This window comes from Populus nigra, chromosome 15 (assembly GCF_951802175.1).
Source record: "Populus nigra chromosome 15, ddPopNigr1.1, whole genome shotgun sequence".
In the NCBI taxonomy this organism is placed as follows: Eukaryota; Viridiplantae; Streptophyta; class Magnoliopsida; order Malpighiales; family Salicaceae; genus Populus; species Populus nigra.
In genome coordinates this window covers 4,457,209-4,529,297 of record NC_084866.1, presented here as the reverse complement: position 1 = coordinate 4,529,297, position 72,089 = coordinate 4,457,209, and the positions used below count along the sequence as shown (strand labels likewise).

Here is a 72,089-nt window from a genome sequence, read left to right as displayed (position 1 = left end):
TTAAAGGAAACATGACCAAAGATTTCCTTGTGATTCAAGAGAAGTGATCAGGATTGGATTTTCTGTTGGAGAAGTTCGCGAGACAGGTGGAACAAGTGCGTAGTTTTCCTTCCTTTTACACTTACGCAATTTAATTCTTAATAGGAATGCAATTACAAATATATTATGCTCATTGTAAGTAAGGACTGGTATATTTATGAGATTAGCTTTGGCTAATGGCATTCGTGGTAGGATTTGCCAGGAAGGTAATTATGATATTAGCTTTGGCTAATGGCATCCGTGATAGGATGGTCGGGGAATGAATTATGAAATTAGCCTCGGCTAATGGCGTCCGTGATAAGATTTGTCAGGAAAGTAAATATGAGATTAGCCTCGACTAATGGTATCTGCATTGGGACTGCCAGGAATGATTAATAAGATTAACTTCGGCTAATGACAATTGCATTGGGATTGCTGAGAAGTGATCAATAAGAGTAGTTATGGCTAACGGTGTCCACATTGGGATGCTTGGGAAGGATCAATAAGAATCAATTCGTAAAAGGTATCCGTGTTTGGATGACCTGGGAAAATTTAATAAGTACAATTGCTCAAAAATGTCCAGGTTAGACTATGCAATGTTAAAGACTTAGTTAACCCAATTAAACAAAGTTACTAGGTTCATGTAAGAAAATAAGAGTATTCAATTAAGAATATATAAAAGATGTCTAATTGAGTTTTAAATGATTCTCAATAAATTTATAGGTTGATTATTATAATTCCTAGGAAACTAATAGAAAACTTATGCTTTATTTATTCATTATATGATCATTTTTATTTCTATTGTCAATATAATTGTATGCTTATTAAGTCATTTTTGTAATAGGTCCATCTAATACCTAGGGAGCTCATTAGTTTTTAGAACTCTGCTTTGCTAAGCTTATGTAAAAATTTAGCTCAAGCATAATAGTATTAGATGATTTTGTGTAAACTTTGATGTATATAAAAATCTTAGCTTAGCATGTAATATGTTAGTTATGTAAAATCTAATATAATTTATGAATCAAAACTCCATAGTTATTCTATAATTAATCCTTTTAAAACTTTTTAGAATACTTATGTTATATTTTAAATTTTCTCATTACATTTTAGTATCCCTTTTTCTTTCAGACTTTATAATATAATATGTGGATTATGTTTATATTGATCTTGTTCGTAGGGTATATATGTATAAATTGTGTAGATGGATTGTTTGAGCTATCAAGTATTAATGATGGGATTAAAGTCCGAAACTGTGGGACCTTGTTATGATGGATTGAATGGGTAAATTGGAAGTAGTCGATAACTTGGGACGTTCTATAAACAAAGGAAACTCTGCTAAAATTTTGGTAGAATTCTTTATAAATAATCAAAAAAAAATTACCCTCAAATTAAGAGTATTTGGTAGGATCTTTTAGTGTTGATAGAAATGAATAGTCGAGACTGTTGCATCAAATTTTTTAAGTTTCATCCTCCAACATTTAATTTAATTTGATATTGGGCTCTATTGAATTTATTTATTTTTTTGCTTTCTACAGGAGTTTTCACTAAAATTAAAAATAATTCAAGTTTTTTGAGGTCTTTTTATGTCATTGTTCTAAATTTAGTATTTCTTAAAAGAAATGGTTTTGAATTAAGTTAAATTAATTGCTTAAATATAAGTATGAAATGTTCACTTCATGATATTTTTTTGTTTGTTTTCTTGGTCATTACTCTTACAACACATGCACCCTCCTTTGGTGTCATCCTGCCGCCTTTAATTTTTAAATGGTGTTAAAATCATCTTAGTGAGCTCTTTCATCCTTCAACACTTGAGCAACTTTTTTTATGTTAGAAAAAATTAGTTTGATCGATGAAATAGCACAGGCCACCAATATAGGTTCATTTTTTAGGTCCTTTTTGTTTAATTGAATATAGTTTTGATTTTGAGTCTTCAATATTTGGTTGATTATAATTGGGATTCCTAATCTGTTTTGATTTATGTTCCACGAGTTATTGTGATCTCATACTTCAAATTACGGGTTTCACAGATTAACTATTATTGATATAAATTAATATAATATGTTATTATCTTAATATTTTTTTAAAAAATAAATCGTTTAATATATCATCGTTTCAATATTTTAAAAATATTTTGTCTAGTATATATTAGTTTTTGAACTTCTTATGTCTTACTATGTAAAAAAAAATAAGCTGATTCACGAAATAGTGCGGACCAAGTATCTAATTATTAAACTAAGCGATGTTGTATACTTGTATTTGTGGTATAACTGTAAGGTGAGAAGTATTATTAGAAGGTACATTTGGTTAATAGTCATGCTTTAAAAAAATTACTTAAGAAAATAGTGGGCTGACTATAAATTATCAAATACTTCAAATAGATGTGCATAGAAAAACCTCGTGGATGAGACATGAAATTCTTACTCCGCTGCAAATTTCCCTGGATCTTTCGACCATGCATCGCTTAGATTGGCCGCGTGTCTCCACTCGGCAGACTGAAAACATGTCCTCTTTTAAAGGATTAATTGTGCATCCCCTTAGATTGGTTGCCCATCCATGTTTGATGGATTGTCCGTGCATTCCTCCAGACCAGCCTTGTCTCCCCGCGGACTAGAACAAGTTATTTCCGAGTGTTAGAAAATAATATAAATTATTTTAAAAAATTTTATTTAATAATTTAATTTTTTGAATTGAATTAGTTATTTAATATGGTATCAGAATCTTGATAATCATGTGGTCATGAATTCAAATATCATCATCCTTATTTATTTGATAAAAATTAAGCACAAGGTAGTGTGAGCCTGTGCAAATTTTAAGCCCAAAAGGCTTTCATTTAAGGGATGTGTTAATAATATAAATCATATTTTGAAACATCACCTAATAGCTTAAATTTTTAGGTTAAATTGGTTCTTTGACATCAAAGAACTGGTCACATGTTTTTTTTTTAATGGATTGGTTGCATGTCCCGGTAGACTAGTAGTCTAATCCCTCCTTAACAAATTGAATATGCATCCCTTCTTAATATACTAGTTAAGTGTCTTCCTAGATTGGTTGTGTCTCCCGTCGACTGAATGGCCAGACACCCTTCTCAAGGGATTGGTAGAGAGTCTCCTTCACCAAACTCACTACTAGATTTAACAGTTTTACCGACAAAATATTATGTCGATATTTACTATACCATTCTGCCGATGTGTATTTTATCTACTGATTCATAGATAGAAATTGTCTATCAAAAAAGAGTTCATCAATAATTTATTTTATGTCGAAATGTCCATTGGTAAAAAAAAAAACCCAATGGTTTTACAAACGAACAATGTGTGCCAAAAACAAATTTACCCACTGGAATATACCGATAGAATTATTCCATCGATGATTGGTAGTGGCATTTGGAGTAATTTTATTCCAACCCTCTATAAAATACTAATGGAATAATTTTGTCGGTGATGTAACAATTGAAATGGCATATGCAGTAATTTTTTTCCAACTCTCTAAAATATACTGATGGATTGAGTTCATCAGTAACTCCATCTATAATAATTAAAAAATCTATTTTTTTAAAAAATCTATTTTTAAAAAAAATCTATTGAACAAAAAAATAAAATAATTAAAAAATAAAACTGTATAAAATTCAAGTATGTAAAAATAAATTATCTTAATATCAAAGCCAAATATTTATCACAAATTTATATGTTCAAATACAATGAAACTAGAACAAAGGCAATGCTAGAGGAGGAGGAGGAGGAGGATGGTCGTTCCCAGGACCATAGTGCCAAAAAGGAGGTGCACATATACCACCTATCTGTGATATAATATCCATGACCATTCAATGAAGTTCTTCATATTCTATAGAGAGTCGTTTATATTTTTCATTTTGATGGGTCGTATATTCTTAGTATTGATTGCGAGCTCCTAATGGTCGTCTGCAAATCCATACACCCGATTTCTATAGGCTCCACTAGATGATCTTGCCTCTATCCATAAATCCGAATAAAAATCTGGATCTTGCCTCCATCCAGTCCCCATATCTCTTCTTCATTCTCCTGTTAATGTCTCCTGGAAATAAAAAATGAAGCCATCAAATTCAATTCAAGAAAATAATAACTTACAAAATAAAATGGTTGAACAAACATACCACAAAGTGTTGAAAGAGGTTGTCGATGAACTGCTGCACTCCTTTTTGGCGGTCTTCATTCCACAAAAAGCTTCATTAGGCTTGACTCACGTTCAAGAGCTGTAGCTTGTAAGAAAGAAATGTTGCCAGTTAAATATATTTATGAATAACAACAAATTAATTAAAGATAGATGTGATTAAAATTAATATTACCATTTGCTTCGCATGTGAAATGAACAAAATGGAGCTGCTGGTGAGCGTGGTAACCGAATAATGAATTTGTTGGCTTCAATTCCCCGCATCAGATTTAAGCATCATGTGAAACACTCGGATGTCACATGTTGAATATATTCCTCCCATATATTCTCCGGGATGTATGGCGATCTAAAATCCTTCCAAACCACCACGTCATTCCAACCTAGTATGAGTATTTTCTCTAGCATATTTTTTAGATTGTTTTTGCGCCTCATTCTAAAAATCATGCAACCTACATGATACAAACGTATTCAATATGTGTTAATGACAAATGAAATATGAATATTTTAATTTTTTAAAAAATATCATATTGTTTTTTATGTTATCTAGTTGCAACGTGATTCTACCAAATCCTCCTCGCAACATTATTATTTGTTATATCCCACTAAAATTTAGCCTTGCATAAAAAATTATAAAAAATAAATCAATAATTATAATAAAGTAAAGGAATTAACATAAAAAATATTAAAATTTTTAAGTTAACACTAACCTTAAATCTTGTAAACAGGCATCGATATGTAGTTTCTAATCAGGATATTTGAAGACTTGGCTCTGTTGAAACAATGGAATTTCCATCGATGATTTAAATGCTGATGTTATTACTCGGGCAACCTCAGTGTTTGTGAACTTAAAATTGATAGATTTAATATTATTTGTTCAGAAATTGTTAAACATAAACCAACTCAAAGCAAATCAAACTTACATTGAAAGGTCGTCCTTCTAATGTGCCTCGTACTTGTGGGTGAATGCATCCCACTGTGAAAGGACATCACCTCTACATTGTAGAACTACACTCGAAGAGGCATCGTCATGAGTTGACATATATGCTTTAGTTTCCTCTTCTTTGTTGGCACTTAAAGACATGTTGTCATTATCGTTGCTAGAAAAACTAGATGTGATCATGACCTCACAACATGTAATTGATTTTCCCCAATGCATCTACATAAATTTGATGAATATTTGGATAAACAATTTTGATTTTTTAAAAAAATATTCGGCAGCGCCTCCCTTATACTAAAAACTACCCAAAATTTTCAATCCTGTAAATATATAACATATATGTCATAAACCAGTTGATTTTATTTTATTTCTACCAACAATTTTGAATAATTCAATTTCATCTCATTTTCAACATGATAATATTTTTAATCCTAAATTGACAAGAATTTTTTGTAATTATTAATCCTATATATTCAATTGACATTGAACAACAAATTTGACAATAACAATTAAAATTCAACAAAACAATAATTGTGTTGAGAGAAAGAAAACTTAATTTCTACTATGTTCATAGAGATTTAAAGAGAGGATTTCAGAGAGTGAGATTGATTTTGAGAGAAAAAAATAAAGTTCTAATGCGCTCGTTGGGTTTTATACTATGTGTTTACCGAGTGGATTACCGATGGACTATTAAATATTATTATTTTAAATTAGTTCGTCGGTGATTCCCTCAGCAACGTCCCCTTGAAATTTTCATTTCACATAAAAAAATTCAAAAAACCCTCTAGATTGTTTTTGGCCCGTCCATGATTCTGTTGGTAAAATTATAAGTAATAAATAGTCAGAGATGCATTAATTACCAATGCATTGGAATTCACAGTCCATTGGTGATTGCCTTGGGAAACCTGCCACTCCATCAGTGAACTTTAATTGTCATCATCAACATGTGAAGGAGAACAGTTCTCTTCGCCTCTAGAATACACCGACGGACTACAAACTGTCAGTCTTTCCATTAGTGTTATGCATAGTGAATAGTGCCAAGGGGCAGGGAATAGTTCCCTTCTCTTCTGGAATACGCCGACGGACACGAACCATCGGAATTTTCATTGATGTGATATTCCAGGAATAGTGTCAGGGGGAGGGGAACAGTTCCCTTCACCTCTGTAATACACCGACAGACATGAACTGATGTAACCATATTATTTGATAGTTTCACCCACATTTAACTAGTGTTTTGCCTATGTTTTATGTATAAAATGCCTTGATATTCTTTGTTTTATGTTTTGAAGGCACCTTTAGATGAAAGATGCAAAAAGGAGTAAATTGGAGGTAATTGACAGATTTCACCCTCAGTCGATATTTTGTGCAGAGCGTGAGCTCTAAAAGTCAAAATGAAGTGATTCTAGTGGCATTAGAAAGCTAACATCCATACCTTTCTGGAAATCTAAGTCAAGAAAAATAAAAATACAAAGAGCATGGAAATCACATCCTTCAAAGTCAAAACTCGCATTCTGCCAATGTTGACCTTTATCCATTCAAAATTCAATATCTGGAGCTGTAGATATCCAATTGATGCAAACTTAATTGTTTTGGATTCCTGACTCAAAGTTCTATAAACTCTCCAAATTTCAGCCAAAACCGATGTCATATGAGGGAGATATGAGTTTTCAAAGATGACAATTGAATTCTGCAAGCAAACAGGTTTCGTGAAGAAACGAATCCAAATTACATCCTAAAGCATCAAAACCGACATCCAAGTTTTAATTTCAGCAATTTAGCTCCTCAAGAACATCAATCCAGAAGGTCAGGAAGGCAACCAGCAACCTCAAACCACCAACCACAAACCAGCTGCCAGCCACCAGCCACCAGCCGTCAGCCGCCTTCACACTACCACCATCTATTGATGTTCACACTTGAACTTTGATTTTTCTTGCTTACAATTTATGTATAAATAGGCAACTAAGTTTATGCTATGAAGAGAGCAAAGAGAGAGGGAGAGAGAGTGCAGTAGAATCAAAGAAAGAAGGGTGGCAGCCATAAGAGAAGAAACACAAACTCTCCCCTCTACAACCCAAAAATCATGTATTCTTTCATCTTTAGGAGTAGTTGTTCAATAGATATGCAAGGCTAAGCTCGTTTTCTTGGTTGCAAGGATGCAAACACCTTCAGATTTCAAGAACTGTGAGATTTATTCTTCCATTTATTTTCAGTTTCTATTATGAATGAGTATGTTTGTTTTCCTATGCATATTTTCTATGATTGTTTATCTTAATTGCTAGAGCGGACTCTAAGTTATTATTGTGAACAATCTATTGCTAAGTTTGATATCAAAACCGAAGTTGTGGTATATAAACTTGTGAAGCAACTAAGCTTGATAATTATAGCGGAACTACGTTATTAAACTTAGGGAGAACATTCGATCAAAGCAACACAAGCTGACAACTTGGTTGTTAAGATTAATGAATTTATCTAGATCTTAAGGCTGCCATTGGATTAAATCATTAGTGCGGACACTGTGATTGTTTGTTGGTTAGGGTTAGTTATACGGCGGATCCGTTAATTAACCAACATTAAGAAACGATAAAAAATTCAGAATATAAACTGGAGTTTCGTTTCAAGGATCGGTTCTGATTTCTGTAGGTGGATGTGTGCTTGCGACCAAGGTTTGTTTTCTTGATATATTTCAGTTTTAATTGATTTTGTTTGCTAGTTTAATTGTTGTCATAGTTTAGATAATCACAAACCAAATCCCCCCAATTACATAACGTACAACATAAAAATCTGACTTGAAACTTCCTCGTGAGATCGACCCCTTGCTTGCTCTATACTATCTTGTGTGTTTTAAGCTAAGGTAATTAATTTGTGCGACCACGACATCGCAACATGAACCATCGATATTTCCATCGATGTGATGTTAAATGAATAGTGTCAGGGGGAGGCAAACAATTCCCTTCGCCTCTGGAATTCACTGACAAACACGAACCGTCGGTATTTCCATCGGTGTAATGTTCCATGAACAATGCCAGGGGGAGAGGAACAGCTCCCTTCGCCTCTAGAATACACTGACAAACATGAATTGTCGGTATTTCCATCGGTGTGATGTTCCATGAACAGTGTCAGGGGGAGGGGAATAGTTCCCTATCTATCCATCCTGCAAATACTTAAATTGAAAATTGCACACACAACACAATAACACAACTTCACATAACAATAATAAAATAAATACTTCTTTGTAAAGAATTTCATAAAAAAATAGTACATTATAGTTTATGGCATTACATTTTCGTGTTTTGATAATTAGTCAAAATTATCTTCTTCTTCTTTAATTGACTTGGCGTCAGCTCCATCGCAATATTCTATATTGATATCATTGTTATCATCATCTTCATCGACTTGTGCTTATCCGCTGGAGCTCAGAACAACATTCAACTCCTCAGCATCAACGTCAACAAAAATATTATCGAAGATGCGAGAATTTGAATTTTCCTCTAAGTGAATCGATGGAGGAACTTGATATGGTTTAACCAACTCACTAACTTGAAAGACATCATCTTCCATATTTGAGTCATCATTCTCATCTTGAACAACCTCGACACAATCCTTGGGTTTGATTTTCAATATGGATAACTATTCAACTCTTGAACAATCCTTTCTAAATAAAGGGTTGTATGTGTAATAAACTTGTTGGCATTGCTTGGCGAAAACAAAGGCATTGTTGACTTTGCGAAGTCTAGCTTTAGAGTTAATTTCGACAAAACCATGATGGAGGTCTCCTTTGATTCCTCTTTCAGTGGTGTCATACCAATAGCACTTGAATAAAAAGATTTTATTATGCTCACTATGATATTACAATTTAATTATCTCTTCTAATTTATCATAATAGTCAACTTCAAACTCAGTAGAAGTCGATCCCTTAACACAAACCCTAATGTTATATGTATTTCAACCATGCCTATAATTATCAGTATGAAACATGTATCCATTGACAAAATACTCATTATAGAACTTCACCTTTCTTTCAGAACTTAGACTTAGTAAAGACAATGTAGCACCAGCATTCCCTCCCAATTTATAAACCTGGTACATCAATGAACAGTGAACGAGAATTCTGTAATGAAATTAAGTATCTCGATAAATAATGAGTTTATGATAGTATTTACATGTATTCTGAACCACGTGGCAAATTATTCATCTTGTAATCGAAAGATTTGGGATTCAGTCAGTTGTGAGTTATCATACAGTGAATATTGACAATGTTGCCTATGAGGTATTCAACAATGTATGAGTTTGTGATATTATAAGAGATAAATATTCCATTAGTAACAAAGTTTTAGTATACTTACTGAATAAAAGGTTTTAGTTCATTGCAGTTAAATAACACATAAGTATATGCTTGTCTGAATTCAATTTCACACAAATATATTTCCCTGACAGCATTCAAGTTCTCACTCGAAGGCATTTTACCACCATTGTCATGCCTTGGAACATGATTGATTATTGTTCTCAAATGATGCTCAAAATAGTACGAGATACATGTTGAGATCTCCTCAACAATATAGGCCTCACATATCGAAGCCCCAACATTCATTTAACCTTTTTCTTAAAGTTGAACAAGTACCTCTATGGAATTAAATGAATGTTTTCAGTTAACAAAAACAATGAAAATACATTTTTAATTACATTGCATGTGTAATCTCTAACCTTTCAAATTGATACATCCATCTATATTGGATTAGGTCTCCAACTTTTGCCTCATATGGTAAATGTATAGATAGATGCTCCATCAAGTCAAAAAACGATGGAGGGAATATTGATTAGTACTTAAAAGTGCATTTTTATCAAAGTTTTGTATCATCATTTTGCATTTGAAGTATCAATATCTCCTAAACTATAGCATGTTTTATAATAACATGTCTAACAATATAAGATAACTTTAATTTATGGTAAATATTCATCTTAAATGTAGGCCTATCATATAAATCAAACGATTGATTGATGAGTTTAACTACTGAAATTGAGAAGACAAAGAGAGGGCTAAGCTTAGAAAATAGATGCTGGTTCAGTCCAAGCTAGAACACCATTCGGTTATTGGATCATAACTGGAGCTATAGAACTTGGATTTAGGTCTGGTTTATATGTATGGAAAGCTAAGACATAGGCCTAAAACTTTCATGAGAATTCAAGATTCAAAAGAACCATTTTCAAGCTCAAATTGTAGCAACAACGGAGAACTCGGAATTTGTCCTGCTGCCCAGACACTGTTTAGTGTTCAGCCTATATCTCGAGTTATAGAAGTCCAAATGCATCGACTCTTATTTTGTTGGAAAGCTGAGACAATTTCCCAGAACTTTCATGAAGACTATCTGCTCAAATGTTGATGTTAGCAATGACATTTTCTGCAGACAAAAAGATAAGGATTGTTACTAAGTCAAGAGGTGGCCACCCACTCAACAATTAGTCATCAAATCAATAATTTTAAATTTTGGCCTATAAAAGGAGGCATTTTCCATGCATTTAGGCATTTTGGTTTTCAAATCAAGATCATGTTCTTGCTCTCTCTCTCTTTATATTTTTGTAATGCTTAAGTTTTGCTTTCATTAATCTCTTGTTTATGCCTTTCATTTTCTTTATTATACTTATGTAATCATGTTCTCCTCTTGTTTATCTATGTTTTTCTTATTCATAATATTTAGCTAAGTTTATTATGTCAAGATGAAAAGGTTACACTAATAGTGTAAGAATAAGTATAGTATAAACTCAACATGGACTTTAATGTTTGATACTAACATGTTTTATATTTATTATCTTACTCACTCTTAATATCTTGCTTATTAAATGGTTAATCTAGATTTGTGTTGAACAACTCTTGGTATAACAAATACTTGGCACTTTCATAGCCCAACTGTATGATATAAACCGACACCTGTGATATGAAAGGAACTTGATTTGTTGTTAACATAAGTTATCACCATGAATACCTGATAATATTTACAAGTATTAGTATTACTTAAATAAGATAATTAATGTAATTATGATAACAATTTAAAATCCGAATGGAACCTCCTTTATGTGTGGTTTCCAGTCAAGTAATAAAAGGAGTTTATACTATACTTATTTGAAATACCATTAGTGGATCCTCTAACCTTGACAATTGTTTTATCTTTGTTTAAATCCTTACATCATTATCACATCTAAAAGCTCTCTTCAAATCTTTTTTTATTTATAATTTTATATAGTTCACCTCCCTATGGTTCGACCGCGATCTTACCGGGTTATTTATTACTTCGACACTCCTGCATTTGGGATAAGACATCAACTCTTTGATCGTGTCAAATATCATATCAAGTTTGCATATTGTCTAGATGATATTCATTTCAAGCCTCTAAATGTGTTGTGTCTACAACTTGTTGAAGTATATCTATAAAGAAATGATTGATCTTCGTGAGTGCATCTCATATCCTCCTTAGCAATAAATCATGATAAGTTAATAGAATGAGTTTTTACATAAACACGTGGCAGTCATAGCTCTTCATTCCATACAATCTACAATCCTCCAAATTAACTAACCTTGATCTGTTCAAGGCATGTCCACCAGGAAAAAGCAGACTCTTAAGCCATTAGTAGACTAGCAATTGTGCATTCTTGTCTAAGGTGAAGTTTACTTTGGGTTTTGCAACCTGTGATCCAGTATAAACCAACTTCTTATTTTTACGATGACAAAACAACGTTATATCCATTCTAGCCTTGATGTTGTCCTTTGTCTTTCGCTTCATATCCATAACCGTGTTGAAAATGTTCTCAAACATGTTCTTTTCTATGTGCATGATGTCAAATTTATAACGGAGAAGATTGGTCTTCCAATAAGAAAGCTCTCATAAAATACTTTATTGTACCCAATTGTAGGTCAAACCAAAACTAGAAAACTTTTGCATACCGAATTGGAAACCAAACACAATGTCACCGTATTCTGACATCATGTCATACAATTCTTCACTAGAAAGATGCAGGGGTGCAACATCCTTTTCAACTCTGCCAACAAAAAAATCCTTTATGCTATGAAATACCCAAAAGACTCTAAACCTATTTTTTATGCTGATGTAATTGACTTCATTATGCAAGATGATTATGAGCATAATTTCTTAAAAGATGAGTTGAACTTTGTATTACAACATAGCAAGACAAATAGGGATGCAAGGCTGGAGAATAATGAGGACATGAAAGAAGCAATTATGTCTTTTCATTCATTACCTAAAATGCCAAATAGGTTGGTTAGCTCTCCTTTACAACTACCAAATTCTTATGAAAAAGTTTTACCTTTTATTGAATATGCCTCGAAGTTGGAATTGAAGTCTTTACTCAAACATTTGAAGTATGTGTACTTGGAAGAGAATGAAACCCTACCATTGATTATTGTAAACCCCGAGAATGAACTTATATAAAAAAATTAATTAATTATAAAGATTATAAAAGACAAAAGAAGTATGACTCAAATTATGAAAAAGAAAAAGAAATGGGGTCAAAGTGTAATTAAAAAGAATAGAGCTATAAATACCCCATTTCTTTCTTCATGAGGCCAGCGGCATGAAAACAAAAAAAGGGAGAAATTCTAGATTTTTCCATTAAAAATTTGAGAGAGAAACACCAAAGTTTGTCAAGATTTTACAAGTCCTAGATAGGTTGGTAGGGAAAACACCATTTTGCAAGAGAATTTGTATGAAATAAGAGAAGAAATTGTGAGGAGAAAAGGGGGAGAGGGTTAGCTGGGGTGTAAAAGGGAGGAGCTGAATTTTTCAATCGGTTAGGAATCAAAGTTCAAATTATCCTTAAGTAAGGAGCCCTAACTCGATTATACAAATTAATTTAAATTTGATTAGAAATTGTGCAATTATCTTGAATTGAAATTAGGGTTTTTGAACAAAATTTAGGGGAAATGTAAAATTGTTTGGAATTGGATCAATTAAAGTATTGTAGGTTGCCATGGATGTGAAATTATGTAAGAATAACAAAGAAAAGCCAATGGATAAAGGATCTAAAATGGCCAACCATTAGGGGAGTGAGTGGGGAAAATAGAATTTGTGATTTTCTTTGTTAATTGTTTATGATGTGTTGTTGTAATATGAATAATAGCTAGAAAGGATAATTATCACATAGGAAGGAGAAGGGAACCCTTGGTTCCCTTAGGTTATGTTTTGACCAATACAAGATTAACGAGAGGGAGTGTGGAGTTTTGAGATTTCGTATGATAATGATGAGTGAATTAGGTGTAGTGAAAATTTTACTAATAAGTGAAGCACGATAACTTGATGATAAAGGAACTTCGTAAATCAATTGCATGTGTTATGTGGGGTAGAAATAAGTTTATTGGCTATATGCATAGCATATGGCTTGACTTAGGAGGATTTGTAAAAGGTAGGAAAACGTGAGATTCTATAATGTGTATGTTCTTTGAAATAGTTTTTTTTGGACCACCTTACACAAAAAGGGGTGAATTAGCTTAAGCGGCCTTGGGAGGTCATATTTAGGAAGGTTACCATGCATATGATGTAGAAATGGTTGTCTTGAGAGTAAAAGGGGAAATGGGGATAATTGAAAGTTCATTTAAAACCAATACGAAAGATGGTCAAATTTATCACCCTGATTCTAGAGAGGATTCAAAAAGAAAACTGATAAAATTTAGGAAACTCTTATTCATATATGTTATAGCCAAGGATGTTAGCTTTCTAACGAATCTAACCTCGCTTAATTTGGAGATCTAGACCTCTAGATATAGATAAATATTTGAGGAGAGGTTGAACTGCAACCTCTACTAGCAATTTCAACAAGCTGTTAAAACAAGAAATTTAATCGTGTTAGGGGCAGAATTGGGTTTCCTTCCCTTCGAAGAACATGTAGTGTCGTGTCTTAACATTCCAAAAGAAATAATCCATATTCAAAACCAAATTTGTGATGTGAGTTATGATTAGATAAAGAACCATGATCTTAAGAGATGTAATGAAAACGCAAATGTAAAGGAAGCAATTGTTGAAAAGAAGTCAACATTGTCATTATTATTATTATTATTATTATTTATTATTATTATTATTATTATTATTATTATTATTATGAGAAATGTAACTTGAGCAAGAAATAATATGCTATGCATGTAGATTCAGAAGGGATCGTAGGAGGAGCACAACAACAGTAAGGGAGCGCAAGTCGAGTTTCTGCAGTAGGTAAGTATCTTATACCTACACCCTTCTTAAATATCTATAACCTTGGAAATCTATTTAATTCTTGGATTGTGTGCATTTTGATGTTGCTAAAAAGAGAAATGATCAAACGAAATAAATGAAAAATGAAGATGAACTTTATTAATTGGTTTGGTTAGGAATAGTGAACTATATTAATGGACTTCAATGGTAACCACTTCTTGATGTTAGTAAGGTTTATTAACATCGGCATGACCATCTTAGATATTAACTATTCGGGTTAAGAATATGATATTGATGGGTGGCGTTGATATCGGCAATTCCATGAAACTTGATTGGTTACTCCTAATGTGAAAGCTAATGATGTCAAGAATCTTTGACATCAGCATTACCAAAGATATTTCAAAGTGTTATGAAAAATTGATTAACTATTTTGGGTTAGAAATAGTTAATGACATCAATATGTTGCATTGATGTCGGCACGACTAATGATACCAATGAGATTCATTAGTGTTTGCATTACCATCCTAAATTTTTAGAAAGAAGTGGTTTGATTAGCAATCTTGGAGGAGAATGGTTGATCGTATCAATGAAAAGGGAATCGACATTTTTAAAGGAATTGTTCCTTCAACATTAACATATGACATTAGTCGAAAAATCTATGAGGAAAAAGGAGGAAATGTTTAGTGATTCCCGAAAGGATAAATCTAGAAGCATTAGAAGGAGACTAGATGGGGAATTGTAAAGAATTATGATAGTATATAGCATGCATATATATATATATATATATATATATATATATATATATTATATATATATATATGATTATTTTCGAATGTTATGTTGTTGTATGTCCATCATATTCACGATAGGAGTAATATTTTAGATTCTTTATCTTTTGTGTTATGTAGAACTAAATGAATGTTAATGTATTTTGTATCTCAAGAAAATATTATGACTTGAATTGTAATAACATCATTTAAATCGATTGTCTGAATGTAAACAATATTGCTACGTATTATGACTTGAATATTTATGATGATTGGAATGTGATTGAGTAATGATTAATGGAATTGTACATGTTGTTTATCGATAACTTGTGACCTCCCAGTATAGGGAATACTCTACCAAAATTTTGATAGAAATTTCGATGAACCTTGTATGAATCTAGTTTTTTTAAAAATCTACCATGTTTTTCCTTTTTTGTGATTGATGTGTGGTCTCGGAAATGGACATGTTACAATTATTGTAAATGATCTAACTAAAGTCCGAGAAGAAAAACTATTAAGAGTTGTTTAGCCAAAGAAAATAAAGAACAACGTTTTAAAGAGGCAATCTAAGTGTGGTGTTGTACCACGACCAATAAAGATTTTTTTTGTTTGTTTAGTTCATTTTATTGCTTTCTCTATTTTCAGTATTGTTTAATTTTAATTTTCTCCACCATATTTTCTCCACAAACTTTATTCCTTTGGTTGGAACTATAGAGCACACCAAAAGACATATTGTTTTTCGGTTATCGAATCAACCCTCAATAATTCAGCTATACAACATTGCTCAAACGAAACACATTCATGGCAGTTTTCTTTACTTCCCCATCTCTTTTTAGCACGATCATTGAGGACAATGTCCATATTAAATGTGGGGGGGTTTATGGGCTATCTATGTTGGTGGCATTATGCTTTGCTTTGGCAATTCTAATATGTCTGCATCTTTATGTTTTAAAATTACTAATTTGGGGGCTATCTGTTGCAAACATAATTTTTATATTTGTGGAACCAAAATATTTGTTATGGTAGTGTTATTTTAATGTCTTGATTGTTAATATCATTAACGAATTCTCAATTGAGCTAGTAAAAAAATCATGACATGATTGAATGATGATTTTGGTTTTTTAACAAGATTGTTTAGTCAATTGTTAATATCATTAACGAATTCTCAATTGAGCTCCGAAGAAAATCATAACATGATTACATGATGATTTTGCTTTTTCTAAAGATTGTTTAGTCAAGTTATTTTCTTTAGGACTAAAGTAACTAAATTTAGGTGAGACTTTGAGCCTTATGACCGACACATCCATATCGATCTTTATTTTCCTTCCATATGTGATTTTCTTCCATTGGTTTTTTTTCTCTAGAACTTGCTCTGATTCTAATCAAGACCATACTTTTACATGCATACATGACCATGATTGAGACATTCTTTATTATGTATCTTATATAGCCTAACAACCCACCTTTGGATAAATCTTTCCCTTGGAACTCCTTTTGAGCTAATGAACTTTTTCTTTAATTATAAACCCGCATTACAAGTCATAAACCAAATGGTATCTTACCCAAGCCGTAAAACTAATGGAACATCATATATCATTATATAAGCATGAGAATACATGAAATAAGTGTGGAGGTGTCTTAAATTCAGAAATGGCTATGTCAGGTGCGGGGGAACAAGCGTTTACTTTAAAAAAAATGCAAGCCACATGATATTATAATGGCAAATTGAGGAATTTTTTCAATCTTTTATATCTTTGATTCCTCAAAAAAAAATTCTAGAAAAGGTTGGAAGTTTTAGAAGGGTAAAAGATTATTCCATTGTTTGAACCAAATTTTTGTTTTGTTGAACAATCAATTTTCCAATAAAAAAGGATAATGTAGCTTTAATATTTGTCAAATTCAAAATGGCTAGAGAGAGTGTTTAATATTCTATGTCTTGTTTTGGGGGTTTTTTGTTTCATTGGTTTCGACAACTTTTAAGCTACCTTACCAAAGATTTTCCACCCTAAACCAATCCACATTACAACTCTTAGAAAGACCTTATGATTTGTGAAATACATGCAATCTAAATGGTGGGGAGTGAGATGATTCGCAAGCTTATGGTATATCATTTCCATTGGAATGAATTTAAGTGAAACACTAACCTTTCAAACACACGAGAATTAAGTGATCATTCATGTGACATCTACTATGTAGTTGTTTTATTCTGAAGTAAAAACACTTGATAAAAAAATTTAAATTGATTGGAATGTCATTCATGATATGTTATGATGGTTTGAGAGTTTAATTGTTGTTCGTTGATGGCATTACATTTTTATATTGAAAAAGTACAATTGAAATTTTGCCCGAGGACATGTAAAAGCTAAATGTGGGGGAATATGATAAGTGCAATATATACCTATGTTTGTATTCCTTTCACACTATGCTTTTTAATGTATTTTGAGCTTATTAGAAGTTATTTTTATGAGTTTGGCATGCCTAAGAAACTTTGTGAATTAATTGCTAAAATATAAGAATTTCTGCATTTAATATTTCGGACCTTGCTTCTTGAGATAGTTTTTCATTACGTTATAATTTCAGAATGTGAATGTGGGCTGCATAAAAGTTAAAGTACACATATCAATCTTTCTAAGAAGGTATTATGAGAAGAAATCCAAGTTTGTTTGGACCACTAATCAGACTTGTAAAATCAAGCCAAAATCCTACTTGCAGCAGGATTCTCCACTTTCACACTACAGATTCAAACAAGCATATCTTGAGCCTTAAATATCAAAATCATGCAATTCAAAAGCCCAAAATTATCTATTCATCCAGGAATACAATTTTTATGAAGGGTGTCAAGTCAGAGAAAATCGTTTTGAAGGCAACAATCCATACATAAGCTGAAAGACAAAATTGGTTTCCAAATCTGATAAGGAAATTAATGGTGTCGAGCATCCCACTATGACTGAGAGTTTGACATAGAAATGGTGGGCCTTAGAATTCAAGAAAGGTGTAAATAAAGCCTCTAACATTCCATGAATAAAAAAATATAGCTGGAATAACCGGATATTGCAAGAAACCAAGTCAAAAACAAAGTATAAGTTGCAATAGAGTCTAATTACATTAGAGTTGTGACAGCAGCAGAGTCAGTTTTCAATACAAATTATGAGAGATTTAATCAACCTAATGACCAGATAAAGAAGAAGGAATTAAGTAACATTAAGGACTTTTAATTAGGAGAAGAATCCTAACGAAAAACTACAACTGAGAGAGGGAATAAAGGAAGCAAATCGCAACAACATTCTTTTCTCTTTATTTTTGTTAAGTTTCCAGGAGCTATGAACTAAACTTTGGCTTTTAATTCAAGAGGAATATACACAATCTCAATTATTAAGTTGTGAGAAGTAACGTTATCATTGTAATTCTTTCATATTCGAGTATTTATTTATTTTTATTTTAGAATTATGTTATTGATTTCTGTTTATGCTTATTCAATTGTTTTGAAATTGTATATATATGTGCTTTCTAGTTTCTTTCAATCCGTAATTGTTGTTAGGGACTAGAATAAGAAGCAAAGGAGTTAACTTGATTGCTGTAATTATCACTTTAATTTATTAGAGATGAATAAGCTAAGTTAAATTACTCAAGCTTGTGAACAGTTGCTTATAATAAATTTTACAGACTTTGCTTCTAAGGCTACTGTCGAGTGAATTAAAATTGTTTTTCAATATTAAATTTGCTTGATGGTAAGAAATTGATTAGAAAGTTTTATCTAATTAATTTAATCATAATCTCCTCGATTTCCTTTAGCTTTAAAGGACATCAAATTTATTTGTTTGAATTGAAAGGATATTTATTTTACATCGATAATCAACGGATTTATAGAAATAGATGTCTAGACCTTTGAATTGAGTTAATGACATATCAATTTATTATTTTTATTTTTAGAATTTTGTTTCTTTAATTTTTTATTCAAATCCCCCATTCTTTTTATTTCAGTATATTATAAGAAGATTAAATAAAAAAATTTAATCATAATCTCCTCGATTCTCTTTAGCTTTAAGGAACATCAAATTTATTTGTTTGAATTGAAAAGATATTTATTTTACATCGATAATCAACAGATTTATAAAAATAGATGTCTAGATATTTGAATTGAGTTAATGACATATCAATTTATTATTTTTACTTTTATAATTTTGTTTTATAATTTTTTATTTAAATCTTATTTTTTTTATTTCAGTATATTATAGGAAGATTAAATAAAAAAATTTAAAATTCAATCTGATTGTTACAATCATACTATAAAATTTCAGTGTATTATAGGAAGATTAGATAAAACAAATTAAAATTCAATCTAATTATTACAATTATACTATAAATTTATTTTTGTTCATTATAATTAGAAATTATGAATGGTAGCTCAAAGTGTTAAGGCATTCATTGAATGACGTCGGAGCCCAGCCCAGGCCTAAAGATCTGATCAGAGCAGGAGGAAAACACAAGGTAACAAAGGGCCTCTCATCGCTCTTCCTATGTCCTAACCCTAAACAAATTAACAGACATGTGTCCACTTTCCTCGATCCTCTCTAAAATCTATTCTCATGTCTTTCCTTTTCCATTAAATTAACATTAGCACACACTCGCAATCTCTGCTTCATCCACTTTTTTGTGATATGCCTTCACTTTCTCTTCGTTATTATTTACATATTTTATTCCAAGTTTTTTTTTTTAATTCTCCCAGCGGTAAAGAATAGCAACAACCTTAGGACTTATTTCTGGTAAGATTCTGATCTCACCACTGTCTATCTGTTCTTAGTTATCCCTTTTATGGTGATCCACTGGTCTGAAATTTGTTGGCATAGAAGGAGAAAGAAAAACCCAACACCTCCAATCTTTAACTTTTATTTCACCTAACTCCTACATATCTTCCTAGTATTTCATTTTCATTTTGTTCAAGAATCAGTCTCTCTCCTTTTTGTGCTTTAGATTTGGGTTTTTTATTTTTCAATATACATAATTGTATAGCCAAGTAGTAGTTGTGAATAGTGAAGATTAAGACTTTTTGGATCCGGGTTCAGTTCATTTCTGTTGGGTTTTAATCAGCTTAAGTGTATCGCTGGTTGAGCTGAGCAAAAAGGAGAGTGAGCTTGTTTTTTGTTTCAAAGACTTTTTATCTAGTTGAGCTAAAAGGGCTTGTTGGTGATTTAGTGTTTTAAAAGTGGCTAAGATGAGTTTGAGTGCTGCCGAGGATAATTCGGCATCAGAGATTCATCTACCAGCTGATATAGATTGGCATATGCTTGACAAGTCGAAGTTTTTCTTTCTTGGGGCAGCATTATTTTCAGGTGTATCAGCTGCTCTCTACCCTGTTGTTGTTTTAAAGACTAGGCAACAGGTTTTGCCCACGCAAATCTCGTCCCTCAAATTGTCATTGTCAATTATGAATCATGAAGGTGTGAGAGGATTCTATAGGGGTTTTGGTACTTCTTTGATGGGTACAATCCCAGCTCGTGCACTTTACATGACGGCGCTTGAGGTTACTAAGAGTAATGTTGGGACTGCAACTGTTAGGTTAGGGTTTTCAGATACTACAGCAACAGCTATTGCTAATGCTGCTGCTGGGTTGAGTTCTGCCATGGCTGCGCAGGTAGTTTGGACCCCAATTGATGTTGTGAGCCAAAGACTCATGGTACAAGATTGTAATGGTAGCAGCATCAAGAGTAGCAAGAATATGATCCCCAGTTCGAGTTCGTGTAGGTATATGAATGGTATTGATGCATTTAGGAAGATTTTGAATGCGGATGGTCCAAGAGGGTTGTATAGAGGATTTGGGATATCAATATTGACTTATGCACCATCTAATGCAGTTTGGTGGGCATCTTACTCTGTGGCTCATAGGCTTGTGTGGGGTGGTATTGGTTGCTATGCCAGCAAGAAAGATGAGAATGCTGTAAATGGTGGTGGGGGTTGTGGTTATAGGCCGGGTTCAAAGGAAATGGTGGCAGTACAAGGGGTATGTGCAGCCATGGCTAGTGGAGTTTCGGCTATGATTACTATGCCACTTGACACAATTAAGACACGCTTGCAGGTTTTGGATAGAGAGGAAAATGGAAGAACAAGGCCATTGACAGTTATGCAAACAGTTAGGAACTTGGTGAAGGAAGGTGGTTTTGCAGCTTGTTATAGAGGATTGGGACCAAGGTGGGTTTCAATGTCAATGTCTGCAACAACCATGATCACAACTTACGAGTTTTTGAAACGTTTATCTACCAAGAACAGAGATAGCTTGACCTCATGACTCGAGAGCAATGGAAGAGGAAAGACTTTTTCCACTTGAAATCCTTGAATTTTTTGTTATTTCTGTACCCTGTCTCTTTATCAGCCTGCTCCCCAAGATGGCCTATCAATGTAAATTTTTGTTTTCCTGCTTCCCCGTTATTTTCAGTGGAAATCAATGTAAGCTTTAGTATAGTAATAACAAGGCCTTCCTATCTCTGCTTCTATGTCCTGAATTCATTTGAGATGGCACTTGTTCGTGTCCAAATTATACAGCATCTGTCTCTTTAGCTCTGAAGTCTCGGTTATGGGAGAGAAGATATGTCTCATAAAGAAACTGCCAGCGTGCTTTCTGTTAGGTGAATATAAACAACATCTTAGCTGATGATGACACTAACCAATCATTCATGTCCATATATGCATGCAGAGGGAGAGACAATGACAGTCTCCATTTTCTTGTTTAACCAGAATAAATTATGAACTTCACAGTCACCTTAGCAAAACAAAAAGAAAAGGAAAAGGAAGAAAAGAAAAATGGCAAGACCTCAATGAGGGTGTTGATGTGACAAAGTCTTCCAGATGTTGGTGGCTCTAACCCATGAGCACTCGAAGGGACGAGGATTACCGGTTGCAGGTGAGGACATGAGGTCATGAATGCGCCTGACACGAGTCTCGTTACGCAACATCAATTGCTTCTGCTAAAAGAAGCTTATCCTGTATGGCACCTAGCTTTGTCCTCTCGTTCCTCGAAAGGAATTTGACACTGTGTATTCTTTTATTATTATCTTTTATCATACTAATTAAAGCCCAGAAAATGTCTCATAATAGTATTGTTAAACGAAAAATAACTCCCTAATCGGCTACTCGGACATGCGTTCACGGCTAACTGACTAGTAGAGAAGGCGAGTTACGCATGTAGCATGCGTTTAAGGATATTTCGGGGTTTTTAAAGATTGTGGTAGCGGCTGTGAATTTAAAATATTTTTTATTTATAAATATATTAAGATAATTTTTTTTATTTTAAAAAAATTATTTTTTATATTAGCACATCAAAACAATTCAAAAACACTAAAAAAATATTAATTTTAAACAAAAAAATTAATTTTTAAAAAAACACGCATTAGATTGCATTTTCAAATATAATTCATTTCTAACATTTTTGGCTAAAAACTTTGGCAAAATAGCACAGGTAATATGTATTTTAATAAAGACATAATTGAAAATAGTAAATTTGACTAAAAATATCAAATCACAGCCTAACTTAACTCTAATTCCAAACTAATCACAAATACAAACTCTAAACAATACCTGAAACCAAACCATAACCCTCTGTTTTGAAAACAAACCATCAACACTAACATTAATTACTAACCCTAAAAACAAATACTAATTAATAACTATAAAAAAAAATAATAACTAAATATAATTAAGGGTGAGGATAAAAAAAACAAGAATTTAAAAAAATAAAAAAATAATCAAAAAAACCAAAAATTCTTATTAGAAAATTAAAAAATCTTTTTCGATTGAGTTTTGATTTCAGAAACCTGAAACTGATGAAATCAAACTAGAACAATCTAATAAAGACCTATTTAAAAAAAAAAAGGTATAAAAGCTAAATTTGCTTCTAACCCTGAAAGCAAAATTTTAGATATTCTTTTCATCCTCTCTACCAGTGAAAAACAAAATCTTTTGTTTTTTAATGCTTTTCCTTTCTTAAAAATTCAATACGTGATGCCATGTTCCCAACTCTCCCTCGGTCTCACTTTCATTACTTTCTTGGAAATCATTCTTTCTTTACCACCCTTTCTCTAGTTTAAGCTAAAGATAGAAGAAATCATGGTTGAGAAGCTTCAATAATATTTTTTAAAGTATTTGGGAATTTTTTAAAGTATTTAAAAGTGTGATTGTGGTTGTTTTTTAAAGTGCATTTCATTCAAAAATATATCAAAATAATAATTTTTTTATATTTTAAAAAGTATTTTTGACATCAATATATTAAAATGATCTGAAAACACAAAAAAAAATATTAATTTAAAATTAAAAAAATTAAAAAAAAAATTAAACTTTTTTAAAAATGCTTTTAAAAGAAAGCTTTTGACTTTTTCTTTTTTGTTAGAACTTATTAATATAATTTATATCTAATTAAAATGTTTGAATAACAATAAAGCTTGTACGACCACAAAATAAAAATTTGTATGTGCATGGTAGAGAGAAGTCAAAATGCATCTTTGATGAGTTCCTAGAATATTAATGCACGTGTGTATCCCTTGATGGCTCAAGCTAAGCGATATGTGGTATCAAAAGCACATATCGCCTTCAAGCCAGGCACTTGCGTTCGAAGCAAAATTGAAGACGACTTGAAGCTTCCCGAATCCCAGTGAAAAGTTGTCGATAACGTATTTATGACAAAATAAAAGGTAAAATATAAATTCAGATAGTAAAAATAAATACTAAAATCATAAGGAAATTCTTTAAAATTTTAAATTAACAGCTGAAGAATCAGTTCCAATCAACTATGTAATCAATTCAAAAACATTATCAGATGATCCTGGTTTGATTTTAGACGATCAATTCAAAGGTTTATGTTTATTCTCTACATTTTAGATGGTACAAAACCAGCTCGAATAACTCCATTCATATTGCAGAGATACTCAAAAGCACATATCGCCTTCAACCCTACATTTGCACTCGCAACGTTCTTCACTGGAATAACTCCATTCATATTGCAGAGATACTCAAAGAAATGCTTCAAAGTAAATGTTTTTGGGAAGAACACAAAAGATATAGGAAATTACGAACAGCTATACCAAAGGTTTGAATATTCGTTATCTCAAAACCATCAGCAGTTAGACTTCCCCTCGTCACAGGAAGCTTCATCAAGCATGTGAAGAAATCATTTCTGTGCAGTCCCTTGAAATGCAGAAGCATTCAAACGGAACCCATATGTAGATGCTGCTTCAAGTTTTGTCCAAAGTTCCTTCTTGACGCTTCCCTGTCCTTCCTGTGCTTTCAGGCTCCTTCCACAAAGGAGTGCTTTTTATTATGGTTTGTTGTCAGAGAAACAGAGGGTAGGGTTAATGTTGCATGATACAGTACATATATTCCATTTAAACTTGTAAAATCGGTCTTAAAATCTTATGAATTTATGATTCAATTTGTAGTTTTAACAACTTTGCGATAGGATAATTTTCAATCTTTTCGAGCAGTTACGAGTTTCATCTTCCAGTAATTCGTTACGATTCGAAACCCTCTTTAAAAAAATATTGGAAACATCATGTCGCAGATGGATATGGCAACACAAAATAAGCCACTCATGCAAATGACAGGCGCTGGCGAGTTTTCTGCAGAAGGGGAGCCCCTTCGGCCCTTCGGCGAGTAGTGTCAGATGAAAGGAAAACATTCCAGACAATCCCAAGTTCCAAGCATGTTTATATTTTTTCAAGTTTCAAACACTCGTGAAAAGCAAAAACTAAAGTTGAAAGGTGAGATGGGACAGGGTAGACAGTCTTCAGAGAACTGGACAGATTGCATATAAACATCATGTCACAGAAATAAAACAAGCACTTATCCCAATCATGGGAAAATGGTTCCCAAGCTGAAAGTATACAAATATCCTAATTTATGATCAAATAAACAGCACATTTTGCAACCTACACATAGCATCCGATTAGTTTTTCCTAGATCAAAGACACATGACTACGAACAAACCTGACCTACTAAACAGTTAGCAGTCCCGCATGCCATATTACACAGAGCAAGCTACCCGGTAATCATCAAGGCCGTGCTCTCTTGTTGCTGCAAGATGGGCATTTGTACTGCTTGATATGCTCAGCCCTAGCTGGGGTGATCTTAACACATTTTCCATGGAACCACTTCTCGCAGATGTCACAGCAAATCCAGAACTCATCAGAGGCATAGTTTTCTCCACAAGCACCGCATAGAGTCTCACCATGATCTTCTTCATCTTCTTCATCCAAGCCCTCGTCGTCTTCATCTTTTGCTTGCATTGCCTTTGAATATTTGCCCTGGGATTCAGAACCTCGCTGCTGCCCAATCAAAACAAGATTAAGTGCCAGTATTATCGTTCTGAAGCCTAAGAAAATACAAACCAATAAAAGAGAATTTCCCTTTCATGTCTTATTTCTTATAGTGGAATGTTAAACATGGTAGTTCAATATTGTCATACCAGTAATAAAACTGCTGCTACTTCAATTAAACAAGCCTAGGGCATATTTAAGGAGCAAATAATGAAAATTTGGCATCAAATCTTGCAAGGCAGATAGCTATGGTTTCTTATTATCACAGATATAACGGACCAAATTAAGTTGCAGTCTCAAATCCCTGATACCTTCGAGTTTGATTTAGTTTTATTACTGCTGTGATTCGAAACTGATGACTTCTCTTTTACTTGTTTCTTGGCCGTTCCCGTCACCACCTCAAATATTGTTGGAAGATCATTTATCATGCTGAAAAGGCGTTTTCTGCATCATAGACCAAAAGCATGATATTGAAAGAAAAAAAAAACAATAAAGCTTAAATCAAAGAATTCTATTCTCAAAGCTACCAACAGAATACAGTTTGAGACATTGTTAGGAAACTTCAGAGAACACCAACAGAAGCAAGACTTGAACTTGCTTCTTGGAGCCAAGAGTAGTATATAAAGCTACCACCGTCATTAACCTTCAACCTAGACAACATTAAGTGTAGAATTTTTTAAACTTAAATTTCATTCAAGTGATACAAAAAAAAATAAGCTGCATCGCTTACAAGCAGTAAATACATAAATATCTTCGCCATATCAAAAATGGAGGACGAGTTTCTACCAAATCACATGTGGCTGCTTGTTAACGTACGACTCCTAATGAATTCATGAAATATTTGCTCAGAAGATTTAATTTCCCATATTCATACAATTTGCTACAAACCCGATTCTACACCAAAAAAGACATTGCTAAACTATCCATAACCGAATATAATTAAGAGTCAAAAGCAATGATGTTGGCCCGCAGACACTAAATGGGTCCGCACTGTAGTCGTACAAAGAGCAAACCATTGATCAAAATAAAGATAGTAGAAATTCTTCATGATTTAAAAAAAAAATTCTTGATATAAAAAAAATAAACAGGAATTCTTATTTGAAGGGATGAGAAATATCTTCAAGCTAATTGATAAATCAACTTTTAAGCACAGGGTGAATCCAGCTTGGGACTGGTCACCACTAAAAGTGAGATTCTAAGTACACACAAAGAAGTTACACTACAATTTGTACCACAAGTTGTTCAAGGGTAATATACCTATCAGCTTTGTCAAATCCAAACCTTGACCCAAAATAGAAGGCCACAGAAAGTAACCATGCATCACTGTGAACGGCAACCAGAGACAACCAGTCCTTTTCTTGCATCCCATCTCTAGCAAAGTTGATGCCTAAAGCAGGTTCTGGAAGCTCTGGAGGCACCTCTTCAGCAGGTAAATTGACCTCCCACTGTTCACTAGGAAATCCGTAAAGGCAAAGATTCTCCTTCTCTGCAATCAAGAAGTTCACATAAATCTTATCAAAGCTAAAGGCAATACTTCCAAATGTCATGTAAAAACAATGAAGTATTTTTTTTATAAAAAAAAAATTGTTTTAACCAAAACAAATGGGCTTGATAGCCTATAAAAGATGAACATGTTTAAAACAATAAAGACGGTCTTTTTTTTATGATGGATAAAAAAAAGAACAAAGTTAAATGCATGTAAAAGGGCCAACCATTGATTAAACACAATTAACAAAGAACAAAAGCAGAATAAAAAGTGAAGTTATATGTGAACATTAAAACAATTGATTCCAATCAATTCATCTGTCTGCCCACCAAAGCATAAATGAATGAAAACCATCAAATATTATTTTCATCTGTCAACAATTACATGCATATAAACAGACATTCTATTTATGTCCACCCAATTATATGTTGACATTTGAAGCTTTAAGTGCGGTAAACATGCTTATTTCTTCACCACTGTATTCATGTATATATCCACATTAAATAAATGCACAGGTGACCATTATAATGCTCAATCTAGAATTTGCGATCCTCCACTAAATTAACAACATTTGATATAGTCTCTTCCTAGCAATTAAGCCTAATCAGCAGATGGAATTCTTAGACAGAAGCGGTAAGTTGGCAAGATTGTCTTATGTCTGGTTTTACTTAACAATACCAGAAGCTGTCAGGCCAACATTTGTGCAGCTTATCCAGAAAACATCTCTTTCCATCACCCATTTGCTTGGAAAATGTGACTGCATCTAAGTGTAAATGTTATCCACCTTCTCATTAAAGAGACTTAAATGACTAAAAAAGATGAGTTGCTCCACAAAAATTGGTGCCACAACTCTAGTTTACAATAATGATACATTTTTCATACACTCGTTTTCATTAACTTCTATTTTTCCCATTAGTGATTGTTTTGATATGTAAAATCAACAATACCTCACTGTGACAGTGTGCGCCCATTAAAGTTCAGGAACACAAATATTTTTGAACTAATTTAAAACCTAAGTGACACGTTTATACGTTTACCTCACTCAGATCATGCCCTTTATGGAATGTGATGATAGTGATTCAATAAATCCAAACTAATGAAAAGTTACCAAAAACCACTGACATTCCCAATGCCTTTCTTATTTTAATAAAACCATTTGCACTTCCTAGTGATAGACAGAGTAAAACCTCAAAAAACTGTCATCAGAATAACAAATCAACAATCATAGCAAATACATGTACCGTTTACAGCTAGCTGCAAGCATGCATTTCGATGTCAACTTTCATTCCACTAAAATTGTCAAAATGCATATGCAAACATAAAGTTTATGCGTGAATACAAGTGTCCGTCATTACTAACAGACACAATGCATACACCAAACATGATCAACAAAGCTACCTTTTATGTGCTTCCTTTACTCAAGATATTACCGAAATATAGTTTATGACATTTGCAAGAAATACACTTAAACAAAAAATATTTATAGGATAGTTAAATCAATGCAGTTCAAAATGCAGAAACATTTTAGCCAAAATAATTTAAACGCAAAAATAACAGGAAAAATTCAATTAAAAAAAATACATGACGTCCAATTACTCAAAAAACTTGAGTTAAGGAAATATTTCGCATTAAATTCTCAAAGTTGAAATAAAAGTAAAGCAACAAAATGGAGTCGATATATATTGAAATTTTTTACAGGATAATAAATCAATGCAGTTCAGAAGGGGAACAAAATTTTAAGCCAAAATAATTTAAACGCAAAAATAACATGCAAAACTTCAAAAAAAAAAAAACATGAAGTCCCATTAATTATCAAAAAACATTCAGTTAAGGGAATGTGTTCATTTAAGGAAAAAAAAATATAACAACTTAAACATTTACTTTAACTGAGTAAAATTACTACGTAAGCCACTGTAAAAAAAATCCAGAAATTAGCACATCCAAAACCCTACTTCTGTTTTTTTCCCGCAAATTTCCCAGAAAGCAAACAAAATAAAACATGAGAAAATAAACAAAACAATTCTCCAAAATCTTTTATTAAAAATAAAATTAAATAAAAAACACGAACCAGGATCACACTGCTGGTAAAACTCTTCAACATCTGCAACAAACCATAAAAATGAAACCAAATTAAAAAAATCTCCAAGAAATTTCATATCTGATTTTTTTATATAAAAAAAAAACAGCTCAAAAAAGTAAAAGAAACAAAAAGAAGTACCAGTGGTAAGAGCTTTAATCATGCCAGCTCTTCGACCTTTGAAATCCCTGAAAACTTCCTCTACCGTGCGAGGATTATACGATGCTCCGCCGTCCATCGATACTAAATTATACTCCTGCCTACTAAACAAGACAAGTTTCGTGTTTTTTTCAGAGAAAGAAGGTTGGAATTTGTAGAGAGAGAGCGAGGCAAAGAAAAATGGAGATCGAGAGAAAAAACAGAGAGAATAGGGAGAGAGAGGTTTTTAGTATAAATGAGGGAAAGTTGGAGAAAAATATTTGACCTCTTTCTCTGTCTCTCTCGCAGGCACGGAGTGATAGAGAGAGGGGGGACAGTGAAGAATTGGATTTGAATCGGGAATGAAATGGATCAATTAATTGGATTTTATAAAAGGGTGAAGAGTCCGTCAGTAGAACCTGAGAGGGATGTACATGTCTCTCTCTAAAGTCTAAACTCTAAAGAGGACCCCTCCTGTGAGCTTTCTTAGTTAGTTCACCGTACTCCATTTTTGGTTGGATTTAATAACTTTTTAATGAAAAACATATATGTAACATTGTACAAATGTTTTTTTTATTAAAATAAATTCATAACTATTATCTTGAAATTTAATGTTTTTATTTAATAAAAACAAATTGAGAATTACATATACTAATAAATATTAAAATTTTTATTAATAATAACTAAAAATTAAGTTATGAATCTAAGAGATAAAAGCAGATTACATGGTGTGACTCTTTTATGATTTTTTTATTTAATTTTATGGTAATTTATTTTTATTGTTAAAAAAATTAAATTTTATTAAAACAAAATAATTTATTAGTATAATTCATCCTTAACATGAAAGTATTAAAAATGTTAGATAATGCATCACCTATATATTATATTATATTATATAGAATTTTTCGACAATGTTATTATACCCAAACCAACTTGGTGAGTTAGCTAAATATATGCTAAACTCAGGCTTTAAATTAAATAGAGTTGAAGCTAACTTACTTAATATGACACAATTAATTTAATAAGTTCAAATAAAATCTAATCAAAACTTAGTTTAATTTTAAAAAATTCAAGATAACATCATTTTAATATTATATATATTAAGATAATATTTTTAATTAATTCATGTTAACTCGCGAGTCAAGTTATGGACTCAATTAAGTATAATGACTTTGTATTTTATAACTACTTTTTAGATAATAAAAATAAATATGTGGAGAAAAGCCATTAAATAAAATTTTAAAAAATAATATTATTAAGGGCAGTGTAAAAATAGTACTCTGATAATATTATAAATATATATATATATATATATTATAATTTTATTTAAAAACAAAATAGAAATTAAATGGTAATTTATAGACCTGTCACTAGCAGGATAACTAGCTAACCAGCTATAGAGATCGACTCTAACTAAACCCTAGCTAAAAAACAACACCACATGACACAAGGGGCATGGTTTTATTATTTTCTTTTTTATCACTTTTCCCATGGTCAAAGCTACAATGGTTTTGTGCTGGGTATAAGAGCATCTCCAATGCAAAAAGCTAAATTGAGAAGCTAAATTGATAAAATGGCTTTTTGAATAGTATAAATATAGTTTTTTTTTATTATGTGCATTCCAATGGTAAAAAGCTATTTAGAAAAGCCATTTATAATTTAATATATTTCATATTAAATTTATTTTTATATAATTATATAACTAATTTAGATATTTTATATATAATATAATTATGATGTTATTAATTATATAATTAATATGAGTAATTTATAAAATAAACTAAAATTTAATGAAATAATATGAAAGTTAAAAGATATAATTTAAAATTAAACTTAAAATTTATTTATATGAATATTTTTAATTTTAGTTTTATATGTTACTGTTAAAAATTTAATTTTTTAAAAGTAAATTCAAATTCAAACTTTGAAAAAAACCCGTCAATATTTTAAATTTTGATTTTCAATTTTTTTTAAAAAAATTCATGCTTTGAAAAAATGACCGCCACCATTTTAAATTTTAAAATTTCAAATTTTGAAAAAATGACCGCCGCCATTTTAAATTTTAAAATTTCAAATTTTAAAAAAATGACCGCCAACATTCTAAGATTTCAAAATTTGAAAAAATAATCCATCTATAAATATTCTCATATACCTTAACATTTTTTCTCATCATTCCATTGTTTTCTCTCCAATCAAAAATATATTTCATTAAAATTCATCATGAATCATTCTAATTTTAATTTTTATGATGCTTTTGATTTTGATGATGATACTCCTATGTTAGCTTTTCAAGTTGCTGCTGTTGTGGTTGCTGAAGAAAAATCGAATAATCAAGGGCGGAGAACAGGGTATCGTGGCTCTATTCTTAGCCACAATATTGTCAATCGTAATAGAAAGGAAGGTGAGTTAAGGTTATATAATGATTATTTTGTTGAAAATCCTAAATTCACTGAAACTCAATTTCAAAGAAGATTTAGGATGAGTCGTCGTCTTTTTCTTCGGATCGCAAATGCAGTGGAAGCTCATAATCCATATTTCAAACAAAGGACAGATGCTCTTGGTGTTCTTGGTTTATCTTGTCTTCAAAAGGTAACTGCAGCTCACAGAATACTTGCATATGGTATTCCTGCAGATCTTACTGATGAATATCTTCAAATTGGAGAAAGCACTGCGATAGAAAGTCTTAGAGCTTTCGTCAAAGCAATTGTAGAAGTTTTTGGTGATTGGTATCTAAGGGCACCAAACGAGGCCGATATTTGTCGATTATTATCAATTGGAGAGCAGCGTGGATTTCCAAGGATGTTAGGGAGCATTGATTGTATGCATTGAAAATGGGAGAAATGCCCAATTGCATGGCATGGGATGTATACTGGTCATTGTCGTGAACCAACTATAATTCTAGAGGCGGTGGCTTCATAAGATCTTTGGATATGGCATGCCTTTTTTGGAATGCCTGGATCATTAAATGATATTAATGTTCTTGATCGGTCATCTATCTTCACTGCACTTGCTGAAGGTTGTACTGCTCCTGTCAATTATACAATTAATGGGCATGAATATACAATGGGATACTATTTAGCAGATGAGATTTATCCTAATTGGTCAACTTTTGTTAAGACAATCCTAAGGCCATTAGGAGCAAAGAGAAAATATTTTGCAAGTAAGCAAGAGTCTGCAAGAAAGGATGTAGAGCAGGCATTTGGAGTGCTCCAATCTCGTTTTGCAATTGTACGTGGACCTGTTCGATACTGGGATGAAGAAACGCTTGCAAATATTATGAAAGCTTGCATAATAATGCATAATATGATTATTGAAGATGAAGGAGCAATGAACCTTGGATTTGACCATGAACGTGAAGTCAATTCCTTTATATCTATGTCACATGGTGAAATACCAGAACTACATGATTTTCTTCAAACTCATAATCGAATCAGGGATAGAGCAACTAGCTCTCAACTACAAGAAGATTTGGTTGAACATTTATGGGAACAATATGGTAACGAGTAGAATCATTAGCTTTGAACTTCTTATGTCATCATAATTTTCAAGTTTTTTATGTTTTTTTTTCATTATGGTTATTGTCTTTTAAGTTAATTAATCCTACTTATTGTTGTTTTTCATTATGGTTGTTGTCTTTTAAGTTAATTGATCCTACTTATTATTGTTAAGTGTTAGAAGAACTTCAAAAAAGTATTATGAATTGATACCACTTTTATAACAATATATTTAAAATAACCAATAAATTTTTAAATATTTAATAAAAAATACATTACATTAAACAATAAATAAATCTAGTTAATTAAAAATTAAAACCCCTCTTTTGCATAATTTCTAACTTTTTATTTTGGAAATACGCTGCAGAAATTGGATCCAAATTAGAAATATCCATTTTCGTAATTTGTTCTTCTTTCTCAATCATGTCCAATTCTTGTTTCTCTTGACTTTGTTGAATCATCATAGCTTGTTGCTCTAACATAATTTTTCTGTCGTGTTTCTTCTGATCCTCAATTTCAACTAGAGTATCCCTGAATTGTTGTAAGAGATTTGTTACAGTTGTCTCCCCAACTTTATCTTTTCCTTGTTTACGTTTAAGTCATTCCTTTGCAGCCTTCTGACCAATTGGTCTATCTTGATAAATCAACGGTTCACTGTCTTCTCCTAAACTAACAGAATCAGGGGTAGATGGAGCTGATGAAGTCGAACTTGCATTGACATGACTTTTTTGTTTCTTGTTTGACCTTTGATGTTGACTTGCACGCTCAAATTGCCATTTGGGTTCTTTTCTTAAGATAACCCAACAATGTTCTAGTTGAAATCGTTTGCCAACGCAAGAAGCATACATTTATCGAGCATCATTAATTTGGTAAGTAAAAAATTAGAGAAATTAAATAATGTTAAAATATATGTTAAACAATTTAACATGAAAACGAATAATAAAATTACCCTTGATTCTTCGGTCATTCCACTTTGCTGACGATTATCAATTTGAGTAACAAATCCAACAAATTTACCGACTTCTCTATTTATTTCTTACCATCTATTTGAGATGCTTATTTGGGAACGATTACTCAAGTTTCCTCCATTCTCAACAAAGTAAGCATGTACTCGAGCCCAGAACTGTTTTGTTTGTTGTTCAACTCCTGTAATTGGATCTTTGCTTGTATTTAGCCATGCAGAGACAAGTAAACAATCTTTCTCTGGTGAGAAATTTTTACTTCTTTGTGATTTTTTTCTTGTATGGACATTTAAATTCGAGTATGTTAAGTCATCAATTAATTGATTAGAATCACTTGGTTGAGAGAGAATATCTTCTGACTCACTCATAAGAAAGTTGATGAAAGAGCTTGGAAAATTTGAATCCATCTACATTAAAAAAAAACCTCAAGTTAAAACCTTATAAGAGAGTATAAAAAAAGCGCCCATTCAATGTCTAGCAATTTTATAGTTTACATACATGTGAATTAATAACAAGCATTGCATCCTACTTGTTCTAACATTACAATTTGACTATTTTTTGGAACTAAGAGAGGATTAATATACTGGTTTAATTGCATTTTCAACAAGACAAAATATAATTAACCTCAAATTAAAACAAACAACCAAAAATAAATTTTAAATATGTCACTCTATATTTTTATCAATAGCAGCTACCATTATTACTTCCTTTTAATTTTGTCAAAGATAACAACATAAATAAAAAATTGTTTTCCTTAACCCATATCAAAAACATAAAATAACAAAGAAATAAAAATCATCACAAATATTAAATTAACAACAAAAAATCTACAAATATCAAAAATCATCACAAATATCAAAAACAAGTTTTTTCCTTCCTTTTAAAGAAAAAATAAATATTGTTGCCAACGGCTATAAAAATAGCCGTTGGCAACGTTAACTTAAATTTACCTCTTCTACAGGAACCTGTAGAAATGCCTCTGCTTAAATTAAAAAGCCATTTTGGCTTCTTTAATGGCTGCTCTGTTGGAATAACTTAATAAAGATACTAAAGGCAAAAGTACATGTTTTTGGATTTAACTCTCCATTTGCATCTCCGGTTGGAGATGCTCTAAGGGGTTTTTTTGGTATTAGATCATGACCAGTGACTCGCATGCATGCCATCGCGGGAAACTTTTTATAATTTATTTTTTATTTAATTATATAATAATAAAAATTAATAAGAATAAAATGGAAAAAAAATGATGAAAAAAAATTATTTTTCATCAAAACTATCTTTTTTAATTCATGTATCTTTTTATTTTTACAATAGAATACATTTTTTTATTAGTACCACAATTCATTGAATAAAAAGTAACAACAATTAGAAACAAAAATATTCACAAAAACTATAATGATTTGAACTAAAAATAATATATATTTTTAATGAAAAGCTAATTTTCTTATATATGCATTTTTTATTTAAAAAACATATTTTTTTTATGAGAAATTGTATTTTTAAGTAAAAAATTATTATGATTGAGAAATAAAGTTTTAAATAGAAAATAAAAAAATCATTAATTAATTATTTTTATGCACCAATATAAAAAATCTAAGAACAATAAATTTGAGAATATTATACAAAAAAATAACAATATATATATATATATATATATATATTATTCTCAATTAATATTAATGAGGAAATTATTTTAAATATTATACGTATTATGTTAATACATAATTATTCATAAAACAATTGATAATATCATCATAAAAATGACTAATCATCTTAAAAACAATATATAATTGGAAAATTACTGAAATATTATTTTAATAAATTGATTCAAATATATATTTTTTTCAAAAATTAGAAGAAAAAATAATTAAAGGATGCCCAAGAAAAAGGTCAGGCACACTAGGCCTAAGAAAAAAAGCTCAAGCATACGTTAGTCTAAAAGGCTAAGTCCACACGCCTACCTTTTTTTTATTTTTTTCTAATAAATGATGACATGTCATCCACTCAAATTTTTCAGTATATATGAGACAACATGTCATTTATTTGGGCAAATTACTTGTCGTCTTCTAGTTGATTTTCCATCCATCTTCGATATTTGAAAAGTTGAGATTCAAGTTTTGAGATCCAAAATCCAATTTCAACTTAAAACACCCCAAAACACATATTAGCCATTTCAAACCCCAAAAAAAGCCTATAACAACTCTAAACGTCAAAATCCACCTAAATAAAAAAAAACTATTATAGGTCACAATCTAATTATTACAACATGTTTAAAAGATAAAACAACCTTCATTAAGCTCTTCTCTTCAAGACGAATCCATAAACACATAGACAAGCCTTTTTAATGGCTAAAATATGGCTGACTGAATTCTTTCTCTCTCTTATGATTTTTTATTGACTCTTTGTCCTCTTAAATTTTAGAAATTAAAACGTAAAATAAATGAAATTTAGGATTGAAATATAAAATCTTTTAAAAAAAGAACTAAATGACAATGTAAAAACTGCAAGAACCAAATGGTAGTTTTTCATGCCATAAACAGTGAAAAGATAATAGGGTTATTCTTTTGTTTTCGTGTTAAATTTGATTTTTGTTGTTTCAATTTTTTTAATTGTAAAATCAAATTCTATTTTGTAAAATTGAGCATTAATCTAATACCAAGACATTTTCTGACATCATGAATACAATGTAGCACATGGAACGAAACTAATTATCAGAACTAAAATCATATGAATATGACTTGGAAGGATGCAATTAAAAAAAAAGTGTAATGACCAAATCGAATAATTTTTCAATGATTAAAAAAGAGTTGCTAACTTAGGAAACTCACCAAAGTAAAAATGAACAGTCTCTTACATTCTTCTTTTAGCATTTTTTACTAGATCTTTTGCCCATGCTTTGCCGCGGGTTTGATCAATTTTTTTAAAACATAAAAAAATTGTAAAGTAATTGCTAACGGGTTGTTTAGTAAGAAAAAAAATTAATCATGAACAAAAACAAATATTGCATATTAGATGATACATTTTTTAAATAATGAACAACATATTCTTTTTTTTTTAAAGAATATTTATATGACAACATATTGGATCGACCGAAGTCAACCCTAATTAACCTGCAAAATCTATGACTTAGGTCATTAAATCATGATAACCCATGAAAAGCAAACCAAAAAATTATGAATCTCAATTCCTAATAAACTCAATATTAAAGGGAGAATATATATATATATTCAACTAAAAAAAAATAACTTGAGTCAATTCAGGTAAACCTATCAAACCAATAATCTAGATCATGAGAGTATGATAACCTCATAAAAATAAATAAAAAAAAATTATAAAAGCTAATTCTCAATCCATTCAAGTTTGAAGGATGAAATTGAGAAAACATCAATAAATAAAAAATTAATTCTGAAAAAAGGTTAAAAAAACAGCCCAAGAAAACTGAGTTAAATCACCAAATACATGAGGTAATGAGAAAGAAATTACCTTATAGAAAATAAAATGAAAGAAATTAAAGTTCAGTTCCTAACGAACCTAATGTTAAAAGATGAAATTGAAAAAAATTAATTTTAAAAAGGATAAAAAAACTAAGGCAACTTAAGTTAGCTTGTTTAACCCACAACCTAGGTCGTGAAATCAGAATAATCTTGTAGAAAGCAAATTAAAAAAAAATTAAAGTTCAATTTCAAAATAAACTTAATGTTGAAGGGTGAGTTTAAAAAAATTATAAAAAAATAGACTCAAGTCAACTCGAGTTAACCCACCAAACCCGTGACAGTGGTCATAAAACTATGGTAACCCAATAGACAGGATAAAAAAATAATTATAAGGCTCAATCCTCAACTAACTAAATGTTGAAGGATAAAATTAAAAAAAAAATTAAAAAGGACCGAAGAAAGGTTTGGACTTCTTGATGGTAGGTATGAAACGAAGAATTTCTGATGATAAGGTTCAGAATGGAGATTTCTGATGATAGGTTTTAATTTAAGATTTTTAATTACATAGTTAAATTTCTTGGTGCTTTTTAATTGCAAGGTTAAAACCTATCTTTGTTGATGGAAGGGTTAGCCTTCCTGATGGAAGTGCTGAAACTAAGAATTCCTGATAACAAGGTTAAAGATGGAGATTTCCTGATGACATCGTTGAATTTGAGATTCCTAATGATAGGGTTAAATGTCTTCGTATTCCTGTTATAGAGTTGACACTCGTCCTTTCTGATGGCAAGGTTGGAGTTCCTAATGATGTTTCCTAGAAAATTTATGCAAAAATATTATGCTATGATTTGGGATCAAATTTCATGCATGCATCCTTACCTACCTGAAAATATAAGCTTCTTCTTTCTTTGCCATGTTTGATGGATGAAATTTGTAAATTCTAAGATGAGTTATCTTGGTCATTTGACTCTTCAGCACATTCGGAAATATAGGATCCTTTTTCTTTGCCATGTTTGATGGATGAAGTTTATAATTTCTAAGATGAGTTATCTTGGTCATTTGACTCTTCAGCCTATTCGGGTTTTTGCTCGTGTGACTAATGTGTTTGATTGCCTTTTTGTTGCCTAGCCTGGTTCTTTAGGAAATAACTAAAGCTCCACTTAGTTAACTGTTCATTATGAGATGATAAAGTTTTTAGTCATAGTGTTGCCTCTTGGTCGAACAGTGCTTCCTGATTAGGGTAGTCTTACACCAATTCTCATTTAATAATTATTGTGGTGAAGAAGCGGTACTCCACTACTCTCACTTTATGAAGAAGTTTATCCAATCATCATTTGCTAATGCTCGTTTCAAATTACCCCCTAACTAACTTAGTTGTGTGTAGTGTTTCAGCATTTATCAAAATACGCTCATGTGATAACATTTTTTAGGTATCATAACTATCTTTCAAAGGGTAAAACAAACTTTTTAATCATGAAGATGCCCCCCAAGTGTAGCATTACTCTTAATCACAGATAGAGTTCATCAAATCATATACTACTTTTTAGCAATTTCCTTTAGTTGTTCTAGTTGATCTAGTTGTTCTCATTCTTCTTATCATCTAGAGGCACTTGTCATTGTCAAATGTTATTCATAGCTTAAATGGATTTTTTTTGAATCATCATTTGATTATTGTTATCACAATGGGTTTCTTTACACCTTAACTGATTTGGATATTATCTGTTATCCCTTATAGGGTCCACTATATTACCCTTTGACTGCTCAATTTCTTAAGGACTACTCATAAGAAGTGTCAAGAACTTTTGCAAACTCGATCAATGACCTTTTGTTTAAAAATTGTTTTCTTGTTTTGGAATCAACTCTTAAATTTCAAAGATTGTATGCATTCTAGTCTTTTTGTTGTAAAGAAATCAAAAGATATGATTTTGAAAGTTTTTATTTGATCATAACCCAATACATATCTTTCAATATAAAGATGTAGCTTTTGTGTGTTTTTGGTTGAGAATTGACAAGGTAATGGTTGAGAAAGAAGTATTAACTCAAAGTTGGACTATCCAAGCCTTAAATGACTTTTTTTTTAATATAAAAAAAAATTCACTTGATGAAAGTTTAAAATAATTTTGTTTGAATTTCTTCTTAAGGTTTTAAATCTTCTTTTAGGAAAAATATGATTTGATCTAGTAAAGGTACATGATGAGGTGACCTTCTACTTTTGTGGGTTTCAAAGCAAGAGATTCAAGTAAAAACACGAGATTTTATTGAGAAAAATTTGTCTTATTTTTTTAGCACTTATTTTATCAATATGAAAAATGACAATTAGTTTTGTTCGCGATGTCATGATTCTTTTTTTTAATCTTTTACGGTTTAAGAACATCATTTATAGGTTCAGGTTGTTTACTTACTTAATTAGAAAGGAATTTTAAAGGCACGTAGCATAAGCTATGGATCTTGGCTTAAAAAAAAAAGGATTTATAGGCTTATAAAGTGTTTCAAGGTTTTAAAATGTTGTATTAAGCAAACATTGAATTATTTCTTAAATTAGAAAACAAAATCAATTTTTCAGAATTGTTTTGGTAAAAGTGTTTTCTTATAAAAATTAATTTGATTACAATTTTTTGAACCGAGATGTAGAATCAATTATGAGGGTCAATAAGTTCTTAGCGTTTTATATGACATACATTGGGATTCGATCATTTTTACCAATAATGGTCAACAATAAAATGAAGAAAATGAAGTGATCCCAACAAACATGAAAACATAATTAAAAAACAAGAATAACAAAGTTTTATAATAAATGATTGATAGTGCAACACCCTTCTTAAACTAGCTTCCCTAACAATATGTGTGTCTCGTCAGTGTTTTTCAACCACTTGCTATGCTGTGAATGGTCTGGTGACAATGTAATAGGTACCATTATCCTTCACAAACATAACTTGTTGGTTGGTCATAAGCTTCCAGATTTGATACTTAAAATTCTTACAACTTTCAATTGAATGGTCGAGGATTCCATCATGATATTCACACTTCTTATTTGGATTGTACCACCTAGGGAATGGTGGTTGTATGAGATCCGATTGAGTTAAGGTAATATTTCTGGTGTTTAAAAGATGCTAGTAAATATCTTTTAGTGGTAAAGGTATGCTTATCTTTGAAAGTGGTGTTTGAGCAGCCGATGATATAGTGAGATCTGATCAAACAAGATTCCTAATTTGAGAGCCATTTCCCAACTTATGTCCCATCATTACTTTAGAGTTCATTTTTAGACCTTTGATTTTTCCTACTTTGATAACTTGTTTATCTTTTCAACCACAACCACTAAGCCAGTAAAGTGTTGGGTTGAACTTCCAATTAGGAACTTAAAGTAGGGTATTTTAAAAGTGTTGGTAAACAAGCTAGCCATCTCCTTTTTCTTGCAGTGGAGGATCCACTTGAGTAGCTATCCCAAACCACCTTTTGGCGTTTTCTCAAATAAATTCCCTATCATTCATTTCCTTATCTTACAGGCTAGATTTTTTGGAGTGATGTTCGTGTTATCTATTGCTTAATACAAGCATCTACAAGATCCTTCCACTTTTAGATTTTCATGTAGTCTAGCCTCATTTACCAGTTTAATGCAACTTCATTCAAGTTATCTTAAAAAACATGCATCAACAACTTTTCATCATGCACAACCTCTACCATTTTATTATGGTAGAATTTGAGATAAGTGGAAGGGTATTGTGTTCCAATATACCTTATAAATTTAGATACACATAATTTCTACAACACGACCATATTTGGAACAAGGTATATCTCGAAAGTTCAAACGTGATCATATAAGTCAACACCTTTAATGGCTCTCACTCTTTCCTCTAATGCTGCTATCTTATTATACTTGAATTTCTTAAAGTATTTGTCTCGTGAGACTTATTAGTAGATGTATCTACAACCATTGGGGCTAGTGTAGATATAGTTGGCTACACGAAAGCCATATTACAATGGGGTTCCTTATCATAATAACTTACATGTTGAATTGTAGCCTAAACTTAGGTCAAGGTCACATGTCGATTAGATGGACCTTCACTAGAGATGTTCCTAAGCGTCTGCCTGAGTAGGCTAGCAATACAAGCTATGTTGAGTTTCAAAGAGTATAACTCTCCTTGAAAATAAGCATCATGATGGGCACATTTCTCATCTTCCATATTTCTTCGTTGAAGTCTAATGTTGTAATTTTATGGCTTTGGATTTTACAAGGATCTATATTTTAACCTATGCATGCATATATGACATTTAAAACCCCAAAGCATGTATGTATGCATGATCATGTATGAATACAAATGTACACATACATTGAATATGAATTACCCTGTTCAAAGAGCTAATCCATGACTTCTTTATTGAATACAGGTAAAAATTTATATTTTGATAAATTTGAAAAGATCTTTTCCTAAATCCTCATTTCAGTTAAACCTCATCCACGTTGGAGAGTATAGTACAAAAGAGTGGATCTCAGCCTTTTTAATTCATTAAAGACAAACAAAACAATGTACTTCAATTTATAATTTGATCATTGGAAAATTCTCCTCAGCTAGTTAGATCATCTTAGATTTTTGCCTGTGTTTAGAAAAAGTCATGGTTTTAACTTAGAAAAATCCTGTAAAGTTCAGGATTATTGATCAGGTTTGTCTTAATACAAATTAAATTATTAGGGAGTCAAACATCATAAAGGTAGGTTCTAATAGATTTGAACATCCTAAAGGTAGGTTCTGGTCATTATATGAGGGGTAGACTTATTTTTTAGTCTAAAAAAAGATCTATGATCTGCCCGATAACTATCTCTCATGAAGGTAGTATAAAGATTTACAAGGAATAGTTGGGGCATAATATGACCGTCATTACTAATTAAACACTCATATCATAGTTGAGTGTTTTACAAATCATCATGGATGTCATAATGAAGCTTAATATTGGTGGTGGACAAAACAAGGAGAAAGGGTCTTGATTTAGGTCTTCTCTTGATGGAGGGAGAGACTGTCATTTCTAGTCATAAGAGAAAATATGAAAGGGGTGCTGGATAGTGGGGGAAAAAAATGGTGTGGCTATCTTGAAAGGTCAAAAGAGGAAGGGACAATGTTGCCGTTATTGGGTCATTAATAAAGGTTGTTGTTGGTTTCAGTTTTGGAATGGGCTGTCTTGCAAGTTTTGCATAGAGATTGAGTAATGATTTTTGTAGCTTTTATACGAGGCTTCTAAACATATTGAAAATAGAGAAGAGAATGAGGTTTTTGTGTTTGGTTTTCACAGTTAAACAAAGTTAGGGAGAGATAAAGAGCTGAGACAATGAATGAATTTTGGTTTTGGGAGGATGTGTTCATAGTGTCATTTGATAGTGAGAGGGATGCTATGGAGAAATATTGAGGATAGATGGACTAATGATTTTTTTTTTAGAGAGTTAATTTATATTTTTTATGTGTAAGTGGATGGTTTGGGAAGAATCAACTAGTTGGACACCTGTTGTGGTGATGAAAATGGTGAGTTACTATTTTAATGGTGATGTTCCAGTTGAAGGAGGAGCTTTCTTTTTTGAATGTGGGAGGTGATGGGTTTTTTCTTAGTCTTTGGGAGAGAGAGTCATGTTTCTTTATGTTTAGCTTTTCTCTTGGAATTTTTAGGAAAGCGTGGAATGACTGTGCAAGAGGTTTTTTTTTTTGGGTAAATGCCCTAACTCCTTTTTGTTTTGTTTAATGCCTCTTATTTTGGATGAGATTTCTTCACTACTTATAGATAAAAAAAATTGTTTTTTCCCTTCTAATTGCTTCTTTACCAAGCAAACCAAAACCATTTTGATCCCTCATTCTTTTTCTTTGTATTTTTATTCCCCTTGTCCAAATATTTTTAATTTTTTGATTTTGTTTTGTATTTTGATATTTTTTAAAAATAAAACATCAACATTATCTCAATGAGAAAAATAAACAATGAATCACAAACACTTTTTTGACACGACATGAAAAATACAATATAAACTTAAATCGTAATCATAAAAGAACTTAAAATCAATGGCAAGAACTCGATGATCAATTAATAATATCAACTTATCAACTCAAATTGTTAGGTTAAGAATAAAAAAGGACTAACCAATCTCTTTTTTTAACATAAAGATATGCTTAGTAGTTTGGTTTTCGAGGTCCTAAATCCTAAGCAATAATGACATGTTCTGATATGAATTAAGAATAACTAGAAACAAAGATTCTGTTCCTATTTAACCAAACAATGTAAGAAAAAGTTTAAAAGGAAAAATTAAAGGAAAAGATTTAATTCCTATATAACCAATCATGATTATATACTGAAATCGACAACATAAGCTCATTATTTAGATGCACACAATATCATAAAAATACAAAATCAAAGAAAAAATTAATAAAAAAATAGACAGTAGATAATATATATTTGACTTCGTGTTTTTAGCAAGACAAGTATACTTATTAGCACTCATTTTGGCTATGACTATAGGTTTCTTCAGTTAAGCAAGGATGAGAACCGCCACATCTACCTAAAAAAAAAACTAATTAAAAAATATATTAAGCAATATCACTAATTAAAAGAAAAAAGAAACCTTAAATTTCTTCAATTCGAGCAATACAATTGAGCAAAATTTAATACATAAAAAATAAGATCAAATCAAAATAATATCTAATAAGGCTTTGTTGATGATGAAGAAGAAGAATAGAGAAGAAAAATCTTTTGCAATCACTTTTTTACAGAACCAAAAAGAAGAGCAAAAAGAATTATAAGAAAAGGAGAGATTAGAGATCGATTAGAACAATACGGACATTTGGAGAAAACTAAGGTTTGGCCACTAAGTTGTTCTAGGCTTCTAACACCTTGGTAGTACGAGTGAGATCGTGAATTGATATCCACTTTCACCTTAACTAAGGTTTTATTTGGTCTAATTAAGGGAAAATGAGAGCTAATTGGGGTACTATATATATATTTCACATAAAACCAACCATGAAATCATGATTTTATCAAATTTTACTTATTAGCAACAAAGGCAAGTATGAATTCCTCGTCTAGTTATCTAGTGGAGTGGATATATGAACAGTTGGGAAGATGTAATCCTCCATATAATCTATTATACATGTTAAGAGTATGAAGAGTTTTTTGGTAGTATTATTAAATCTAATGAAACCGTTCGATCTTAAAACATGTCAACTTGGCTCGTTGCTTAACTCGATTTTCAAATTAAACCATGTGAGAGCTAATTCAAAGTGAATAATTCAATTTAATGGGTCCAAAGACAACTTAAATAACCGGTAAAAATATGACATACTTTTAAAAATTTTAAGATGATATTTTTTTTTAATATTGAGATGATATTAGATTAGATCGACTTCGGCCACCCTGCGACCTGAGTCATGCACTTCAATGTATTTAATAACTTTGTCATTTTTTTTAATTTTTTTTATTTAATTTTATAATAACATTAGATGCTTGCAAAATCAAGCACTAACCCTAAAAACGATATTTATTTGAGATCGTAATATCCCTATTAAAAATAGAAAAAAATAAACCATGAATTTCATTTCCCAACCAATCTAATATTGAAGAAAAGTGAAATAAAAAAAAACAATTAGAAAAATTAAAGCACCAAAAACTTAAAAAAAAAAAACATATCAGGTTTGATAAGTAAATCTATAAATAGGGTAACCTGGATCAACACGTCAAACCCACAAATCGGATAATGGACTTTATTGGGATTAATAACTTTTTTTTTCCTACCATTTGTTAACAAAAACAGATGATCGTAAAATCGAACATCAAACCAATACTGAGACTTTTTTTAAGACGATGATAACCTCATAGAAAATAAAATAAAATAAATTATAAAACTCAATTCTCAATCAGTCCAATATCAAAGGATGAGATTGAAACAAATAAATTTTTTTAAAAAAAAGAAAAAAAAGAAAAGTTAAACTCACCGTGCCTGTTAGCAAGCCTATGAACTTTTTAAAATTTAATAATATGTTTATTTTCAAAACAATTTTTCTCACTATATGGAAAAAATAAAAATAGATGATCACACAATCGAGTTCAATTAGAAGAAAAAAAAATACCCTACTAAAACTTGTGAATCGAGGTAATCAGGGTTACCTCGTCAAACTCATAAATTGAGTCAATGACTCCACAGAGTTTAAAATTTTTTCAAAATTATTTTTTATTTAACTAATTTTTTTAAAATAGACCATACTGCGATACTGTGATATTTTTTTTAATATCAACCTGATACTGTGATATTATTTTGATACTGTGATAATCATATATAAAAAAAATTATCAATTCTAAATTCCTGTAAATACATCATATAAAAATTAAATTAAAAAAATTAATAACAAAAAAATATTAACACTGTAAATTATTACGGTAATTCACAGTGCAAGTATAATTTTAAAACCCGGCACGGCCCGGCAAGCTGACCCGGGACTGGAACCAAGTCAGTTTTATAAAAAAAATAAGGGTAGTTAAAAATCTGGTGGGTTAACTGACAAGATCTCGTTAAAAAACTTAGTTACAATTATTTTTTTATTTTTATTGAAATAATATCATTTTAATTTATAAAAAAATAAAATTAACTTAAATAATCCAATAATCCATCTGATAGCCTGATCAAAATCTAATAACATGATCAAAATTTATAACTTGAATCTTGAGTTGGTTTGACCACTAGAAAGGATTTAAAAACACTGAGTACACGTGCGAACAGGTGATAGAAAAATAGTGCCCCGCGGCTTAGCTTTAAACTTAATACAGCCGCCGAATCTAGCTGCTACTAGGGAATGCCTAGCAATGATGACAAGCTAATGGAGACTGAGTCCACGTGATCAGAGCACATTAAATATGCACAGAAGTCACAAAATGCTAAACCCTTCGGAATTCCTCATTCTCAAAGTTTGGGATATTATAGCATTTAAAAAATATATTAAAAAATATTTTTTTATTTTTTAAAATTATTTTTATACTAATGAATTAAAATAATCTAAAAAAATTAAAAAATTTAATTTAAATAAAAAAATATTAATTTTTTTTAAAAATATTTTTAAAACACAAAACATGTCTATCGTAGCTTCAAATGCTATCAACTAGTTCTCCCTTGAATCGACTGAAAGCAGAACGTATCCTGAGCATGCAGCAGCCCGGGAGGATTTCTCCTTTCCCATATCAATTAGGGCATATTTTTGCCTTTTACAAGTCCAGTGACTTGCCAGATCAGTTTCCTCTCATCCTAACCCTGACTATTTCTGCAATTGAACAGCTACGACCCTCTCTGGTAACTGTCTACATAAACTAATGAGCATCTTCCACACATCTCCTTGAAAATTTGCTCAGCCTAAAACACTTTTCTCTTTTCACACATCATTTTGACAAACACCGAAAAGTTCTGCACATTAATGACATGATTCCTGTTAATATTTGACTCATAGAAAATTAGCATTGCCATTTCCTTGTCGCCATCTTCACAGCAACCACTAACTCAGCAGCTGCACATTGTTGCGTCCATTTCAAAACCATCTTGGAGCATGTCATCTGTATATAAACCTACCTTGGGACCTACAAGGACAGCATATCACCGTGCTATATGACATAAAATTTGGAAGGCAATCCGTGTTGGAAGGCAACCTGTTTAAGAAGAAACACTCCTTTATCAAGCTACCTAATTTTCACTAGAATCCTAGGCACAACATTGAAAATTCCAACATCTCGACTAATTAATGCCCTTAGCCTGCATTTGCTTCAAAAGGGAATTGCTTTATCAGGTTTCCTAATCTTGCAATGCACATTAATCACAACCCCAGGCTCTTTTGCATCAAGTTTAATTTCTTTTCTAATCATCTAGTTGAAATATTCAAAAAGCTTCCTCTGACTTCTCCATAATGGAAAGGCCCTTCAAAATACTCAAATGATTAGCAACATTTTCTCTCACCCTATTCAAACTCATCTGCATCAACAACTTCCTGGCCTCATCTAACATTTGATCTCAAACACAAACCACAAATAATAGCATTATAGGTCCATAAACTCAGCTTGCAACCCCGAACCTACACATCCATCCCACTTCGTTGCCTCATTGAATCCCCCTTTCTTACAATAACCATCAATCAAAGTAACCGTATCCGGCAAACAGTCCGTGCTCTCCATCATTCTACGCAAAAATATCCTTGCATTTTCCATACCACCTTTCTTACAATATCCATTAATCGAGGTGTATAAGTTATCAAAATTAGGCTCACAAATCATTTCATCAAACATTTTCCTAGAATTCTCAATCATACCCACTTTGAAAAACCCTCTAATCATTGATGTATACGTACGTTAAAGCATCAGGCTTTACAAATGCATCATTCACAATTTGATAAAAAAATGTCTTTGCTAAATTAATCTGACTGGCTTTCAATCTCACACCCAAATAGCATTCCAATAAAAAACAAGCATTAAACTTGTATCTCTTTCACCAAAAGATTGCACTTTTAATATCCCCATTGTACCCATAAGCTCTAATAAGCTAAATAACTATAAGATCAGAAACATGCCATGTTTTTCAAGGAGGTTTTTGGCAATGGTAAAGTGTGAGTGAGAGAGGAGAAGGTCAATGATGGCTTCACAGCATTGGTTATTATGAAAGTAGTTGTCTGGGTAGAGGGCTTTGTAAGGATAATTAAGGTGGTTGTTTTTCATGACTTCAATGACAAAGTTGGAGTCTAGTACTATGGGGAGAATTGGTTTAGAAGGGTTGGATTGATGTGTTCAGGGTTAGGGTTCTGTGGGTTTAGGAGACAAGAGGTTATTATGGCAGTGACTAGGTAGGTGAGGTCAGAAGAGCGATGATGGCGGGTTAGGGTTGTCGCTGCTGCTGAAATGGCTCTATGGTTTTCAATTTCAGTTTTATGAAACTTTGGTTGCTAGGGTAGGATATGGTAGGGTACGGTCCAGTGTTAGAATGATAGAACCTTAACTAAGGAGTTGACGCGTCAACGAAAATTTTTGTTGTATAACCAATGGGAGTGGACATTAACAAAAGCTAAATCAAGAAGAAAAACATTATTGTTTATTATGAGAGAGATCCGTGTTTAGTAGAATAGTGTAATGATAGTTTTGCTATATATACCAAAAATTATTCAACTAGATATTAAGGGAAGTGTGATTTTTTTATAAGGTTTATTAATTATTATTAAATTAATCAAGAACAATTCGGTTTTTTTTTTTATATTTTTAAAACATAGTAAAATTAAACTTTGGTCCTTATTATTTTAGAAAATTATATATACATTACAATAAAAATAGATATTTTATTCTCATTAAATATTAATGAGCAAATTATTTTAAAAAATCCACATATTAGGCTAATATATAATTATTCATAAAGCAATTGATAATATTATCATAAAAAAGCCCTAATATTTTTTTAAGCAATTGAATAATTGGATAATAAATTAAATATTATTTTAATAAATTATTGTAAAGAGATTTTTTGTAAAAAAATGGGATATTTAGAAAAAGGTCAATTTGCGAGTGGGCTTGGCCTTTTAGTCCTGTTGCGCCTAGCCTTAGAAAAACATGCACATGGCCCTTGAAAGATAGGCTCACATGCATGGTTTTTTTTTTTTAACGTATAGATGATATGTTTTTTGCTCATTCTTTTTCTTTAAACAAGTAGATGACATGTCAATTGTTTTGACAAACGATATGCCATATGGTGGTTGACTTTCTAGTCACTAGAGGCTATCTCCAATGGTCATAAAAGTCGGGGTTTGAGTTTTTAGAACAAAAAAAAAAACCTATTTCATCCTTTTTTTACCTGAAAATGTTTTTGAGCCCTAATATGTTTTTTTGAGATACATGAATAGTAAAAAAACACCTTAATGAAGCTTTTTTTATTAATAAGAACCTATTAACATCAAAATTAACCTTTTTAGTGGCTGAATTATGACTAACTAATTATTTTTTTCCTTATTTTTTATTTTACAATTTCTGTTTCCTCTTAAATTTTAAGAACTGAAACATTAAATAAATAAAGTTTAATATTAAAATGTTAAACTCACAAAAGAAGGGGATAATGATTGGGACAAAGGTTGTCAAACTCGCGAGTTAAATCGTAAAATCGAACGATTTTACGAGTTAACTTGTATATACCGTATACAATCGGGTTAGAAACTCGAAAACTAATAAATTTGGTCCAACTCGATTAAACTCTGTCAACTCTGACCGAGTTTACGAGTTTGACAAACTCTTCAACTCTATGTGTATTTTTTAATTGACAAACTCTTCAACTCTCTGTTGATCTTTGTGTTCATCTCAAACAGAAGAAAAACACCTAGGCTTGGAGGTCTAGAGAAGATTACTGGAAGCAACACGGTTCCAGCTACGAGAGACGACGATGCATCGTGCCATGTTGCGTGCATCGAGGTTGTTCAAAACCCTCAACATCAAGTCCCTACCAAGCAAATCTAATAGGTCTTGAGTAATTAATTATAGGGAGAGTGAGAAGATACAGCAGAGGGTGGTGAGTGGAGTCGGGGGAAAGAAGATGAGAGAGTGCATCAAGGGTAGTTGATTTCGGTGATGATGCTATAAATTTCTTGATCAAACGGTTAGTAGCTGAAGCATCTCTTGTGGCAACGGTGGGCATTAGGCAATACTGCAGAGAAGAAATGTTGGGCTTGTTTGCTAATTGCGTGACCAGAATAAATAATCTTGAATAAAAAAAAACAAGGGCTCGATGCAGGAACATCTATGTCTAGATAAGAGTGAAATAAATAGTCTTTTCATTGTAATTGTAATTGTAAGTAAATTATTAATTAACAAAAACAAATAAATGAGAAGGGGAATTTACATTTACTCTCCTCACAGATCACTGTTAATTTGAAGAATATTTTATTTTTTTTTCTTATTTTCTTGTGTTTTTATGATTTAGTTTTTTATTTTTTCAATTTCATTCTTTAATATAGATTTTCTTATCTAGTCTCATAACCCCGAGTCGTGAATTTAATAAATTAACATATGTTTTTTTGTTTTTATTTTTATTTTTATTATTCAACATTTGATTTTTTTATTCTAGTCTTATGATTTAGGTAGCAGGTTTGACAAATTAACTTGAGTTTTATTTATTTATTTTTATTAATATTTTTTCAATTTTATTTTTCAATATTTGATTGATTTGAAATTGAGTTTTATAATTTTTTTTAATTTGTTTTATATGAGATTGTCTTAGGGTTATTGGTTTGGTGGTTTAATCTTTGAATCGAGTTATTTCTTGATTTTTTAATTAATATTTTTTTAATTTTATATTTTAATATTGAGTTGATTGAAAATTATATTTTATAATTTATTTTAATTTTTTAAAGTTATTCTAATCTTATAACTTGAATTATAAAAGTGATAGATTGATGCATATTAACTTGGATAATATATTTCTCTTTTAATACTTAAAACAAGAGTATTTGTTGATATCTTGTTCTCTGCTGTCTAAGTTTCTGCATACTCTTATGATGATGATCTTTTAAAATGAAAGTTTCAAGTCCCAACCATCTGCTTGATTTTTTTTTTTACAATTTTTTTTTAAATATTAGCAATGCTCTTTGGATGCAATTTTAATAATTTTCCTTCTTGTTTTCCTTAAACCATACCACATAAATAAGAACAATACTTGTACATTTGCTGACACTTCACTTCCAAATAACAAGTGATATAAACTAGCTTGCATTACATGACACATAAGTTCATAATGGGACACGAGGAGTGGAAACGACAGTGAGAAAGGAAGCCAAACCTATCATTGCTGATCAGGAGACTTTACTACTACCACTGCACTAATCTATACCAGTTCTGACATACATACGCACGAATCTAATTAATAAGCGACGATAGGCGGTGGCGGAGAACTGTAGTGATAATCTGGGTACATATGGTGTGGCGGCGGCGGCGACATATATAAGTAATAAAAGGGTAAGGGCTCCATTTATGTTTGTGATGGTGGTGGTGCTTTGGTGGCGGAGGAGATGCGTACTTGCAGCTTGGTGGAGGTGGGGGTGACAAGTATTTGTAAGCATGACGAGGAGGGGGTGGGGGTGACAAGTATTTGTAAGCATGACGAGGAGGAGGTGGCGGTGATATATATCTGTAAGGAGGAGGTGGTGGAGACTTGAACATATGAGGTGGTGGTGGTGGTGGTGACTTGTGGTGCATAGGGGTTGGTGGAGGTGGTGATTTGTAGGTATATACAGGAGGTGGAGGACTATACTTGCATTTATGATGTGGAGGTGGTGGAGATTTGTACTTGTGAGGTGGTGGTGGTGGTGATTTGTGCTTGTTGTGAAATGGGGGAGGAGGAGATTTGTAGGTGAGCCACAGGGCTGAATTTCTAGAGAAGGTTGTATCAGTAGCTTCAGAGGATGATGAGAGCAGTAGAGCTAATGAGAAGTAAAGCATGACACAGTGTAAAAGATCCATTGGCTGTGGGAGCTACTGTAGATGGAGAGATCAACTGTTTATATAGAGAATTTTGGTCGTGGTGGACCCTAGCTAGATGTCGAATAAGACAAGGAATGTGTTTATTGAATATTGATATGTGAAAAAGAGAGTGCGTGTTTCTTTTGCAGTTTGTGTGTCCTCACGAGTTCTTAAGCCCCTTTCAAGCACAGAAAGTAAAGGATGGTATGCTTGCAATTGAGATTAATAGGTATCTTTTGTGTTTTAAAAATATTTTTGAAAAAATTTAAAATTTTTTATTTTTTTTTGTTTTAAATTAATAATTTTTAGTGTTTTAAAATTATTTTGATGTGCTAATATCAAAAATAATTTTTTTAAAAAATAAAAAAATATTATTTTAATATATTTTCAAGTAAAAAATATTTTATAAAATAACTATAATTATACTCTCAAACATGCGTGAATCCTAATACAGTAATACTGGCTCTAAACCATGCCAAAGGCTCTCAGTCAACATTTGTAGAAAAAGGTTTTTTTTATGTGTAAATATCAAAATGATTTGTTTTGATTAATAAATAATTATTTGCATTAATAAAATTGAATTTATTTAGATTATTAATTTATTTAAATTAGATAAAAAATTAATTATCTAATAAATTATATAAAAAATTCAAATATATTTTATTAAAAAAAAGTTATTCAAAGATAACTATGTAAAAAATAGATATTTATCAAATGGATGAATATACACACACATAAAGGAAAAACAATTATAGCAAAGCTTGTAGTAGGGCAAGAGTGCCCAACCATCTAAATAGTTACATTGAGTTTTGCAGTATATATTTTTGACACAAAGTATAGAGTGTGAAGAAAATTTTTAAGAAGAATTGTTCGTTAAAGAATTGGAGAGTCAACATACTCCTAATGAAGAGTTCTTGTATTAATTATTATCTATTAGATGTTTCAATTAGAATGATAATAGTTTGAAGATCATCAAATGTTTTAGCAAAATACTATGGTAAAAGACAAAATAAAGTATTTGTCTTAATAATTAAGTTAGTGTAGATACAAAGTTTTTGTAGGTGAAAATACTCATCTTATAATCTTCTAAACTAGTAAAAAATATTTTTTCTAGGTTTGGTTGCCCTGCAAAGTTTTTTATATTTTAAAAAGTTTTTCAAAAGATTTTATTTTTGTAACTCAATAACTTATTTATTGAAGTTTTTTGCTGAGTAGTATTTGTAAAGTATTAACTGATTATTTTTTAACATACATTGCAAAGTGTTAACAAATTAATTTTTAATATACAGGGAGCAAAAACTAGATTGTCAACATGTTCTTTTTTACAATCTGCAGACTGCTAGATTCTCAAGATTATGCAGCCTATTGGGTTTTAAGAAGTAGGTTCGTTCCTAAAATAGGCCGATGCATAATGGGTTTGGTCAGCATTTGCCATGAGTTCATTGAACGGATTCATTGCTTATGATCAAATATAGTGAAAGGACAGAAGGGTGAAAACAGAGCCAATATTTACCAAAGCCCGTGTTCCTTGTAGCAATCAAGATCATGGCGTGGGGAGACTTGAATACGCGTGGGCTGTTCTTATACTGAAAAGAACGGAATAATGATTCTTATGCAAGCTTTTGTCAGTAATTTCCATGCTACTCGTGCATTCGCAGCAGTGGAAAGAACTGCCCTTCCTTCAAAGCTTATACTTAAGTGGGAGTCCAATAATTTGTCCAGAAAAGAATATTAAAAAAAGGCAAAGTGGTTGGAGGCAGAATGTTCAATAAACTCCTTTTGTTTCATATACAATCTAAGCTACAGAACACCATCAGCTTGTCCAATTAAACTCAGAAATCAGAATCCAAACATGTTTGCATTCAACTACAACCTCTGGGTTGCATATTACTGTACTTTACTAGTAATTCTTCCGGAGTTCAATAAATTGCATACATTATTCCTTCCCTTGCTGATATGACCAGTCATATGACATTTCCCTCCCGATTCCAGTGGTTGAAGTTGGTTATTTTGCAAAATAACTAGAGTAAATTTGTCAAAGACCCTTTGGAGGTTGAAGGTTTGCAACACCATTTGCTTTAGTGTTGCTAGAATGAGTCTGGTTAGGCCAGGCCATGAGGTGGATTTGAATTGAATCCATTTCGTCAATGGAAGAAATGAGAGTGTCCTTAACTTCATTTTGATCACAACAGTGTATAAGCCCCATCGAGCAGACACTTGAAGGCATTAGGCTCTTTCCTTCTAATCGAGAAACCACAAGTAGGTGGCCGACTTTATTTGCCTCTTCAAATAGGTCGCTAAGGCCAGCACGTTCAGCTGCTGAACCTTTGGTCACTGAGCAGACACAAATAAAGCCCTGTTGATGGCATTCGAATTAACAACAACCAGTCAGTTCACTGACAGTAGTGCAAAGTTCTATTTGGTTAAGCCAGAACGATTAATTAATCCGATATGAGTTTTTTTTAAAGATAAGTTGAAGGTCATGGCTTCCAAGTGCAGTGATGTTAGTTACCTCATCAATTCGTTTGATGTCCATTCCAAAACGAGTTTCTCCAGGTTCTGGTATCATTTCAAGCAGAATTTCTGCAACTCCAGGTAGAAACCATAGTCTTATCCCTTGCAATATCTGAACAGGTGTATTATTGCTTTTCTGCCCACCCCAACTCAATTCTTTGCCTGTGCATAAAGTTTTCTCCTTCCATTGGAGACACAGAAAGTTAGAAAGCAAATTCTCAATTAATAAATTTCTAGAGATTCAGGTTGTTGCGGACATAAAGCTTAGATCAATGTATTTTTTTTTTGTTCGGATTGATTTTAGCTTCCATTAAACACTCAATTCTTAACAGTCTTAGGCCTGAGGCCTGCGCATAATGAAATGGAATGTCTCCAAATAAAAACTCATAAGTAATCTTCTTTAGCAGAAAGATTGATACCACATTTAGAGTCTGTTCTGTTTGGATATTGACAAACACAATAGGAACTCCTGAAGAAACTGCTGCTGAAAACCAGGCCATGCACCTGCCTGTAGTGGCTTCAATGCTGTGTTCACCTTGTAGAGGCATGAACAGAATAGAACTAACAACACTAGATCGCTGGTCCGGTAGATAGTTATCAACTTTCATCTTCCAGTCATACTTCACTCCCCGCTTGCTAAATGCCCAGGAATCCATATTCACTACTTTCCTGCTCATTTCTGCACCAAATATAGCTCCTTAAACTTGTTAGGTTTATGAAAATTGGCAGGTTTTAGTGCTAGCTAAGTCCACAGCATGGGAAGCAGTTGCTTGACTGTTAAGAACTTAGCTTATTTTAATACAGTATACCATTCCTGTTTTGGGTGACAGAACAGTCATGTGAGGAAAAAAAAGAGAGCTAGAAAAGGTCCGAGTTTGGGACCAATTTCTTGTTTTGTAGCTTCTTGTAATTGTCACTTCTGTATGCTGACGAAAACAATAACCCCCCATGTGTCTTCCATGGATGCACCGCCTATTGAGAGAACCATGAACCCTTAATGGTTTAATACAGACCAAGTACATTGGAGAATCCATATGTTTGCATTTCCATAACTTTTACCATCCAGAAAGAGGGACGAAAACTCCATTTTAATCCCAGTGAAAACAATTTCTATATGGCAACCTGACAGTGATTTTCTTTAGTTGCCCAAGTCGGAGAAAAATGTTTTCTTTCATTATGAGAGCTTTTTTTTTTCTTTCAAATTTTGCAATGGAAAAACAGTCTTGAAGACTTGTGTGCTGGGTCTTGCTGTACCAAAATTTTTCATTGGTATTTCACCATTTCGAAATTATGGGCTGTGACTGAGACACATCCAGAGGAATTAAGGGGCTAAAACTTCACATTCAGACAAATAGGCTATGAGTTTTTCATGGGATATATATTAATTTCTGGTTTTAAGTGTTACATAATAATAAAAATCATATCTTAATAAATGATTATCTAACAATCAAAAACCATAAGTAAGAAGAAAGCCTACCTTGTAGCTCTCTGCATTGTTCCAAGGTCAAGTCTCCTAAAACTGCAACATGCCTATCATCATTGGCTGCTTTAATGGTGAATCTTCTCTGTAGCACTGCGCTCTTATCTGGCATTACTCTGGCACGGAGCTTCAGCGTCCTCTCACCTCTTCTAACCTTCAACCATACTGTCTCAGTCTGCGGGCTAATCTTTCCAAGCTGCGAACTCAGATCAGACTTGGCTTTAGCTGGCACAAATAACTCATCTGCGTTAGTCTCAGCAAACCCTTCAATTATGTCTCCTGGCAATGGCATGCTCTCATCCCACTCTTCGGATGCTTCTTGCTTCACTCGTCTAACACAAACCAAAGTATCAGCCATATCTCCCTGCTGCTTGAAACAAAAGTACTTTTCCATGGAATCTAAAACTTATATTCAGAGCTGAGGATTAATTCTTGATAGTCTTAGACCTTTGCACCCATTATTGTACAACCACGAAAAATCCGAGGTGGTCAATTTTTAGGTTTTCACGTATATACCATGGCAAGAATTTTCCTATGCCAATTGTGTAAGATTCCTTTGTTTTCTATTATGATAATGCCGTAGACGGCCGGCTCTTCACTAAGGCTGCAGGTGCACCCACCAATTACTGCCTTATCAAAGAAAACATAAAGAAGCCGACTTAAATGTTGTAAGAAACTCTGCCAATGAATGAGGTTGCGACACACAAGAACATTGGAAATGAGGAATTTAGCCAACTTTTACTCAGGTCCCATTCACTTTGTGAGACCAGCTATGGTGTAAAGACAATGAGATCAGACAAAAGAAGTCCTATTTAACAAATACATGTAGAAGCCTAATAGTGATTCTTTTAAATTTAAAACAATTAAAACGAACATGCCTTGTAGTTCCTAGTAAACTCCAAGTATGGATCAATGGAAAGATCAGACGAAAGCAATCTGATAGCTACTGGTAAATATTTTGCTAGTACATCAGATTACAGTCACAAAATCACAATCAACAGAATCTTTTCAAACTTCAAAAAAATTGCTCAGCATTTCAGACCTCTCTGTGTAGCCATCGATTCATCCCATATTTCTTCACTACAGTGGAACACCAGTTCAACCTCCTTGCCGCATCTTCAATAGGGAGACGTAAGTACTGTCTTAAGTCATTCGTCAACTTTCCTGCTCTTTCCTTCTGTACTAATCCTTAATCCCATAAAAATTAATGAATTAGTACTTAAGAAACCACTTAGAAGATTGTTAATTTCAGTTCTCTAGAGGTATTTGTTTTCATTTATCTTTATATTATAATGCGAATGCAGGAGGCCTTTGTTATGGGTGAAGATGGCAGCTAGAACCTGTAGTGCAAGATTGCTCCGAGTTGTTCTCTCTATCTCATTCTCTCCCTCTGATTCGTTGCTTGTCGTTCCCCTATTAAAATTTGAACTTTCAAGTCTTATGATATTGCCATATACAAAAAAACTCAATTTTTGCTCATTTATGAAAGCTAAGGAAATTCTGACCAATTTCTATGTGAAGTCTATTTCACGCAGAGAGATAGTAACCTGAAGTTGATGGAGATGGGTGGTTGAAGTCATCATTATTCAAAACATCACCCCACTCAAATCCAACAAAACAGCTTCATAGAAGAATGAGATGGATCTGGATGCCTTCTATCATCGCAATACTTCTGCAGAAATTCCTTCACATTCTCTGTCCTTATCTTGCAGAAAATGAAAAATGTTTGAAACCTTAAAGTATACAAGTACAGAAAATGACTCGTAATCAAAACACCAAAACTATCAAGTGCTAGTTTTCTTTCTCCCCATAGTTTAATTGCATTGCATCAATCACACTTCTCTAAATCAGATGAAACGGAAAATACTGATTAAAGCTTGAAACATATAATGTTGAAGATGAACTGCCTTGACATGATCCCGGTTGTTAAGAATAGCATGACAGATGATACCCATTCTCCCATGTATCTCAAGTTTTATAGTATAGTTGCCTACCACCACAGAATAGGTGAACTTTACTAGTCAGTAACCAGGAAAAAGAAATCGAATTATAAAGAAAGAATGAGTATGTAGAACACACCATCTCAGCGTGGATTACTTCTCCAAGAACCTGACAGCAACTGCATTAATAAGGGACTGGTTGAGGTGGCCTAACAGCATTAGGCCTCCCACCATGGACAGCCTCTTCACTTCTTCCTGGTCCGTTGGAAGCTTGCTTATTAGGAATTGGTTCATTAGAACTTTGTCCCTGATTCTGATATGACGCACCAACCTGATCAGATTCCCCTTTATCAATTTCATCACAAAAATTCCAAAGCATTGGATCATCATTAGTGATGAAGCTGAGAAAATTTCATTGGACCTGGGCTTTCTTTGCAGATGATAATAGGTTGGATGGGTGTGTTATCTGCAAAATAACCCTCTGATGCTTGAGTTTGTTTAGAATATTTTAGGAAAATATAGTGTAAAAAAAGTAGATAGAGAGATAGTTGAAGTGTGTTTTATTGTTGTTCAAATGAAGAAAAAAATCTCCTTTCTCTCTCGCTAAACATGAGAATATATAGCCCGCATTGGAAAATATCTGGAGCTGCTCACCATTAAAAGTAACAGCTTTATTTCATAGCTCACTCATAACACAAGATAGCTTGCCCATGTCACATGTAGCTTGCACCATTGTGGCTTACCGTTGAGGGTGACACATAGCTAGATAGCATATATTGGATGAGATTTGAAGTAGCTAACCATGAAAGGTGACAATTCTATTTACATGATAGTTTCTACTAAGGTAGCCCTAACCTAAGTCATAGTTGAAGTTGTAGCTTGTACAACTTGACATATCTGGAGCTTAAAAAAGAGTCAACATAGATAATAAAAATAGAGAGAGAAAGAGAAGAAAGAAAAAAGAAAGAGAGAAAAGGGATGGTGAGCTTGATTGGGCTCTGTAAATCGGCCCAATCGAGTTACAAGATAGCTTGGTCGAGCTAAAAAATATTAGGCTAACTAAGCTACATGGTAGCTCGATCCACCTATGCTATACATGACAGCCTAAACCGAGGTGATACCAGCCTCGATGTGGGCTATAGGTGCAACCTAGACCAAGGGTGCATTGTGTAGCCTCGATGTGGGCTACTTTGCAGTCCAAACTAAAATTTTGTAAATATACATGTTTGAAAGACTTTAACTAGCTATAGAGGAAGATAAAGTACTTAACATTATAAAATTTTGCATATCTCCATGCATAAAAATGTTGCCTTTATAAGCATGCCTTATGAGATTTTTTTTTCTTTTAAAGGTAATTTATCATGGTACCTAGAGACAAGTGGTCAAAGGGAGCTAGAGACGATTAGTCATGAGGACTTGGAGATGATTGGTCATGGGTACTTGAATATAGTTGATCATGAGGACATAAAGATATAATGGAGATTTTTCCATGGAAATTTCATGGAGACATTTTGTGTCTGGAGATATGGAGATGCACTATTTTATTTATTTTTGAAAATTCAAAAGGCAATAGATATATGATTTCTAAGATTTATCTTATCTAAGATAGTGTATCATGATAATTGTTTCGTGTTTAATCAAATTATATCTTATCCTTCATAAATTCTTATAGGTATTCTTTGAAGATCAATCTTTTTATCTCTTTTGTGAGTGCACGACACTCTTCTATGTTGTATCTATGATCATGGTAAATATAGACAGAACATGTTGGCGTTCCTTTTGTTTGAACCACTTTTAATTGAAGTCGAGTATTCTAGGAAGTGTCTCCCTTTTATGACAACCAACATCTTAGCACATGTTTTTGTGAGAGATGTGGTCATGAGCTTGGGGAATTTTAAGTGATCATGAATACGTTCCTTGATGCTTCTTTTGGATTATAATGTCCCATACATTTATAAGTAGTTTAGAACATATAACCAAATCACCCTTATGAAAAATATAGCTATTTTTTAAGTTACTTTCTTTATGAATGATTGATTATTGTAAAAAAAAATTTAGAAATTATTTAGGTAATGTTATAATCTTGACTTTCTATGCGTAAACCTTAGTTTTTGGTATAGAGATTGCTTGATTAAATGTCTTACTTAATGTGTAACTACTTGTCCATTCCGAAGCAAGAATGCATCTTTATCTCTTTGAACTTTATTGTAATATCTTCTGATCTAATATTATCATTGTTGATGTTAGGTTGAGTTATCTAAAATAGATTATAGAGAGAGAACCCTGACCATTAGTAGAAGAGAGAGGGAGGGAGGGAAATGGGGGAAAATTAGGGATTGTTTGACATATTTGGGTTTAAATTCACCAATATAATATTATGTTGGTGAGTTCATCAGTAATTTACCATGTCAGCAAAGCATCGATGGACTCACCAACAAATATTTTTGAATTCCTTGGTGAGTCTGTTAGTTATTTCAAGAATTTTTGAAATTATTTTAAAACCCCTAAATTCACCGATGAATTTTCATGGGTTGGTATTTTTGTTGGTCAAACCAAATTCATGAATTCTAACCCAAACTCTATGTCATTCTCCAACTATTTTAGAGTCCGTCGATGAGTACAAATTTCACCGATGGATTTTACTTCGTCGGTCAATATGTCAGTAGGTTCTAATTTCATGTATTTTTTTGCCAAACTCTCTATAATTTTCTAGCCATTTAACTTTCATTAGCGAGTGTGTCATTAATTTACCATTATTGTAAATCACTAATGAATTCACCGATGAATAATTATTTATAATTTTAATTATTTCTGCTAGTGATACCATCAGTGAAGTTAATTTCTTTTCTTATATATTGGTTATAATCCTTATCTAACCTAACTAAACAACAACAACATAACTTATTCAACAACTTATTCATTAAGACCATAGCCACAACAATAAACGTGTGATAAATGTAATGAATATAATGCATTATAAAACAAAAACAAATATCTTAATTACTGTTTTATATCTAAAATATATTAAAATCCTTTTTAATTTGAATCCTCCTTATCTTCATATCCATCATCATTTTCGTTAAACTAAAGTTGTTTGGTCTTTTCATCTTCATCCACTTATATATATGTTTACTGGTACTCAATATATCATTTAACTTGTCAAAATCAACATAAACATAAGTATTCTCAATGACATAAAAAAGTTAAATTTTCTTCTAACTTGATAGATGGAGCCACTTGATAGGGGTCAACTAACTCATCAAGTTAAAACATTTTTTCTCCTCCAGTTACTTCATCGTTATCATCTTTAACAATTTAAACATGACTCATAGGTTTGGTTTTCATAACATATAACCAATCAACTATGTTACTATCTTTTTTAAAGGAATGAGTGTATTTTTAATATATTTTTTGACATTGTTTGCCAAATACAAAAATATCATTAATGTTGTTAAGTTTATCTCCTTTATTAGTTGTGACCAAACCATGATGAGGATCTACTCTAATTTTTCTATTGGTATCATACCAATAACATTTGGATAAAAAGATTGTATTTTGCACCCTATGATATTGCAATTCAATCAACTTTTCTAACTTGCCATAATAATCAAATTCAAACCTGTAGAAAGTTGATCCTTAACACAAACCCTATTATTATAGGTATTTCTACCGTTTCTATACTTTTCAGTATAAAAGATATATCTATTGATGAAATACTCATTATAACACTTTTAGATGCATGTGAGGATGAGGCTTAGATTTGTGGTAAAATGAATGGGAGGTGCTGCTGTTTTTACGGTGAAAGAAAAAGAGAAAGAAGAAGAAGAAAAGAGGTACGAGGCTCTTATTAGGTATAACACTTCTAAATTTACTACTAGAATTGTCAATGGAAACTTGCGATGGAGTAATTCCCTTAGTAATTATGTCAGCAAATAATCACATGTCATTTTACCGACGGAATCACTAACAAATATTTATTGATTTATTAATTATTTTTATTTTGTCATCAATTTTATTTTTAATTACCGACAAAAAAAAGTTCTATATGTAATTTCATTAGATTTTGGTGACAATTTTTCTATTGGTATTGTCATTGGAAATGATTCACAAAAAATGTCATATTGCTAATTCGATTGCTATTTGATAATTTTCTATAGTGATTATTTGTTGTGTGACAAGTCATGCATTTTACACCTAGTAGCTCCTTTTCACCACATTACTGTGTAAGTAAAAAATTTGGAAAATATAGTGAACGAAGTATGCTATCCTATTGAATTATTTACTAACATTCAGAAGATAGTAAGAGGATAGTAGTCGGCATTGTTTGTGTCCTATATTTGCCAAGTAACATTATAAAGGAAATTGTGGGAGCCAAGGAAGTTCGTTGAAAGTTACATTGGAAGTTACAACGAGTATTTAAACTAGTTTGTTCCTTAAGAGAAGTTGCAACACCAAGGGGCATTGGAAACAAGTGGCAAAATAGCAAGTCCCATTTGAAGATTTGTGTTAATCATATGGCAGTTACGGAAGAGAAACTGAATTTGTAGAGATTGTTTTGGGAAAAAAAAGGAAGAAACAGCAGCAATTGTGTTGTTGGTTTTTTTTTATTAACATGAACACTTAATCAAATACAGCAACATGAACACTTAATCAAATACAGCAGAGGTTTACTTATATGTATGTATGTATGTATGTATGTATGTATGTAATATACATTAACACCGCTCATTTGTTTACGCAAGGCAAGTCTTATCCTTATCTTTGTGAATGATCTGCATATTGTGCATCAAGACTAGAACTCTGTTCTTGTATACTCTCTGAAGGTAGATTTTGATTGCAAATCAATCACTCTTGTAGCTGTTGTTTCCTTATCAGTTTAGACTACCATGTTGGCTAGAGTTTGTTGCCTTTTGAACCTCTTTCTGTCCTAACATTTCTCCACTAATTTAGGCAATGTTGCTAAAAGCAGAGTGTGAGTGTTCAACCTTGTTTCTCCCATATTTTAACTCACCTTATCACTCAATCTACTGATAAATCCATATTCAAGGAGAAATGTACTGAAACGATCAAACCAGGCACGCAGAGCTTGTTTAAGTCCATAGAGAGCCTTCTGTAATTTGCAGATATATCCGCCATTCCTAGTGGTTGTTTTATATATATATCTTCGGTGATGTTACCATGCAAAAATACATTCTTTACATCAAGTTGTTGAATAGGCCATCCTTGAACCAGTGCTGCGCTAATAATCATCTGTATAGTGCCTGATTTGATAACCAGAGAAAAGGTTTCAATGCAGTCAATCCCATCAATTTGATGGTACCCTTTTGCAACAACACAAGCCTTTAGTCCGTCTGAAGATCCATCAGGTTTCAGTTTTAGAGCAAATTACATGTAGGTCTAGAGTGCGAGGAACAAGAGTCCATGTTTGATTTAATTGTGGGGCAGTAAATTCTTCTTCCATTGCAGTTTTCCAACCAGGATGAGCCAGAGCTGACTGAACATTTTGTGGCTCCCTGGGTACATTGTGAGAGGATATGGATGTCAAGGCATATTTTGGATTTGGTTTTACAGCACCAAGTTTGAATCGTGTAACCATAGAGTGAGAATCTTGTCCTTGAGAGGGCTGGGGAATTTTTGATGCAGGTTCTGTTCGTGGAGCTTTTGAACGAGTGGTTGATTGGGACCAAGTGATCACTGGGTGAGAAGGCTGGTGAGTTGTAGCTGATTGAGGTTATGTATAAGAGGTTTCAGATGCTGCAGCAGTGTGTATCCCTGTTGTTGCAGGGTTTGTTGTGGAGTCTATCATCGCTGGAGCAGAGTGTATTCCTGCTGGTGTAGGATTTGCTGTTGCCTCTAAATGTCCATTTCAGTCTGTTGCAGGATCTGTTGGAGAGTATTCTGCTACTTCCTCTAAGTGTCCTGTTGAGTTTGCAGGATCTGTTGGAGAGTATTTTGTTGTTGCCTCTAAGTGTCCTATTGAGTCTGTTGCAAGATCTGTTGGAGAGTTTAATTGTTCTTGTAAATGTATTTCTTCAGCTGACTGCTCTCCCTCAATCTATGGTGGTGCAGGAGAACCCTCAGGTTGTGGTCTACTGTGAACCGTCTGTGGAAGTATTGTGTCAGGAGTGTTTTGTGTCGGAGTGGAGACTACTGGCAGCGGATTGATGCATCGAGATGAATCCATTATCTTAGTATTTCCTGCAATGTTATGAGAATTAGTGTGAGGAATCCAAGTGTCAAAGATATGTAATGTATGTGATGAAGGCTGAATAGTAGTTGATGGTTTGTAAGGAAAAATTGTTTCATCGAAAACATGGCGCGAAATTAGAATTTTTCTGCTTGGAGGATGATGGCACTTGTATTCTTTATGTGTTGCACTGTAACCGATGAAAATATAATAGTTATTGATCGTTTGAATAATATTTTTAAAAAATTTTAAATCTTTTTATATCTTGATCAAGAATATCTCAGTCAATACTATTTGAGAATAAATGAATATCTCAGTCAATATTTTTTCTAATGAAAAAATTTTAAATCTCTTTATATCTTGATTGTTTGAATCCTCTCTTGATCACTTAAGTATCTACATATAGTTTATGATATATCCAATGTATATCTCTTTGTTACCTTAATTAAGATAACATGTAACAAGATCAAAGTATAAAATTCTCTATATAAGATAATTGAGTGATCTCAAGTCTAAGGATCACTTATACAATCGTCATGTGAACTTTTCCATAGATATATGTGATCTCTCTATATGAAATTCTCATGTGAGTTACTTTAGTGTACATGTATTATGACAAGCATCTATATATTAGTTTTAGGTATTCCTTATATCTCAACTTATGAGAACAACTGTTTCTTTTCATAAAAGAGAGAACATAATATGTATCAGTTTCCACGGCTCTAATAAATGTCCAGTATTTAAGAGAGTATTGACTTGGAACATTTTAGGAACAATGCTTTGATGCAATAAAAATCCTATAATTATAACAACTATAGAATTTCCTTCGCAAAACATTTTGTCCCGTTAACTTTATTTTTACTCTATATTCATAAATCAAATATTAGATTCATTAATATAATATTATATGAATATTAAAGATAAATTAAACCTTTATTAATAATAAATATTTATTTACATGAATATAATAATATCAAATGTAACCAATTGATTAACTACAAGATATATTAAACTAATAAGAACATGTTAAGGCTGGACTTGAACATGCAATGGTTGGACTCAACCAATTTCTGGTGGCTGAAGGTTGGTCGGTCGGTCGTCAGAACCTCCAAAATATTATTCTGACTTAACTATCATAAACAAAATAAATTTGTAGTATGATTGTGAAAATCAAGTCGAACCCAAAGAAAATTTCACGTAATTTTCCTCCAATATACTGAAATAAAAAAGAACCTGGGATTTGAATAAAAAATTAAAGAAAAAATATTCTGAAAATAAAAATAATAAATTGATATGTTGTTAACTCAGTTTAATTGTCCACACATTCATTCATATAAATCTATTGATTATCGAAATAAAATAAATATTCTTTTACGTCAAGCAAATAAATTCGATATCCCTTAAAGTTGAGGGAAATCGATGAGATTACAAATAAATTAATTAGATAAATCTCTCTAATCATTTTCTTACCATCAAGCGAATTTAATATTGAAAGCAATTCTCATTCACTTGGTAGTAGTCTCAGGAGTAAAATATGTAAAATTATTCTAAGCAAACATTCAAAAGCTTCACAATTTAACTTAGTTTATTCTTCTCTAATAAATCAAGATAAGAGTTGTAACAAACAAATTAATTTTTTTGCTTCTTACTCTAGTACCTAATAACAATTACAGATTGAAAGAAACTAGAAATCATAAATGTCATCTCAAAATAATTTAATAAGCTTGAATAACAATCAATAGCATAATTCTAAATAAGAAATAATAAATACTTGAATCTAAAAGAATTACAATGATAACGTTGATTTTCACAATTTGCTAATGGAGATGGTGTGTATTCCACTTGAACTGAAATTAGAAATTAGTTCATAGTTGCTGAAAAACTGACAAAAACAAAAAAAGAAAAGAATGTTGCAGAACTAATGTTTCAATTGTGTTTTGCTTTATTTTTTTTCTCTCTTGACTACTGAATTTCTTCAGGATTCTTAGGCTAATTAGAAGTCCTCATGCTACTTAATTCCTTCATTTTTTATCTAGTCCTTAAGGTTGGTTAAATCCCTAAAAAATTGTGTTGAAAACAGACACTATTGTTGTCACAACTCTGATGTAATTGAGACTCTTTTACAACTTTAACTTTGTTTTTTACTTGGTTTCTTGCAATATCCCACCATTCCAGCTGTATTATTTCATTCATGAAATATTATATGATTTAACACATTTCTTAGATCCTAAGGCACATCGTTTTTATGTTAGACTCCTAGTCGTAGTGGGATGCTTGTCAACATTAGTTTCCTCATCAAATTAGGAGACCAATCTCGTTCTTCAAACTATGTTCGAATTTATTTTATCTGACCTGGTATCATTAATAAAAATTGTATTCCTACATGTGTATATAATTTTGAGCTTTTGAATCGCACGATTTTGATGTTTGAGGCTCAAGATATGCCCATTTAAATCTGTAGTGTGAAAGTAGAGAATCCTGCTACATGTAGGATTTTAGCTCAATTTTACAGGTTTGATTAGAGGTCCAAACAAACTTGAATTTTTTTTTTCATAATGCCTTTCTGAAAAGCTTGATATGTGTACTTTAACTTCGATTCAGCCCACTTTAACATTCTAAAATTATCTCGGTGAAAAACCTGTTACAACAAGCAAGGTTTGAAATATAAAATGCAGAAATTCATATCTTTTAGCAATTAATTCATAAAGTCTCTTGGACATGCTAAATTCATAAAAATAATTTTCAATAAACTCAAAATATATTAAAAAACATAGTATAAAAAGAATAAAAAATATATTATATTTTACACTCATCAAAAGCTTTGTTGGTGCAAAGTCTCCTGGTTTGACCACATGTTGAAAACCAAGAAGGAAAAAAAAAACACAGAATCTTTGTGCAACTGAAACCCTCTAAATCTCATAAAATTGTCAAAGATGGCTTTTGCCTTCTTTTATTTTCATTCTAAATATTCAACTAAGAACTACAATCTAGGAAACAAAATTCAAAGAGGAAACTAACTAACAAACTAGGAAAGGAATAACAAACATGAAATTGGATTTGACATAATCAAATATGCGTCCTAAGGTCCGTCTCTCAGTTGGCAGAACCCCATGATTTAAGGAACAACTTCCTGATTTGAATCAATTGGCGGCTCCCTTGCAGAACTTGACTCCGACAAGCTTTGACGAGCATACTCAGAAAATAAATCTGGATGTAAGTTTTGGAGTTTTTTGGCTTGTAACCAAACTGATTCTGAATTGGAATGATTTTCCATTGTACTAAAAACTTCTAGTATCCCACACGATAGGTAGTAACAAATTGATGGTCAAGGATGGATGCAATCTCATCTCGAGGATCGATATTTTTAGGAATATGAAGAGTAGGTGCCTGCAATTCTTCTGTGGTTAGAATTGTGGGCAATTCAACTGTATCACCTTTAAACTCAGTAATATCATTGATATTAAAAACTGGACTTATACCAAAATCAGAGGGCAAGTCAATTACTTGCACATCTGCGCCCAATTTCTTGGTAACTCGAAAAGAACCTGCGAAACGTGCATGCATCTTGGTAAAACTTCCTTGAGGAAATCGTTTTGGCCTTCAGCGAATAAGAACCATATCACCAACGTTGAGTTGCCTGTCTTTTCGCCTTATTTTTGCAGAAGCCGCATATGATTATGTACTAAGGGAAAACCACCGCTTGACTTATTCTTGAACATCCCTTATATAGCTAGAAAAATCTAGGTCAGCCTTACTAGGCCTAGGAGGCAATGGTAATGAATTGAGATCGAGGGGAGTGTGAGGTGGAAATCCATAGACCACTTCAAAAGGAATGCACCCTATTGATCTGCTGACAAAATTGTTGAAGGAACATTCTGTCTGGGGAATTGCTTGATCCCGACGTGTGATATGATCCGCAACAATTCAACGTAATAAATTTCCCAAACTCCGGTTGGTCACTTTAAGTGTGACTGTCTGTTTAGGGGTGGAAGGCATTTGAAAATAACAACTTTGTCTCCATCTTCACCCATAATGATTTCCAGAAATAACTCACAAATTTTACATCCCTGTAAACTTAATAGAGGTTGGAACATCTTATAATCGGATCGCCACCTGCAAAAATATTAGAGCAACAACCTTTGAAGCATTATATGTCTACAACAAGGAATGAAATGAGACATTTTTTAGAAACAATCGACAACCACCATAATTGAATCATGTTGCCGAAAAAGTCTTAGACAACCCTTGAGTAAAATCCATGCTTATATGTTGCCAAGGCTTATCCGAAATTGGGAGAGGAGTATAGTGTCCCACTTGTTGCTTAGCTCCTTTGTTTATCTAACAGATCCGACAACGGTCCACCACTTTGTGCACATCTTTACGCATTCGATACCAATAGAATCGATAAGCAACAATAATGACACGTTTTGTCATAGCCGAAATGCCCTGCTAACTCCTCACCATGAAGTTCTGTGATTACAAATTCACGAAAAGATCTATGAGGAAGGCATAGCCGTGTACCATAAAATATAACCATTCCTCAAAAAATATTCACAACGAGATATGCTTGACTTGGTGGAAAAATTATTCCATTTGCTGCCAAAATCCACGTCTTCAGCATACTGCACTTTGATACTATCAAATCCTATAAAATTATATGAGAACATATGTAGCAAGTGGGGTCTCCAGCTCAAGGCGTCACTTGGCCTGTTTGTGAGTGTGGTTACAGTTGTTTTTCCAAATGTTTTTCATACTGAAATACATCAAAATAATTTTTTTTATTTTTTAAAAATTATTTTTGAGATCAGCATATCAAAACAATATACAATATATATAAAAAATTTATAGCAAAAAAATTAAATTGTTTAAAAACATGGATTAACCTGCGTTTCCAAACGCTATCCCTAACTTATTTTTAATAACAAACTCGAACTGTTACAAGTAATCCATCCACCGAGCATGTCTAGCATTCAACTTACTTTAGGAATTTAAATGCTTCAAGGAAGATGGTTAGTATAAAGAACAAATTCCCCATTCATCAATTAAGGACATCAAGGCTTGAGAGTTTGAATTAAAGCATAAAATTTCATGTCATTTACCAAATACGTTTGACGAGTGTCATTTAGCTTTTCATTGTAGAAAGCAATGGGATGACCATCTTGGCTCTAAGACACCCCAATTCCCACATATGAAGTGTCACAAACTACTTCAAAGACCTTAGAAAGATCTGGCAGTTTCAGAACCAATATTTACCCCATTTTTTCTTTAATTTTAGCGAATGCTTTAGAGGCTGCTAGCTACACTCCAAAAGAAACTCTAACTCTTGGCTTTCAAACACTGGTGCCATTATCGTTTCGAAACCCTGAATAAATCGTTGATAAAATATGGCCAGACATATTTTTATAATTAAAAATTTTAAAGTTATTGAAATATAGATAAAATCATTATTAAGGATTTTTCAAACTTATAAATTCCAAGAAATGCAAAGAAAAATCAACACAAGCACTTTCTTAAACAATGCAAAAAAGTATTTTCTTGTTTTTATAAATAAAATACAATTTTATAAGGATTGAGTCGTATGCAACAAATAAAAAATATTTTTTATTTTTTTAAAAGACTTGTTTGGAAGAAAAGCTCATTTTCTTTAAAATCAAATCTATCAAAATAGGTCTAAGGGTATATTTGTCAAACACTTTTTAAGACAAAAAATCCTTTATCAAAATAGTAACCAACCAAATAGAGCCTTAACATCTGACTCGATTTTGACATGATCAGGTTGATCTAAAATCTTTTGTTCGATCATAAACTAAACCAAAGATTATTTTATTCATTGTATATATTTTATTCCTCCAACTTTTTTATTTGTCATATTGGTTCTCTACCACCAATTTAGATAATTTTCCAGGCTTTTTTCTTGTATTTTTTAATTTTGTTTTTTTAAATCAAAAGTGGGTAACATCAAGAATCATGTAATGATGTGGAAAATTGGGCAAAGATGACTCGAGAATGTAGTTGATAGCATGTTGTACATCCTACATTGGTGGAAGCTATTTTATCATCTCATCGAGCATAATATGTTGAAACTCCACCAGTAATAGCAACTTCTACTGGAATAGATCTATCACCTTACTTAAATTCACGACTGACTACCAATAACACCATTTGCTTTCATTTCAAGCTCGGGTAAATTGTCGAATGGTCAATACTGGAGCATTGTCTTTTTGTTTCTCAATTTCCGAAATCTATAAAGGATCCAAAACAAGTTTCTTACCCTTAAAAGTAGAAGAGTAAATTTTAGCATACCCGTCGTAGAAGACCCTTCTATCATAAAGCCAAGATCTCCCTACTAACATGTGACGAATGGTTATAGGAATCACATCACACTAGGCCTCGTCCATATAGGTTTTCCCCAATAAGAACCTCAACAAACACGGATCCTTGACTAAAACTGAATTATCTTCATTGACCCAACTAATTTGACAAGGAGTAGGATGCTTCTCAATTTTCAGCACCAACCGTTCCACCACTGTCTCGAAAATCACTTTCATTCTGCTACCATTGTCAATAGTGATGTTCAAAGCTCTGTCACCATGTTCCATATGTGTATGAAAAATATTGGTGCATAGCCATTCGAGATTAGCCTTAAGATCCTTCTTAATTAGTTCCACTCAACACTCGTTGGATTACGCAACTTGGTAGATTTGTTGCACCTAAGTGCTCTTCTTCATCACTAATACTCCCATCAACTTCCTCTTCCTTTGTTTTGTCCATACTTTCCATTACTATTAATTCCTTCTCGCTGATGAAGGCTAGGTTTTTATCTCTAGTTGGGCACACAACAACAACAAAATGCCCAAAACCCTTTCATTTGTAACATTCCATCCCTTCACTAGTAACCTTAGCCTTTCCCTTCTAGTCTCCTATCACTGCATCCCTTAGTTTCTCTTGCAGTAACGGTGGCCTTTAGATTGAAGAGGTTGTCATATGACCCTGCCTTGGACCCACTAACATTATTCTTCTCCCTACAGAAACACTCATTTGCTTCTCAACACACATTGCTAGTTGATACACCTCCTCTACATTGCGGTGTCATGAAAGTGGTTTGTGTATTGATCCACAGTTAATGAGCCTTGCCTCAATTGTAACATTTCTTCGAACATCATTTTCTCATAATCAATGAGCAAATATTTTTCCTTCATTTGTTTTTTCATCTCCACCAACCTAGAAATTAGTGGATGCTGAGTACGGTGTAATTTCTCTTCCAGACTTCCCCGCTGAGCTCGTGCATGCACCCTCAATTTCATTCGGATATAATGAACTTTTCGATCCTCCAATACATCAAACCAATCGAAATAATCCTTAATGTTCGTTAACCAATCCTCAAAAGCATTAGGCTCTAATTTTTCAAAAGAACCCGACTCGCCCACCTTCATCCTCTTAGTGAGTTTGTCAAAAGGCTGATAACCCACGCCTCATCTATCTTGGTTTCGAGGAAAGTCTTCTCTATTACACTGAAACTGAGGTTGACGATTCTCAAACTATTTGTTTTCTTCATTCTCCAACTCTTCTTCATCACTGCTAGCTTCGTTCAGCAACTGCTCACGAATTGGATTGTGGCCCCTCCTATTGGGAAATCTAGGCTCCCCTCGTGCTCGATGCTCATCCATAACATCTAGTTGATGATTAAGCTATTCCAAAACAATAGTGATTTGAATGATTTGTTTGTACGTTGGGCTTTTTAGGGTTTAGGTTGTTTGGAATTTAATTATTCAACATATTATATGAATGACCACAACGGGTTATAGGCATGTAATGCTAACTTTTCTGGGGAAGGAAACCTAACTCTGATACCAAAATGGTGCAAAGTTGTTAGTTCCCGATCAAGCAGCAGAAACAATTCTGATGAATACTTTTTTTTTTTTTAGTAAAAGTTAAACCACAAATATTTATGAGAAAAATGTTATCCTTTATTCATTGTTAACATTCCAATAAATAGAGTTAAGCTTAACAACTTGGCTTCAACTCATGAAACTAACTAGCCTTATTTCAAGAAAATAACTTGTAACAACTTTGAATGAGTAGAAATGCAAAACAACAACATGGAATAAAGTAAAATAGAAGGCTTAGACTTGGTCTAACTCAAACTAAAAACTTAAGATTCTTTTTAGGGGTTCGTTCAGATCTTCTTAGCCTATTAATTCCCCCCCTCCCCACCAATTGGAACCTTATCCTCAAGGTCCAGCTAAGGAAACTGATTATGCAATCGTGTCGTGTCTTCTCATGTAGCGTCTTCAGTAGGCAACTGCTTCCATTTCACCATGCTCTCTTCAATAAATTTATCACCCTGTTTAATCCAGTGTGTATCGAGTATGTTTGCTGGTTCTATGGAAACTACACACCTTCATCAGTAATAGGTGGAAGCTCTAAGGTAGTTTATAGAGGATCTCCAACATATTTCCTAAAGAGAGAGACATGAAAAATAGGGTGGATCCTTGCGCTTGCTGGTAATTGTAGTTAGTAAGCAACATTGCTGATCTTCTTCTCA

General features: G+C 32.3%; 4 protein-coding genes and 1 long non-coding RNA gene across 6 annotated transcripts; 3 read left to right on the top strand and 2 right to left on the bottom strand.

The window, feature by feature from the left end:
- Positions 1-19,532: 19,532 nt before the first annotated feature.
- LOC133674920 (uncharacterized) lies at positions 19,533-21,547 on the top strand. The gene has a single exon (XM_062096214.1). The coding sequence runs from the start codon at positions 20,272-20,274 to the stop codon at positions 21,340-21,342; it is 1,071 nt and encodes a 356-aa protein (XP_061952198.1). The 5' UTR covers positions 19,533-20,271; the 3' UTR covers positions 21,343-21,547.
- Positions 21,548-24,827: 3,280 nt separating this feature from the next.
- LOC133674894 (PHD finger protein ALFIN-LIKE 4-like) lies at positions 24,828-29,521 on the bottom strand. Of its 2 annotated transcripts, none has more exons than XM_062096189.1 (5): positions 29,062-29,521; positions 28,912-28,944; positions 26,615-26,843; positions 25,669-25,801; positions 24,828-25,363 (listed from the first exon to the last, which is right to left on the bottom strand). In XM_062096189.1, exons 1-5 carry the CDS (start codon positions 29,156-29,158, stop codon positions 25,094-25,096), a joined length of 762 nt encoding a protein of 253 aa, XP_061952173.1. In that variant the 5' UTR covers positions 29,159-29,521; the 3' UTR covers positions 24,828-25,093. The 2 variants fall into 2 exon arrangements, with proteins under 2 accessions (XP_061952173.1, XP_061952172.1); XM_062096188.1 differs by having other exon boundaries at positions 24,828-25,366; positions 29,062-29,520.
- Positions 29,522-31,335: 1,814 nt separating this feature from the next.
- Positions 31,336-32,565, top strand: LOC133674679 (uncharacterized). Its single transcript, XM_062095891.1, has 3 exons — positions 31,336-31,459; positions 31,574-31,876; positions 32,075-32,565. Exons 1-3 carry the CDS (start codon positions 31,336-31,338, stop codon positions 32,563-32,565), a joined length of 918 nt encoding a protein of 305 aa, XP_061951875.1.
- A 20,893-nt stretch (positions 32,566-53,458) lies between these two features.
- On the bottom strand, positions 53,459-55,775 carry LOC133674678 (uncharacterized). Its single transcript, XM_062095890.1, has 4 exons — positions 55,415-55,775; positions 54,357-54,616; positions 53,936-54,118; positions 53,459-53,779 (listed from the first exon to the last, which is right to left on the bottom strand). The coding sequence occupies exons 1-4, from the start codon at positions 55,773-55,775 to the stop codon at positions 53,459-53,461; spliced, it is 1,125 nt and encodes a 374-aa protein (XP_061951874.1).
- Positions 55,776-62,073: 6,298 nt separating this feature from the next.
- Positions 62,074-63,799, top strand: LOC133674892 (uncharacterized). Its single transcript, XR_009835281.1, has 2 exons — positions 62,074-63,067; positions 63,427-63,799. It is a non-coding gene; the product is annotated as an uncharacterized LOC133674892 (long non-coding RNA).
- Positions 63,800-72,089: the final 8,290 nt, after the last annotated feature.

Coding starts and splice junctions, on each gene's coding strand:
- LOC133674920 (XM_062096214.1), top strand. CDS start 20,272: ATGAGTTTGAGTGCTGCCGAGGATAATTCGGCATCAGAGATTCATCTA.
- LOC133674894 (XM_062096188.1), bottom strand. CDS start 29,158: ATGGACGGCGGAGCATCGTATAATCCTCGCACGGTAGAGGAAGTTTTC. Junction 26,844..28,911: donor TTACCAGCAGTGTGATCCTG/GTTCGTGTTTTT, acceptor TCTTGATTGCAG/AGAAGGAGAATCTTTGCCTT. Junction 25,367..25,668: donor AAACTAAATCAAACTCGAAG/GTATCAGGGATT, acceptor TTGATTGGGCAG/CAGCGAGGTTCTGAATCCCA.
- LOC133674679 (XM_062095891.1), top strand. CDS start 31,336: ATGTTAGCTTTTCAAGTTGCTGCTGTTGTGGTTGCTGAAGAAAAATCG. Junction 31,460..31,573: donor CAATCGTAATAGAAAGGAAG/GTGAGTTAAGGT, acceptor TCGCAAATGCAG/TGGAAGCTCATAATCCATAT. Junction 31,877..32,074: donor GATGTTAGGGAGCATTGATT/GTATGCATTGAA, acceptor CACTTGCTGAAG/GTTGTACTGCTCCTGTCAAT.
- LOC133674678 (XM_062095890.1), bottom strand. CDS start 55,775: ATGGCTGATACTTTGGTTTGTGTTAGACGAGTGAAGCAAGAAGCATCC. Junction 54,617..55,414: donor ACAATGCAGAGAGCTACAAG/GTAGGCTTTCTT, acceptor TATTTGGTGCAG/AAATGAGCAGGAAAGTAGTG. Junction 54,119..54,356: donor CAGAACAGACTCTAAATGTG/GTATCAATCTTT, acceptor CTCCAATGGAAG/GAGAAAACTTTATGCACAGG.